This window comes from Lutra lutra, chromosome 7 (genome assembly GCF_902655055.1).
Source record: "Lutra lutra chromosome 7, mLutLut1.2, whole genome shotgun sequence".
NCBI lineage: Eukaryota > Metazoa > Chordata > Mammalia > Carnivora > Mustelidae > Lutra > Lutra lutra.
The window spans coordinates 33,609,640-33,678,896 of record NC_062284.1 but is presented as its reverse complement, the minus strand read 5'-3'; the positions used below and the strand labels follow the sequence as shown (position 1 = coordinate 33,678,896).

Genomic DNA, 69,257 nt, shown 5'->3' with positions numbered 1-69,257 from the left:
ACTGTATCATTTTGCATTCCTGCCGGCAATGAGTGAAGGCTCCCCTTGCCCCACATCCTCACCAGCATCTGGTATTGTCAGTGCTCTGGATTTTGGCTGCTCTGGGTGTGTGGTGGTATCTCGTCATTGTTTGAATTTGCGTTTCCCTGATGACAAAGGATGTGGAACAACTTTCTATACGCTTACTTGCTATCTAGATGTCTGTTCAGATCTTCTGACCATTTTAACGGGTTCATTATCTTGTCGTCGTATACTCGTCGTATATTTTGGATAGCCATCCTTTATCAGACAGGTCTTTGGAAAATATTTTCTTCCAGTCTGTGACTTGTCTTCTCATTCTCTCAAGGTGTTAGTTTTTTCATTATGAGAGCAATGAGTTACTGTATATCCAGCATATTGATAACGGAGATCAAAACAGGAGGCAACGGGGCGCCTGGGTGGCTCAGTGGGTTAAAGCCTCTGCCTCTGGCTCAGGTCATGGTCTCAGGGTCCTGGGATCGAGCCCCACATCGGGCTCTGTGCTCAGCGGGGAGCCTGCTTCCCTCTCTCTCTCTCTCTGCCTGCCTCTCTGCCTACCTGTGATCTCTCTCTCTCTGTCAAATAAATAAATAAAACCTTAAAAAAAAAAAAAACAGGAGACAACGATTCTAAATTCTAGTCCTTTAAGGAGGATAACACTGATGATGTTAGTGACAGCCATTCCCATCTTTGGAACACTTGCTTGGTTCTGGGTCCTCAGCAATGGTCTCAGGTCACTGGACCACAGAACTGGGAGAGGGAGATACCCTTGTCCCCAGTTTACAGATGCTAACGAGGAGGCTCAGAGAAGCGAAGTAGCCCGAAGTAGATGGCACAGTATTCAGATGGAGTGCATGCATTCAGCCCCAGAGTCCTTCTTCCAAAGCAGGCACCTGTAGACTGTGCTGCTTTGTCTTCATTCTCCCCATGTCAGAGCTGTAAGTACGGTCTACATCTCTCCTACCTGAGGCTCTTAATCTTTAGCACCTTTTTTTTTCCCCCAACTTTGGGATCTCTCTGGGAATTAGGCCTCCTTACAGAAGAATGAACTGAGACTCTGAGCAGTTATTGAGTTGCCCAAAGTCATACAGCCAACTAGTGTGTCTACAGCCACTTTCCAATGATCCATCTTCTAGGCCTCCAGAACTCACAGCCCAACCATCTCTGCCTCCTCAACCAGCCCCAGACAAATCTCCCTGGCTGGACTGTTTTCTCTCAGGGCTATGGCTAACCTGCCAATCATTGTGGCCCTCTCCAAGAACAGTGACCCTGTGGCTTTCATCCATCCTTGAGAAGATCCCTGAACTCCCTGGCATGGCCCCCCAGGCCGCCAGCATCTCCCCCCCCGCCCCCCCCCCACATGCCCTTCTCTGCCCAGTCAAACCACTTACATCCACTCTTTCTGGAGCCCCCAGGATTCTGCCTTTCTCCTCCTCCTTCACCCCGACTCCACCTGATCCCAAGGCCAGAAGAGGTAGAGGGCTCCTCTCCCGCAACAGCAGGAGGAAGAGCTGCCTTCCATGGAACACTGACTCTCGGGCAAGAGCAGTGCCAAGTTCAACATTCGTTCGACTTCTGTTCAACTTTTTTGTTCAACTTTTACTTAAATCTTTGTTCAACTTTTACCTAAATCTCATAACAATCCTATGACGGGCCTCACTAGCCTCGTGTTACAGAGCCCCATTTTATGGAGGGAGTAAGCTGAGGCTTAAGAGACGTTAGATACTTGGTTGAGGCCACATGGTGGGGAAATGGCAGAGGCAGGATTTGAAACACTAACTTCACATGCAAGTTCTTGACCCCTTCACTGGCTCCCAAACCCTCCCCACCCCACCCCAAAATTGCTCTCACAGCACCCATTCATTTCTCCATGATCATACCTCATGGTGCTTTTTTTTTTCAATAGACTTTTATTATTTCTTTTCAGCACTTTTAGGTTTGCAGAAAAACTGAGCGAAAGGTACATAGAATTCCTGTCTACCCCCTCATCCGTGCCCCACCCAGTTTCTCTGGTCATTAATATCTTGCCTTAGTGTGATACGTTTGTTACAACTGACGAACCAATACCAAGACTTTATTAACTAAAGCCTGTAACTTACATTAAGGATCACTCATGGTCATGTACATTCTATGGGAGTGGACAAATGTAAAATGACATGTATCCCCCATCGCAGTATCATTCGGAAGAGTGTCACTGCCCTAAAAATCCCCTGTGCTCCAGAAATGCATCCTTCCCTCCCGCTAACTTCTGGCAAGCGCTGATCTTGTTACCATCTCCATAGCTCTGCCTTTTCCAGAATGTCATATAGTTGGAATCACACAGTACATAGCCTTTTCAGATTGGCTTCTTTTACTCGGTAATATGCATTTAAGGTTCCTCTACGTCTTTTCACGGCTTCTTAGCTCATGTCTTTTTATCTCTCTTTCATCGTGTGGCTATATCACACTTTGTTCATCTGCTACCCTCAGAAGGACATCTTAGCTCTGAGTTTTGGCAATTATGAATAATGCTGCGATAAATACCCTGGTGCGGGGTTTTGTGCGGATACAGGCTTTCAACTCTTTTGGAGCCTTGCCAAGGAGAATGATTGCTAGATTCTCACATTGTGCTCTTTGGCCTGAGGTCCTGGACCCTCTTGCGCTCCTGACAGCAGAACTTTGGGAAAGCAAAGAATGTACCTGGTATTTCTCGGTCTCTAAGACTTACATGTAATAGGTCCTCAATAAATATCTGTTGAAACCGAAAACACAAGAAGACAATTGTGTAGCTCAGATTTTCCAGGACGCTTTAAGTCCCATATCATTTTATTCTTTGCACCAAGGTAATTTATTATAAACCCAACCAAATGGAGATTGAAAAGGCCTGCTTACGGCTTTCTGTGCTAAAACATTTCACGAGTCAGTCTTTTTAAAGGTCCTTTGCCAGATGCTGACTCCAGCTTTGGGGCTTCCAGTCTGCAGCTGCTAGAGAGATGGTGAGAGAGACATCCACTGGGCATCAGGTGTGTCCTCTCTGACCTTGGCCTCACCTCTTTCCCACAGGCGCCTTGGTGTTCCCTTATGAAACAGACCCAAGACAGGAGCTCCCTTACCTCTGGGTGGCTGCAAGCTGGGTTGTTCTAGGATTCCCCATCCGATAAACCACCCACCCCGACCCTCTGGGCTGGACTGGAGCTGAGAAGGTAGCTGTGGGCGTGAAGGCCGGGTCTCCATCACCCACTCATAGAAGGGTCCTCAGGCCCCAGCAACAGATAGACAGAAGGTAAGAGCACCTTTCTGTCTTTCACTGGGGATGTCCCTTTGTACCTTTTATCATTCTAAGCCATTTTAACATATTAATCATAACAGCATTCATTCACTCTACACTTAGCAGCTGCCAGGCAGGTGGCTAAGGTTAACAGATTGATCTAAATCTGACATAGCCCGGTGATATAAGGATTGTCACCCACATTTCTAGATTTGATCCACTCCACAAGTAGATACTGACTGCATACCACAGGTGCTCAGAGACACTGTTTTAGGGCCATGGTGGTACGCAAGGGAGGCAGAGTCCTTGGTCTCATGGAGTTGACCTTTCAGAATAGGAGACAATAAGCCATCACACAAGGGAGCCTTACAGTTTGTTAGAAGGTGACCGAGCTACATGGAAAAAGCAGAGCAGGGAGGGGGACAGGAATGGTAGGGCACAGAGCAGGGGCGGACTTAGCTATTAGAGAGGATAGCCAGGGTCCACCGGTTGAGAAGTTGGGGTTCTTAGCAACAACTTGAAGGAGGAGAGAGGGGGAGCCCAGTGGATTTCTGGACACAGCAGGAGGGAATGTATCTGGCAGGGGAGTGGGTGAGTAGAGTGAGCAGGGCAGACAGGAAAAGAACCTGCTCATGGGGGGTCCTGGGGCGGGGGTTTGTGTGTTGGGGGGTGTTCCCTGTAATGACTTGGGCCTTTCTCAGGGAGAAACGAGAAGCAGAGTGACGGGATCCTTCTGACTTCTCTGCGAAGAGTACACTGTGGAAAGCGGGGGAGAAAAGTAGAAAGACAGAGACCCCCTGCTGGGGCTGCTACAGGCATTCAGCAGAGACATGATAAGAGGCTAGGACCTGCTGGTCAAGGCAGAGGGGTGACAAGACGTGGGATTTGGGACCTATTGGCAAGGGGGAGCCATCATGAGTTCCCGAGCAAATTGTAGTTCATGGGAACGATCCAAGGTAAAAGCCCTTCCCCGGCCCGTGCTCAGGGACAGTTCTGAGGGAGAGTCCGGGTCTGCTCCTTCCCCAGGTAGGATGGCGATACTGGGGCCACCCCAGAAGCCGGAAGTACCCCTTACACCTCCCCTTTCCCAGAGTGCAGGGCCCCAATCCAAGTTCCCCTCATATAACCATGGATGGCATGATGATTGGGTTCCTTATTGCCCGTCCCCGAGGCTGACCTCCCAGTCACCTGGCCCAGCATTCCAGTTAAAGAGGAAGTGGGCAGAACTGGAAGTGGAACTCCTACCCTCCCATCCCCATACTCTGTCAGGAGCCTACGCAGGCACAGAGGGTGGGGACAGAGAGCTGTGGAAGGGGGTACTCTCAGGCTTATAGAAAGCCATCTCTGCATTTTTTGCAAAATCTCTACTTTATTGCCATGAATCCAGCACTTAATGAGCTCCTACTGTGTGCCCAGCCACTGAGCTGGGTGTAGTTTGCATGTAGGGTTAGAAGGCCAGCCTCTGGTGGAAACAGCCCTGGCATTCGACTAGGAAGATCAGGATCACTGAGTCCTGTTCTGCACTTCTTAATGACCTGACTACCAGCACCCCAGGAAACACTCCAGGCCTCCAAGCATCAACTTTAAAATAGGGTCAGTGGAACGTATTCAAGAGAGCTATAACGTGAAAAGGCCTTGATAAACACTGCGCAAAGGTCAAAGGCTAGAGGGACAGACCCACACATGCCCAGCTAATCATAGGGCAGGACACTCTGGGGTGAGGGCGTCAGACACAATTAGGATGTCACCAGAGCCCAGGTGTGTGTGTGTTTGGTCGGGGGGGGGGGGGGGGGGTGCTGTCATTCTGACCTAACTGGCGGACAGGAAGGGCTTCGAAGAAGAAAGGACCTTGGAGAACGGGTGGGATTCTATTAGCTCAGAGAAAAAAGGGCATTCCAGGTACTGGGACTCCATGGGCAAAGGCTAAGGGTGTGAAAATATGCTGCCTAGGGCTGCAGGGAGCTATGGAAGGGTATTGAGCAGGGCAGTGGCAGAACCTGATTTGTCTTTGAGGTCACCCTGGCTCCCAGACAGGACTGGAGTGGCCCAGCTGACCAATACACAGAGACTTGAGCCAGCTGCGCTCTCCAGAAGAGGGGAACACGGGGGACTGGTCCCCCCCAAGTCCAGTCCAGATCTGGCGGGAAAGGCAGATGGCGTGGGAAGTAGTTGCGGAGGGGAGGAAGGGCGGGGAGCCTGGGCCAGGCTAAGCCAGCTGGCTGCCCCTGCCCCTGCCCCTCCCCCCATTCCCCCTCCGTCCCAGCCCAGCCCACCCCCTCCCCCTGGGAGCCCAGAGACCTGTTTGTTTTCCTTGCAAAGAGGGGAGCCCTGCCCTTTGTGAGATCTCTGCTGGGGAAGGAGCGAAATGTCTGCTTGTGCTGCTGCCTGGATTTCCAGCTATTGACACAGACTCTGACGAGGAAAGCAAAGGCCAAGAGAGGCCGAGACAAGGTGGCTGATGAAAATGTTCTTCCCGGGGTGCCTCAGCCCTGCCCTGCGGAGGCTGGCTGGAAAACCCGGGCAGGAGCCCGTTCCACCGCCGGAACTGCTGGCCCGAAGAGAGGAGGGGCTTTGGATATGGTTGGGGAGGTTCTGAACCCCTTCCCTGGCCCGCTCGTCCCCGCACCTAAACCCACTGCTGCTCTGGTTTGATCCTCCCTTAATAACTGGGGCCACTTACACGACTGTTAACTTCTCGGAGACCCAGCTTTATTTCTAAAACAGGACAACGGTAGTGCTTCCTTCCTGGGGCTCCTTATAGGTCACATTCCCCAAAGAAGAGAATCTGAGATGAAGGCCGGTTACAAGATAAGATATAGGACACCCAGTTCGATTTGAATTTTGGATAAACATTGAAGGATTTTTTTTTTTTTTTAGGAGAAGTATGTACCAAATATTATATGGGACATAGTTCTCCTAAAAAAAAAAAATTATCTATTGTCTAACCAAAATTCAAATTTATTTTTTAAATTTTTTTTAAAGATTTTATTTATTTATTTGACAGACAGAGATCAGAAGGAGGCAGAGAAGCAGGCAGAGAGACAGAGGAGGAAGCAGGCTCCTTGCTGAGTAGAGAGCCTGATGTGGGGCTCTATCCCAGGGTCCTGAGATCATGACCTGAGCTGAAGGCAGAGGCTTTAACCCACTGAGCCACCCAGGCACCCCCAAAATTCAAATTTAAATGGGTGTTCCGGGACGCCTGGGTGGCTCAGTTGGTTAAGCAGCTGCCTTCGGCTCAGGTCATGATCCCAGCATCCTGGGATTGAGTCCCACATCGGGCTCCTTGCTTGGCAGGGAGCCTGCTTCTCCCTCTGCCTCTGCCTGCCATTCTGTCTGCCTGTGCTCGCTCTCTCTCCCTCTCTCTCTCTGATAAATAAATAAAATCTTAAAAAAAAAAAAAAAGAATGTATCCTTGTTAAAAAAAAAAAAAAAAGGGTGTTCCATGTCTTTACTTGAGACTTTAAAGGGGAGAATGTTCCAGAGTGGTGTGTGTGTATGTGTGGACTGAGGACTTCTCTCAGTGTCAAGGAAGCAGGATGGGGCAGAGGGAGAAGGCAGGGTGTGATGCTGTCACATGGAGGTCTCAGCTGACCTGGGGAGTGGGGGAGCGGGATGCCCACTCTGGAGCTTGCCTGGCTTTCAGAGCAGCTCCAGACTGAGGCCAGGTGGGGCTCCAGGCCTTTATACTCCCATTTCCCACTTGTCACTGGATCCCTGCTTTCCTGGAGGGGGTGTGACTCTTGGCCGGCCAGGTGGATCTGATCCGCTCAGAGGAGGACTCAGCTCAGAGGTGGGGGTACCTGAGCTCTAGGCCTGAGGGGGCATCCGGGCAGCAGCCTATCACCACAATGGTGACCTGGTTGTTACCTAGTTCCAGGAGACGGTTGTGTAAAACAGCTTAGTCTGAACCTGACACTTAGTAGTGACTTCGGGATCCTCTGAATTGAGGGCAGGTCACTTAGCAGGGGCCTTGGAGCCCATTAACCAACCATTCCTGTCCAAATTCCCTGTTGCGTCCATCTCCCTCCTTTTAGGACAATCTTCCCAAATCCAGTCTGTTGATTTAGCATCTGGGCAGGAGTGGGGGGCACACTCACAGTCCCCCTCGTGGATCCAATGGCCAGATCTGCTCCTGCCCTGAATTCTGCAGATGCCAACCCACGGCATTCACCTCCTATCTCCCTTTCCAAGGATTCCAAGGGCTGTCTGATTACCAATGACCTCCGCCATTCCAGCCCCTGGGCTCCAGCCGTCCTTCTTTCCCTTCTTTCCCTGCCTCCCACTAACATGAGACATATTTCAGTTCTGGGAGCAGAGAATCTGGCTCTAGTAAGAAAGGCGGCTAAGCTTGGAAGTCGGTAAAGAGGCTGGGGCTTCTGAACACATGGAGACGCAGTGGCGCACATACCCTCATTCATCGCGAATCACTAAGCAGTCCGGGAAAGCATGCTGCCAACCCTTGTGATCCTACTTAATTTCCACAACCACCCCGCAGAGAGGCATGACTCAGCCCCATTTGACAGATAAGGAAACGGAAGCTTAGCAAAGTGTCTGGCCCAAGGTTCCACAACAACACACACACACAAAAAAAAAAAAAAAAAAAAAAAAAAGAAAGAAAGAAAGAAAAGAAGACCAAAAAACCCCCCAAACAACAACAACAACAAAACCAGGAGACTCCGGATACGAACCCAGCTCTGTCTACCACCAACAGCACTTGAGCTCTGAGCAGTAGAGTGTGTTCTTAAGTGTAGTCTGCACAGTCACCTGCTTGTGGTCAGGCTGGATGGCCACGAGTCACTGGATTTTCAGTCACCATTCTCGTGCAACAGGTCAACAGCAAAGAAAGACAAAACACCCCAAAATCCCAAGCCAGCCTGAGATTGGCACTGCCGGGGAAGTTTGCAGGAAGAAGCAGGAGCATACTAGCCAGCAGCATTCAGGAACAGAAGTCCCTCAAGCTCTGTGACACTGACAACATTCAGTGGAAAGAATGAGCATGGGAGACGCCATGGGGAGACGCCATTGGGAGGGCCAGGGGATGGTGTTGGGGGCTGACTGGTAAGAACCATACCCACAAGTCTCCAGAACTCACTTGCTGGAAGGGCTGCCTCTTTTTTATTTCCACTGTGGTAAAAATCATAGAACATGAACTTTACTGTCAACCATATTGAAGTGTACAGTCAGTAGTGTTAACTACATCCACATTGTTGCACAATGGGCCTCTAGAACTTTCTTATCTTACAAAACTGAAACTCTATACCTATTGAACAACTCTTCATTCCTTCCCCTCCCCACAACCAGCCTCCGGCAGCCACCATTCTTTCTGTTTCTGTGATTTTGACTACTTTACATACCTCCCATAAGTGGAATCCTACGGTATTGTCTTTTTGTGATGGACTTACTTCACTTCATATAACGTCCTCCAGTTTCCTCCCTATTGTAGTGTATGACAGGATTTCCTTTCTTAAACCCAAGTAATATTCCAATGTATGTATAGTCCCCTTTTTCTCTTTTTTTTTTTTTAAAGATTTATTTATTTATTTTAGAGAGAGGGCGCATGTGTGTTGGTGGGGAAGGAGCAGAGGGAGAGGGAGAGAGAAACTCAAGCCGACTCCACGCCTAGCGTGGACCCTGACCTGGGGCTCGATCCCACGATCCGGAGATCATGACCTGGGCTGAAAACCAAGAGCTGGAGGCTTAACCAACTGAGCCACCCAGGTGCCCCAAGACCACATTTTCTTTATCCATTCATCCACAAATAGATACTTGGGTTGCTTCTATCTCTTGGCTGTTGTGAACAATGCTGCAGTGAACATGGGGCAGGGGGCAAATATCTCAAGATCTGCTTTCAACGTTTTTTGGTGTATGCCCAGACATGAAATCGCCGGATGACACAGAAATTCTATTTTTAATTTCTATCTTTAATTTTTTGGGCAACCTCCACACCGTTTTCCAGACTGGCTTCACCATGTTGCGCTCTCACCAACAGCGCACAAGGGTTCAACTTTTTCCACATCACCACCAACACTTATTTCCTTCATTTTTTTTTTTTTTATAACGGCCATCCTAATGGGGTTGAGGTGATATCTTATTGTGGTTTTGATTTCCATTTCTTTAATGATTAATGATATTGAGTATCATTTTATATGCCTGTTAGCCATGTGTGCATCTTCTCTGGAGAAACATCTATTCAAGTCCTTTGCCACTTTTTAATCCAGTTACTTGCTTTTTTTGTTGTTGAGTGGTAGGAGTTCTTTATATAGCTTGGATATTATCCAGTTATCAAATGTGTGATTTTTTTAAAAAGATTTTATTTACTTACTGGAGAGACAGAGAGCGGGGGTGTGGGGGGGCGGAAAGCAGAGGAAGAGGGATAAGCAGACTCTGTGCTGAGCACGGAGCCGGAGCCCAGAGCCTGATGTGGGGTTCAATCCCAGGATCCCTCATGACATGAGCCAAAACCAACAATCAGACACTTAACCCTTAACTGACTGCGCTCCTTCCCCACCCTGTACCCCTCCAGATTTAGGATTTACAAATGTTTTCCACCATTCCACAGGATGCCTTTTCACTCTGTTGATTGTTTCCTTTGAAGCGCAGGAGTTTTTAAGTTCGATATGATCCCATTTGTCTATTTTTATTTTTATTGCCTGTACTCTTGGGCTCCTGTCCAATAAATCATTGCCAGATCCAATGTCATGAAGCTTTTCCCCTCCGTTTTCTTCTAGGGGTCTTGGGGAGAGGGCTGCCGTTCTGGCACAGTTAGGAAGATGGGGAAATGACTAACATCGAGAAAACCTGATGTCACCGAGATTCAGAGCTTAGAAAGCGGCACCACCGCACCTTCCCGCCCCGACCACCGCAATTTACCCTTGACGTTTATGAAGTCAGTGACTAGACACCGGAACCTGGGTGCAGAGAAACCCACCATGCCCGCAGACACGTCAGCAGTGAGAAGTAACGGGGGTAGCGGGGGTGGTCTCTACCATACGTTTGCTTCCCAGTCCTGCTTGGAAGCATCTAATCCTGGAGCCATATTTTTGTTCAGCAGCCAAGGAATCTAAAAGGGTGATGTTGGGCTGTCAGCCTCTGCACTGAAAGCAGAGGCCCAGTAAGGAGGTTGGAACTGTTGAATGGATGATTAACGCCCTTGGGGGGGGGCAAGGTAATAAATTAGATGATACAGCTCCAGGCTCCCACTTAGCAGAGAGTGGAGTGTTAGTCTGTACTGCGACTTTCCAGGCGTGAAGGCATGGTGGGGTTGATGAGGCAGGCTGGTGCTGGGTAGGGTGGCCCCATGGCCCTGGGCACCGATTCTGCACCTGGACAGGGCTGGAGAGGAGTACCACTTCTATCACGCATGAGCTGGGTGACTTGAGCAGATCACTGGGTTTTTCTGGATCTCCTTGTTTTCCCCCCTTCTCTGTAAAAAGAGTAGCCCAGAATAACTTGCAGCTCTCTCCTGGGCTGCTGGGCCATTTCTCACTCAGGTCAGCAAGACCTGACTTTTAAGTCTTCCTCCTCTGCCAACCTGCTCTTGGAGGTGAGTGTAGCCCTGGGTCTCTCGCTCCCCTTTTCCCTCTGCGACATCTCTCAAGAGCCAAGGAGATGCTGGCTCAGAGCTGCAGGGCCTCCTGAGTGCGATGATGGCATGAGGCCTTCTGCTCTCCAGCATTGTCAGGCCTCTCTAGGCCTCCCCTCAGAGCAAGAGAGAATTTTGCAGTCAAAGCTGAGAATGGATGGATGGATGCTACGTCATTTAGTAATTCCAAGACTTCTTTCTTGGCCCAAGAACCTCCCCCTCTGGTTCCCCCAAACAAAATATTTTATATAATCTAACCTACAAAACAGATTTAAAAAATTGGAGCCGGTCTAAGTAAAGTGGTGGAGGGGATCCCTGCGGCCCTGTGGAAAGAGCGAACGCCTATGCCAAAAGGCCTAATTCTCTCCCAAACTCGCCGTTATCGGCTTGGGTGGTGGGGCTGGACAAAACCACTTAACTCTCTTTGGTCCTCAGTTCCTTCATCTATCAAATGGGGATAATTTCCCTGCTCTCTGTGCTGTCCCTTGTCTCTGAGTCCATAGATAGGAAAGTACTTTAAGCTGAAAACACAGAAGTAAGGGCATGTTGGGTTTTGTTTATAACTTGCTTTGTTCTGCATTTTTTTTTTTTGCAGCCGGGGGTTAGTAGTGGCAGAATCAGTTAGACTTCCGGGCTTTCAAGATGAGTCTCTCTTGTAATTCTACTCCAACCTCAAAATCTGAAATGGTCTATCTACTTGATCTCCTCCTTTCTTACAATGGAAGCCCCCTTCTTACCCGTCTCTCCATGTTCCCAGAATTCCAGGGTCTACCCGCAGCCTGGACCTCTAGAGTCTCCGATTTCCCCTTCTCCCAGCCCCTTCTTCCCTGCCACCACCCACACTTCTTTGGTTGCCTCAGTCTCCCTCTGGCAGAATCCCCTTTCCAGAAAGGGCACTCCCAAAGAAGCCAAAACATATGTCATTTCTGGGCCACTGAGAACAGAGAAAAAAGAAGAAAAGGACCTGACCACCCTGATAAAAGGGTTGGAGAGAGAGGGGCCGAGCTCCACAGCCCCTCCCTCCCTTCCTGCACACGGGAGATTTTCCTTCTTGTATCTTAGGTTTGCTCGTCTGCAAATGGGGAGGTAGGGAGCCACCATAGTTCTTCAGATTCAAAGACAGTGTTGTCTGCCATCCTCAACTCCAGCACCGGGGACATTTGAGACCAGAGAATTCTCTGCTATGGGAGCTGCTGTGTACACTCTAGGATGTTTGAGAGAGTCCCTGGACTGTACCCACTAGGCACCAGGAGTCCCCTGACCCTGAGTTGGGACAGCCAAAAGTGTTTCCAGACAGTGTCCAATGTCCGTCCCCTTGGAAGCAAACCTCCTCTCAGCTGAGAACCACTGGTATAAGTTGAACACACTGGAAAAAAGACACCCTTCATAATACCGCCTATATGTGACCAACACACATTTATAAATTCATCCGCCGAAAGACATAAATCTGAGAGGAGATGTGGAAATGAGCATCAAAGCTGTCAGGCAAAACCCTTCTCTCCTTTTCCCACCCCCACCAGCAAAGACCCAGTATGCTCGGTGTGCTCCGGTGAGAGTCCTACCTTCATCATCCTGGCTGACCCCGAGAACTCCCCTCCATGGGCCCAGATAATTCCCACAGCGTGGACCTCACCCTTGTGAAGTCGAACGCATTAGTACCAGCAAAATATTTCTTAATCTCCTAAGCCTCAGCTTTGAATCCTTAAAAAGGAAAGAAAGAAACAGCACAAATCTCTTAATTAGGACGCCCAATCACTTCGATAAATATTTACCCGGTTCCAGCATGAGGCTGGAAACTCCGAGCTGTTAGTCAATAGGGGTCAGCACAGTGCACCCTGGGAGCCGCCGGATATGGTCCAGCCTGGCTTTGGATGGCGGTTTGGAGGATGCCTCTTTCAGCGACAGGTGAGCAAATACATTCCATGCCTACTCTGCACACCTGCCCCCTGACAAAGCCCCAGGTGGGCATGGGGGCTCATCATAAATCTTTGCCTGGCTTCCTTGGCTTTCTGGAGCGAGGTGGTGGCCTCCTGTGCCAGCTGGGGCACCAAGCCAACCAAACCATCCCCTGCATTCTGTCACGTGTCCTGGCTGAGCACCTTTGCCCCTATCTGGAACTCTCCTCTTCTCCTCCACTTAGCTATGCTACGGGCCACGCTCTACCGGTAACTTCCCTGATTGTCTCCTCCATCCTTTTACCTTCTATCTTCTACCTTCTACCTTCTACCCTCTTTCCCTCCATAGACTCTTTATAGCTGTTAGGGCCTGTACCCAGCCTTGAAGTAAGTAGGAGCTATCTGGCCTTGCTACACTCCAAAGGCGAGGGCTCCCCTTAAATTTTGGTACCTCCAAAGGGGTCTTGCGTAAAGTAGGTTTTCTGCCCATTCTCACCAGGTGAGCAATCAGATGCCACTATTCCGTTCCCATTTTATAGATGTGGAAACTGAGACCCTGAGAGTTTTAGGTCTTGCAGATCCTCAGGCCTCCTGACACAGGTGGGAGCCTTCAGTTGCCACTGGAGCCTGAGATGGAAGTAGGGACTAGGGAGGAGGTCTTCGGGAAGCAAGCTCTTAGCTCCCTTCCTTGGAGAGCAAAGACACCTTGTCAGGTGGCAAAACAGAAAGGATCCAAGGAAGGTTCATATTGGCCCTTTCCACTCACTGGAACTTCTGTCCATCCTTCTGGACTGAGTTCAAGGTCCACCCTTCCCGGAAGTCCTCTGAGAATCACAGAACCAGACTGCACGTTTATATGCAGGTACTTTTCTCTGAGCCTTGTCTTCTCAGAAAGCTAAAGACTCCACTGCTGTTGCAATAAGACCTCTCTGCCTGGATTCCCCCCAAGCCACACACATCTCCCCCCACCTGCCCCGCCCAAGGCGTGGCTTGAATTGCTCTCCTTGTCCTTCCCTCACAGACCTACCCCTCAGGGGTCCTTGGGCAGTAGGGGTCTCCAAAGTCACCCCAGGGCCTAGATAAAGAATGGGAATTCCAGAGAGGGAGGGGACCACCCACAGATGTCAGGGGAAGGGAACTAGGTGTTCCCACTTGAGTGCAGTTACTGCCTGATTTGCTCCCCCCAGGATCCCTGACACTAGATCTTCCTGTCTCTGCAGACACCCAGAAAATGCACAAGAACTTGAATCACTCCTGGTTCTGCATCACCATCATGGCCACCATAGCTGACTGTGATTGATTGCTTCACATGCCAGGTTCTGGACTAAGTACATCGCGTGCACGATCTCCATTGAGCCTCAGAACAATCCTCGAGCCTCAGAACAATCTTCCGCAGTAGACAGGATTGTAATCTCCACTTTACAGATGAGGAAATGGAGGCTTAGCAAGATGAAATAAGTCCCCAATATCACAGAACTGGGGACAGCCAGAGAATTAGAAGAGGGGTTGGGAGACCCTGGGAAGTACGCCCCCACCTCTCAGAGCTTGGTCCCCTTCCCTGATATGCTCTCTAGGGGCTCCCTTTGGGACTTCCTGGGGCCCTCCAGTTTCCTGTGGTGTGTCCTGAAGCCTGATCTGCATTCCCGGGGAAAGCCAAGCTCTCCTAGTGGTCAAGACCTTGGAGCCGAATTGCCTGGGTTCAAGTCTAGCAGCCTGCAGAGTGACCTTAGGCAAGTCACTTTACCACATTGTGTCAATTGGTCCCCTGTAAGACAGGAGTGACCCTGATAGCACCCACTCCATTCACTGTGAAAGGATTAAGTGTGTTAATATTTGTCAAGTGCTTAGAACGGTGTCTGGCAGAGTAAGCACTATGTAAGAGTTTGTTAAATAAATAAAAATTCTCTTTCCTCTTGCTCTATGGCCAGGTGCTTGCATTCAGAGGAAGGCCTAGAATGTCTAGTAGGGGGCGGGGGGGGGGGGGGGGGGAGGCGGGCAGGATTCCCTTAGCAGTGGAGCCAAAGGCCAATCATTAGAGGAGCCTTACAGAATCAACCAAAGGGAGAGGGATGAAGATTTCTCTTCCCTCCGGGCAGTCCAAAGGAAAGGTCTTTAAAAAAAAAAAAAAAATCAAAGTCAGTTGAGGCAGAAGAAGGGATGACAGGGAGAGGTTCAAAACTCCACCCGAAGCACTGGGATTGGTTCCTCAAACAGGAGGCCACAGCCTGGTGGCTGACCTGAGCCAGACCCTTTAATTTCTGAGAAAGGGAGAAAACATATATTAAAACTCTCTCTGAAGTGTTTGGCAATTATTTTGAAAGAAACAGAGCAGCAGCTCTTGGAGCTGGCAAACAGCTGCCCATCAACCACCCTGCACCCCAAATGAGGGGCTGGAGAGACTCGGTTTGGGAAATCCAGGCCGGGCTTTCTGTCTCACCCGGGTGACTTTTTTTTTTTTTTTTTTTTTTTTTTTTTTTTTTTTTAATGTGCCAGGAATTCCTCTCCCACGTGGGGTGGACTCCGAGGTACTCAATTAAGCAGCCAATGAAAAGTCAGCTCTCCGGTAGCAAATGACCCTGACACTTCTTGTAACATAAACAGTTGAAACGTTTCCAATTAGAACTGGAGACAGAGACGTTTGAACTCTTTCTCTCCACTCCCCTCCTTCTTTAAAAATAATTGTCAAGCGCTTTGGACATGGTGTTGTATACATGTTTTTTTATTTTCTTTTCTCTTTCTCGAGTATAAAAGAAATGTATATTTCTCCTTGTTCTTTTTAAATTTGTAGGGTGTCGCGCGGGTTAGAGTGGTGGCAAGCCTAAGCGGGTGCTGGCCTGGTTACTTACCTCTTCCTGTTCTGGACTCGGGAGAGTAGGGAGTGATGCTGGGTGTGCTTCGAGTAGGATTCCGGAGGCGGGCGAGAGGGGCCTGTGACCCTACAGCTTGACCCTCGGAAAAGGCTGCTAATGAATGGAAGAGTGAATGAATAGGAAAGAATCAATGCCTTTCCTTCAGCAAATGCTTGCACAGATCCTCCCGCAGGCAAAGGAGAGACTGAGGTTGGTTCTTGAGCTGGCTGCCCCCCCCCCCCCCATTCTAATCTTAACACTTCTGCCCAGCTTGGGGCAAATTGGGAGCTTTCTCTGCCTCTCTTTTATACTCTGTTAAATGGGGCTACCAGCCGGGCAGCTTTCCAGGGGCGTGAGGTGAGGACGGAGAGAGTTCTCGCTTGGGTAACAGCGGCCTGCCTGGTGCATAGTAAGCGCTCTAGGGCCTTAACCATTCTTGACTGCGTGGAGGGCCCTCCAGCTGCGCCCTACAGGAGGCGGCGCTCTGCAAAACCAGGTCGGTCTATGCAACCGCGCACTCCTTCAAGGTACTGCGTCCCGCGCGGGGGCTGGTGTTCACAGGTGAACTGGACGGGAGTCCTCCCTGTGGGAGTGTCCAGGCTCCTGGGTTCCCGGAGATCGCGGAGGTCGGGGCAAGAGCCGTGCCTACGCCGGGGACAGAGCTGCTGGGCTCTTCTGTCCGCAATCCGAGTAGACCTGACCTGGGGGCTGGGACTAGTCGACCGACTGCGGGCGGGCGCCGTCGGAGTCAGTCCGGAATAAGATCGAGAAAGGGAGGCCGGACGAGGCGCATCTTGAAGGCATTGTGTTTAATAAATCCAGGCGAGATGCATACCCGCTACTCCCCCTCCTCTTGGCTCCCAAATCGAGACCTGCTGTGGGATCCCCAGTTTACGGGGTCTTAAAATCCCCTCCACTTTGATTAGCAGCTTCAAAGGGCTCCCTTTAAAGTTTGCCCCGTCCCTGCCCCCACCTTTCCTTTTACAGGCCACCCCTCCCCCATCTCTCCTTTCTAGACTTCTGGACGACAACAACAAAACACAATGCAAGTTTGGGGCGGGATGGGAGGGGAGGGAGAAATCTTCAGGTTTTCTCCTAAACGTGGGCTGTAGAAATTACCTGTTTCGGGCGTCAGAGAACCGTGGAGTTTAGGGGTTTTTTTCCCTTTTTCCTTTTTTTTTTCTTCCTTTTTTTTTTCTTTTTTGGTGTGTGTGTGTGTGTGTGTGTGTTTTACCTTTTATTATTTAAATTGATACGTTTCATTACTAGGGAGAAAAATAAAATATTCCTTTGATACACAAAATCAAATTGATATTTAGCCTCTGCTTACTTTTTTATGCATGGCTCCTTTATACCACATGGTAGTGACAGATTGTTTGAGCTGGAAGGAAAAGCCATTCAAAGCTAATTAAGCAGCCATTCCAAGCACTATTTGCAAGCGGGAGGCTCAGAAGCCTCGGCATTTGTCAGCGCTCCCCCACCCCTCGTGGTTTTGACTGACAGCTCTGGACGCGGACTGACAGCTCCCTGCAGTTCCGCCAATCAGGAACAAGGAGCCCCCTCGGAGGTCTCTGATTGGTCTTCAGGGTCCTGCTCGGGGGCGGGGTCGACGGCTCCCACGTGGGGGGCTGGAGCGAGAAAGGGGCGGGGCGGTTAGGAAGCGGGTGCGCCCACCCGTGACGTAAGGGGGAGGGCAGAGAAGGGGGAGGGGAAAAGGAAGCTCCAAAGAGGAGCCATTTTGTGTCTAATGAATGCTGCGGCCAGATGCTCGCATCTGTCGAGCTGGGCTTCTCCCTACCCACCCCCTTCGGTGCGCGCCGCAACGATTTATGTTTTTATTTAGGAAAATAAATAAATGAAGAGAGGAGCGCGGTTCAGGGCCGGCGGCCGGAGCGGGCGCTGGAGGTTCAACTCCGAGGCGGGCGCTCACGTGTAACTCCCTGCGCACCGGCCTCCGAGAGCCCGCTCGCTCTCAGCTCCTCATTAAGATGCAAGAGCGAACTCCAGATCCTAATGAGGGGAAAATATAGATCCGGGGGCGCGCGGCCCGCTCGCTCGCGCCCGCCACCGGCCCCGGGGTACGTGCGGTCTCATGGAGATGCCGGGGAGGGACCCGGACCCCCCCCACCGGGGCCGGTCCACCTGGCGGTGCCCGAGGGGGTCCGGGGCAGGGCCGCTTCCCCCCACCCCCTTGGCTGGTCTTCCCTGACGTAACCCCGAACCGCAGATCGAGGCTACCGGTTTGCGGACAAACTGGTGCCCGCAGTCTGAGTGGCCTGTGCGACCCCGCGGGGAATCCCGGGGGCGCGGCGATAGGGGTGCGAGAGGAGCGCACGGGGGCGGGAGAACGTCTGCTCCTCCCGGGGCGTCGAGGCTGGCGGCCGAGACACCCACGGGCCGGCACGCGCGCCCCTCCGGAGGCTTCCGCTGAAGCGGTGACTCTGCCGCGAGCAGACCGGCTAAAGCGGGTGGGAACGGGGAGCTCCCGGGCCCGTGCAGGGCAGGGCCGCCTCCCCATCGCCTCCGCCGCTCCCCGGGCCCGGGTGCGCGGTGAGGAGCCGCGAGAAGGAGCCCGGAGTAGGGAAAGCGCTATTGGGCGGGTTGTCCGCCGGCAGCCGGCCCTTCCATCTGCGCTGCCCGCCGAGCAAGAGTTCCTCGGACTTCTCGCAGGCAGCCGCAGCACATCAAAGACGCCGTTTATTTGGCTTTCCGAAAAGGAGGAATGAACAAAGAAGAAAAGCTGGGGGCCCGTGGGGGGGGCGGGAGGGGGTGGGCAGGAGAAGGGGTAAAGAAAGGGGCACCCTCAGTTCCCAGCAAATTTTTTTAAGGTGGGAGGCAACTTTGGGACCCACCATTTTATCAGTCTTAAATCTTGCGAAGTGAAAACATTAAAGTGACAAAGTGATTCTGTTTGTTTTATAGTATCTAATTGGGCTGCTTTGCAGACCTAATGAGATTCGAGGGAGGAATCGTTCACCGCCACTGCAGAATAAACTGATACGTTACTACCAGCCACAGGTTTTGAGGACCGTACAGCTTGTCTTTTTTTCTTTTGTTATTCCTCTGTTTCCTTTCTTTCCCCCTCCCGCCAAATAATTATTTGCTAGTAGATCGTCGGGGGAGGGGAGGAAAAAGAGAAACCGGGCGGGGGGGGAGAGTCTAGCAGCCCGGGACTATAATATATATCTATTTATTATATGTCTTTCGGTTAATTCCTGATCTGAGGAGCGCTGTTTTTCACTCCCATGCGAAAGTCACCAGCGGGTAGGGCCTGATTGCTACTTTTCATGCATAGTTTTAGACACAAGAGGGCATTGTGACGTCGAGCCCGGCGGCGCCCAGTCGCAGGCCGAGTCCGGTAGCCCCACGTGGGGACCCCACACTCCCATTGGCCAGCGCCGGGCGAAGCTGCCACATTATTTTGTTACTTTTCAGTCCCTATTTGGAACTGCTCTCGCGGCAGTTCAGACCTCGTGCTCGTCCCCCTAGCCTGTCTGTGTGTGGTATCCGCAGGTCCGGGGCACTTTTTTGGGTGTGTGTGTGTGTGTGTGTGTGTGTTTGGGAGTGTGTGTTTGGGGGGTTTGTCGGGGCGCGGAGAGGAGAGACGGGCCGAGGGGAAGGAAGGAAGCCGCAGAGCTCCCGGGTCTCCGGCTGCGCTCTCCTGCCTGTGCGCTCCGAGGCGGCCGCGGTGGCGGCGCCGAGCGCTCCTCGCCGAGGACGTGGCGCTGGAGCTGGGAACAGCGAGGACCCCTTTGCGGAGGCTTCCTGTGCCCGCTGGAGTTAGGATGCCAGGGCGGCTGATTTGCACCTACTGAGCCTGGAGTTTCCTCCTCGGCCCTGGGAAGGGCTTGCAGCGGCGGCGGCGGCGGCGGCGGCAGTAGCAGACGGAACAGCAGGCTCTCCTCTCCGAGGGGGGGCGTCGAAGCGCCCGCGCCGGGCTCCCGCCCTCACCCTCCGGGGCTCCTGCGGCCCCCAGCCACCACATCGGTGCTTGCCTCCTTCCTCTTCTCCCCGAGCGCCGCCTCTGGGATCGGACCCGCGCGCCCCGGATGCTGGGGCAGCCTCGGCGCGCCCCCCTCGCGGCGCAAGGCGCTGAGTGATCCAGAGGGGGCCCGCAGTCGCCCCAGGAGGGGACCCCGGCCTCGGGACCCCGCGCCGGAGCCACCGGGGAGACGACGATGTCCGCACGGCACTCGGCTCTGAAGCGCTCCACGCAGCTGGGGGAAGGCGGCCGGCCGCAGCCCGCCGAGCCCTAAGCGCACAAAGCCCGCGCCCGCCACCCGGCCTCGGCGCCCGCAGACGACTTTGCCGCCTGCTCCGCAGCTCTTTGTCTCCACTTGGGGCGAGCGCCCGACTCTGGGATTTCGCTGCGAGAGCGGGCTGGGGGGGCCGGGGGCGAGCTCTAGGTTTCCCGGCCGCCCCCCGCTGGGGCTTGGCTCCCCCCTCCCCCGCACCTCCCCGGCCCGAGCTCTCGGCGCTTCCACGCTCTCGGAATCACGACCCCTCCCTGCCATGTATCCGCAAGGCAGACATCCGGTGAGTAATTGCAACTCGGTTTATTTAAGCATCTATCATGGCAGGGTAAACGAGGCAGTTTATCTGGCACCTCCATTTTGCTTGTTGCTACCTTTATGGGGGTGTGTGTGTGTGTGTGTGTGTGCGCGCGCGCGCTCGCGCGCGCGCGCGCTCACACAAAGGGGATAGGAATGGGGGGGCGCCGTTGAGAGAGGAGGTTAATTCCGCCCGAGTGGCGTGGGGGGCTGCCCGTGTTCCAGCGGCACTGTTTGTTTTCACGCTGCCCCCCGCCCCCTCTCCCAACTCACCCAGCTGTCTCCCAGTCCCTGTCTTACTTGGGAATGGGAGCCCGTTCGTGCAGGGGATCCGAGCCCCGGCCGCCAATGGGGAGGGATTTGGGGCGTCCACCGCCGCCCCCCCTCCCGCCTCGACGGGCAGCTGAGAAACTTGCTAGGAACGTTCTGGCTGTGAGGGTGGCCTCCCGGGTTGGGCGGGGGGAACCGGCGGAAGCCGCCGAGGGGCAGGGGCAGCCCGGAGCCCCGTCTGACTCCCCCGCCCCCTCCCCTGTCTTGTCCTCGCGGGCTCCAGGCTCCCCATCAACCCGGGCAGCCGGGATTTAAATTCACGGTGGCTGAGTCTTGTGACAGGATCAAAGACGAATTCCAGTTCCTGCAAGCTCAATATCACAGGTAAGGCGGGTGGGGGCCTCCCTGGGGCCGGCGGGGAGGGTCGTCCCCGCCACGACTCCTGCCACCCCCCGCGGGGACGGTGGGAGCTCCCGACCCGGGGCGGCGGGGCAGCCCGGGCCTCCGCCTTTTGTTTCCCCTTTCCGAGAGCGCGGCGCCTTAACCCTTTGCTGCCCGCAGCCTCCCGGCTTTCCCGGCCGCCCGCGGGGCCCGCGCGAGGTGAGGATCGGTGTCGCGGGGGGCTCATTCCGGGTTCCAGGGGTCGCGAGCCGGTCCCCCCGCCCCCGTCCCCCGCGGCCTAGAAGAAGTCCACGCGCTCGGCCGCGGGAAGTTTCAAGTTGTTTCACTCCCCTCCCGGCGGCGGGGAGCAGAGCCCCCTCCGCCCAGAGGCTGCAGGATGATCGGGGTACCCCCGGGGGCGTCAGGAAGTAGGAAAGTGGCTCGCGGAGGCCCTGGCTCTGGAGCCTCGGAGGAGGCTGCGCGGGCTCCAGGCCTGAGCCGGCTCTTCCTGCCCTCGCAGCCTCAAAGTGGAGTACGACAAGCTGGCGAACGAGAAGACGGAGATGCAGCGCCATTACGTGATGGTGAGAGGCGGCCGCGGGCCTGGGCCGGGCAGGGGGCGGGCCGGGGGCGGGGGTCCGGGGACCCCCTGCAGCGGGGTCCCCAGCACGCGGCGGCCAGCCAGCCGCAGGGTAGCTCTGGGAGCCGGTGTCAGCCGCTGTGTACCTCGATCCTCCACTCCTGCCGCCCCCTTCCACACCCCCCCCCACCCCCCACCCCGCTTAGCCCGGGCCACTTGCAGGAGGGTGGGTGAGAGGAGGGGCAGAAAGAGAAACCCCACTCCAGGCGGGGCGCTTGGACACTACCTCTATGCTCCTTTCATTTGTGTTTTCAAGGTTTCCCAGAGGGCTGCTTGCCCTGTCTTGGCTAGTGAGATAGCACTGGATCAGCCCACGTCGGGGTTGGAGGAATCTCTCTTAGAGACCTCCTGGGAATGTTTGGAAACTTTGCTGCTTTGCAGCCCTGGGATCTGGCCAGAGTGGGACAGAAGCCCTCTCCACCTCCCCCTTGCCTCCCCCTGGGTTTTGTGAGCCTGGAGGAGCCTTTGAAAGAGCCCTTTGCCTCCATTCCCCTCCCTCCTCAGGGATACCCCAACTGGAGAATCTGGTCAGCCTTGGGGCAGGAGATTGATTCTCACCCGTTTCCCAGTGTCTGTTTCAGTGAGTTTCAATCTTCCGTTTGTGAGAGGACATGGAAGGCACTTAAGCGGCCTCCCTGCACTGCTTTCCACATAAGAGGCCTTCGACACATTGCTAAATAACTCTCAGAGGACAAGAGGGTCCCAGTGTACACACGATTCCCTGTTGAACCCGAACCTTGTATAAACAGGATATATGGCACATGGGATGCTTGTGGGAGGGGTTGGGCTCTGCTCTTTGCACTACTGCATATATAATGTCCTGTAGAGGAGAGAACAGCACTTGCCCACTGTCAGCTCTTAAACCCCTCTCTGTAGCTGGCTTTGGGTTTGGGCTGAACCCCTTTAGCTGACATATCATAAAAGTATGACTTGGCCAGAAACCTGCCCCAAAAGCTGAGTTTGGAAAGTGAGCAGATCAGCGTGTTGCCTGTTAACGGCGATTCTTTTCACTTTTAGTACTACGAGATGTCCTACGGCCTGAACATTGAAATGCACAAGCAGGTAAGTGCTTTTCTTTCTAAAAAATCTGATGATGGTTAAAAACATAATCCGTGGGTTTCTGATAGCCCCTCCTGTTTGAAAATGAGTCTAGTCCTTGTGTTCCTCCTACTTCCCCTTGAAGAGTGAACAGATCCAGGCGTCGCTGATTTCTTGGACATGTTGAGGTTTTTAGCAATCAAGCTTGTGAAATTAGTCCCGGTCTTGGATCTTGGTGGACGATAAAGGAGCAAAGGGAAAGTTGTACCTTCAGGATCTGCTTTACAAACTCCTGAAACCCAGAGTGGGGATGGCCGGCTGCTTTGAAATGTTTTAATGTAAAATTCTCGAGGGAAGACGCAGGAGAGGGGTATGTCTGTGTGTGTTTGTGTGTGAAAATTTGATGTTCTACCTTGATAAGATTAAACTTCAAGAGTCTCAAAAGCCAGGCTGAGCTGTCAGAATTTGAGGGCACAAGCCACTAACTGCTGAGAAATATGAATCCAGGATGAACTACGGCTAAAATGCCTTGCAGTTCCAAGGCTGCTTTCTCCTCTCCATCTTAATTGGAAGGCCGCTGGGTTCCCATTTTACAGAGAAGGAAGCTGAAGCAGGGAGGTGAAGTAACTTGCCCTGGGGCAGCCTTGCCGGGGCTGTCGAGATGGCTGGTCGTTGAGCTCAGCTTTGAAATCCTAAAGTCAAACCAGTTTCGCTAGTGTGCTGCTGTTTGATGGATATGTAAACTACCTCGAATTGTCACTCTTCTAATAACAGTATACCTCAAACCTAGCAAATACAAACAGCCTTTATCTCCGTGCATATCAGTAACTAGTCCCCAGGCGCTAGGCTGGGCTGTGGGAGAGGCCTGTTTGTGTATTTGTGTTCCAAGGAGAGGCTGCCTGTAATTTGGCTTGGCCAGAGATTAGAAGTGACTTGGCACAAATAAATGGCCCAGGCCGGTTGTTCTTTTTAACAATTGGTGTTCTTGAAATCTCAGAAGGCTGTTGACTCATTCTAGCCTTTGGTGACCGTGACTTGAATGGATTTTCTGCTTCAAATGAACAGTCATTTACAAGGTCTAAATTTTGTTCTTTCTGGGGAGGGGCGCACAGAGACCCAGGCAGGTGAGAAGGGCAGGTGACCCAGGAATGCTTGTAGCTTGCCACCTGCTCTGGCGGCTTCCTGTAGAGCTTTTTGAATCTGTGGTTTCCTTTCGGTACTGGAGGAGCCCCAGTGTTGGGTAGAGGGCAGCCAGAAAGGGGCCCGAGTTTCTGGAGCAAGGTGGGAAGCCACTCTGTGGCTTCCTGAGGGATTATGAGCTCCTTAGGAAGGCACAGGAAGGCTACCAGGGTCTTACTTCTTGAGCCACAGAAATGATAAGCAGACACGGCTTGGTAAGTAGGATTTCTCTTCAGAAGAATGAGCTGGAGACAGGTTCTATCCAAATTTTAGGTGGGACCAGCGGGATCTGACTCGTCCAGTCCAAATGCTTGCAGCAGCCCTGGGTTCTCAGGAGTTCAAGGATCTTGGGGTATCAGGCAAGGTGCCACCTCCTTCCTTTCTCCACCCCCCTTATTTTTCCCCCCTCAGTGCTTAGTATCTTGGGTGTGTTTAAAGAGGGTAATTGCACCCAGGTTTAAAATTTATAGCAGCAGTTATTCTAAGAGCTTCGTAATTAAGGTGTAATGCGTTGTTGCATGTCGAGGTCTGCATGGGTGGTGTTCCCCAAGTCTGTGAGTGGATGGTTCTTTGGCACAAAGAATCCACCTTGGCCGGTGGAGCAAAGGTGTTCCCGGAGTCCTGGGGAGACTCTGAACTCCGGAAGAGTTAACTGTCAGAACGCCTTCGGTGGTGGGGTTTGCCCCAAGAGCAGCTGTGTGCGTCTGGGACCTCTGGCCATTCCCCAGACTGGGCTCTTAGGGGGAGAATGCCTGAGGTTTGGCAACATAGTCTCACAGTTCTCCCAGCTGCTTGAGGCAGACAGATGGGATTCCTTGCGCCCTTTGTAGAGGCCAGGAAACTGAGGCTTCAGGGAGGTCAGTGGGGCAGAGCTGGGACTCCAGGCCACACCTCTGGATTGCCCCACTGAGCACTTTGACCCCACTCCCCGCTCCCCTTTGCCTTCCAGCCCGTTCCCCTTGGCTTCCGAGCATGGACGAGTGTGCTCTGAGCTCCAGGGCCTTCTCAGGGTTTAGGGCACAGTCTCGCGGTGGGTGTAATCGCCCTGTGGCTGTGGAGGAGCAAAGAGGCAAGGAGGTGAAGAAACCGGGGCTGAGGAAGGCAGCCCTGACCTAATGAGGCCGGCCACTCCCTAGGCTTGTGAGGGTTCTGCAGAAGAAAGCCCAGCCACTAATTGTAGTGTGGGTCTTGGGTGCATTTGGCGGATGGTGGTTAGGCCTGAGCAAACAAGTTTATCAGCTGACCTGTTCAGCGGTTGACTGGAGTTTTATCTGCACACACAATCGAGTGACTGGGGTGCTTGAATTATTCATGCAGTGTCCTACCCTCTAGACTTGACTGTTCATGTGATTACATCTGCCTGGAACAAACACGCCGGATTCTTCATCTTTAAGCTCAGCGGTGGGGGCGGGGACTGGGTGTACCTTTACGTAATAGGTGAGGTCTAGAGCCAGCATCTTGGGAAGTGGGGGGGGTCCTCAGCCTGCTCACTCGCAGTGCCACACCCCCTCTTTCCACCAACCGCCACCCCCCCACACACACGCTTTATTTTTTTTAAAGCTCTCCTTTGCTGTCTCTATGGGAAATGCCTACTGGGGCGCCTGGGTGGCTCAGTTGGTTAAGCGACTGCCTTTGGCTCAGGTCATGATGCCGGAGTCCCAGGACTGAGTCCTGCATCAGGCTCCTAGCTCCACGGGGAGTCTGCTTCTCCCTCTGACCTTCTCCCCTCTCAAATAAATAGATAAAATCTTAAAAAAAAGAAATGCCTATTAGTTGGGAACTCAGGTTCCGCCAGCTGGGCCGCAATTATTGACGGAGGGCAGCTGACAAGGTGTGTCCAGCCCATTTTTATTTTACTGAGAGGTAAAACTCACTGGGGCTGGCTCCTTTTCCTGGCTGTTTCTCTGTCTCCTTCTCGCTGTTTCTCCAAGCTGTCAGATCCCAGAGAAGTAATAAATGGGTTTTCCTCCTACTCCTCTGCCTACCTCCCTGAGTATGGCAGAGCAAAGATTACAGAACCATGGGCCAGGCCTCAGGCTTCGAGGGGGTCACCCACCTCCTCCAAGCTCCTGCTTCCAGGCAGGATGTCAAGGGTGATAGAGCGAGGCCAGGGAGGCGATGGTGGCTGTCGAGCTCATCGGCTCCCATCCTGTTCCTGCTGAGGCTTTCAGTGCCGGCCACCATTCCCAAACCCGGCTTAGAAAGCAGCGCCCCAGAGCACCTGTTGGGCACTGGGTTTGAGGCCGGAGAAGCTGGGTCAGGCTGTCTTTAACTCCCCCACTCAGCACTGAGGTTTCAAAAGAGGACTTGAGGCATTTGGAACTCTGGGGCAGCTCCATGCCGACACCTAACAGTCCCCTTTTTTCTGTAAGCCCAGAGGAGGAACCCTTCCTCCGAGTTTCTTTTGGCATCCCAGAACTGGGAGAGCCCTTTGGCTTCTCATCCGAACCTTCCATGTTATAGTTGAGGAAACTGAGGCACGGGAGGGGAGCTGAGCTTGACCCAGTCACCCAGTCCCGAGTTAGTGCTGGAGCTGCTTCTGCAGCCTTCTGTCCTGTTCCCCGGGTCTCTGTTTAGCAGGACCCGAGAAGTGAAGCAATTTGTTTACTAAGCCATTGCCCTCTGTGGCTGAGTATTCCTGCTTTTCTCTGCCTTATAATCTCAAGAGGCTAAGGCTCAAAGCTGGGTATACGAAAGTTCAAAGTACCCCATTTTGGGTTGTATAACTTTATCAGCTGAACACTTTTTCCCACAGTCCTCTTCCGAATTGCCCACTGTTTGCACAACCAATGACTTGATGTGCATAATAATAAACCCAGCGCATAACTAGCAGCCCCAGAGGGAAGGTTCGCTGGCAAGGTAAAGTGGTACAACCTGTGAACTTTTTACCAGAGGATACAGAAAACCACGAACACCAGGCTGAAGAAGGAGATGGCAAATCTCCGTCCCCTCCCCTCTCCATTCCCCCAGTAATTAGGGCCTTGGCTGGAAGGTCTCCAGGTACAAGTTGAAGTTCTGTGACCCTCACTTTAGCAGGTGCGGGTGGCCAGAGAGAACCAGCAGGTGGCGAGGTTACAGAGTCCTTGCCCAGGAGTGCCAGTCTCTGTGGCATCAGGATTGAGCTAAGAAGAGATCTGGACTAGTGTTTTCTTTTGGCATCCAGGCACCCCTCCTAGGCCCTGGTTTCCACCTAACCTTTCCTGGCTGGTCACTGTCGCCCAGGACAGTCTTCTCGAGTCCCACAGGTCCTCTCACTGCCCCGGGGGCCTGCCTTGGTCGGCTTTGGGGTCTGCTGAGCTCCAGGCCCCAGACTGCCTTCTACCCCAGTCTTCTCTGGACACCTGGTCTTCACTGCCGAATGAGCTGTCTGAGCAGGGTTGGTGTGGTTCTCTGGCTCTTTCCCTTCTCATTCTTTTGATCACTGGGATGACCCAGGAGATGGGCACATGGATGGCTCCCCCTCTTACTCAAGGACACTGAGCCTGGGTTAGAAACCTGGCTTCTTAATAAGACTACTTCAGTGAACTCTCCTGGGCCAGTGGGCCCCGGAGGGCACAGAGCTCTTCTTTCTATCTTTGAATTCTTCCTCCTCCACTTAGTATAGGAAGGGTCTGATCTGTGTGGAAGGCTCTTCATTGCCATTTTATCCTAGGAGTGTGCCGGTCAAGGAATGAGTTCCCTTTTCCCTCCTGCACAGGGAAGTGTTTTTAATCCTAATCTGTTTGTACAATATACTGGGACACGTGGGGCGAAAAGGTAGTCAAGGCCAAATCTCAGTGGGGTTTCCCCCTCTGCTGTGGCACACTCGGGCTGTCCTTTCTTACACTTCATCATCTTGTTTCTGTAGCCATGGAGGAAGCCCCTGGGCTGGGGTCTGTTACGCGCACTTAGCACGAAATAGGTGCTCAGGAAACACGTTGGTTTTCCTTTACTCCGAATTTCTCGGCTTGTCAGAGGGTGGGATTCCAGATTACCTGAGCCCCGGTGGGAGGAAGTGAGGGTTTTAATTGTGGGTTGGCCCCCCAGCTCTGCAGGCTTCCTCCTATAGCTCAGCATCCAGTTTCTTCATCAGGAAAATGAGGGGGTTGGATGCCTGCCAGAGCGGTTATTAGGGGCTGGGATGTGCCGGGTGTGGGCTGGGGCCCGTTACATAGCCGAATAAGACTCCATCCCCTTGCCTGGGGAGTTGGCATCTCAGGAAGTCATGGAGCGCAGTGAGGGAAGTGCTACTAATATGGCCCAGTGTCCCCGAGGAGTACCCAGGACAGGAGCATCCAGAACTGAACGGAGCACCCAGGACAGAACGGCTTATTCATTCCCAGAAAGGGGAGTCAAGTCAGGTCCGGGAAGACTACACCAAAGGGCTGTTACCTGAGCCTTAAAGGGGGGGCAGGGGTTAGGAGGAGGCTTCTCGGCTTCTCTCTCTCTCTGTCTTTCTCGGTGACAGCGGCTCTTGGAAAGGCCAGCGGAAGCACTGTCCACAAGTTGGAATGGCGGTGGGGGGGTGGGCGTGGGGCTCCACTTGGGGAGTGAGGCGAGGTGGTGACATTTTGCAGCAAAGTGATCTCCCAGGCCTCTCTGCTCTCACACTCCCGCCTCAGCGGCTCCCTCTGTCCCCATATGGCTCTGCAGGGCTGGCCCACGTCCATCTGCCTGGGGCCCACTCAGGGAGGGGGGGAGGCGGTGGGGGGCAGACGCCTGGGGCTGGCAGAGGCCTCCGGGCCCTGCTTCTCCACCCCCGCGTGCCACTTTGACCTTTCTTCCCCAAAGTGGCATTGCCTCCTTCCCCCGTGTGGGTAATTCTGTAATGACTGGTTCTGACCCGCCCCTCCCCCATATTTAATTCTCATCAGCCAGCTCTCTCCACTTTGCTATTAATGATAGCAGCCAGCGAAATAGCTTTCAACATGCCATTGACAGTCTGGTTTAAGAGAGCACTTGAAGTAGTGCTAGACAGCTGAAAGCACCCATAATTGTGTACCAGAGTGAGAACTGCGTGCTCGAGGGCCTTGTTTTTATATGCTTAAAGGGACAATATCTTGTTTTCAACAAATGCTCTTGCAGACTCCCGGCCAAGATGCTGGCTCCTCTTCACGCGCCTCCTGTCTGTCCCCTGGCTTTTTCTTTCCTCTCTCTCGCCTTTCACACGACATGTTCCCCCTCAGGTTGGGGGCTGAGGAGAAACTTGGGGAAGGGGTTTTTTCCCGGAAGGGCTGTTCTCCCCTATGTATGGATATGGAGTTCTTTTGTTGGCTAAGGATGTCACAGCCTGAGGAAGTCGGGGTAGGCTTCCAGGGGGCCCTTTGTGTCCCCAGGATGGGGGGGGAACCTCTGTGGGGGCAGGCTCCACTCATTGGAGAAGCACATCAGGGACCGTGGAGGCCTTGGCCCCTTTCAAATCAGATTCAGGGAGGCTGTTCATTGTGCAGAGGCCCCTCTAGAAAGCTCGAAGGTCCGCAGGGCAGGGACTCTTAAGTGGAAGTTCATGCAGGGCTTGGGGGCTTAACCAGGGGTCCCATCTTCTCAGCCCTGGGGATTTTGCCTGAGAACAAAACCTCCCTCCCCTCCACTCCAGCCGACTTCATAAGTGTTAAGATGCCACTCAGCCCTTTGGGCAGAAATCCCCCTCACCCCAAAGCTCCCCTTCACCAGTGGCCTCCTTGACGGGTGAAGAGAGAGCCAGGTTTCCAGGGGTGGGGCCTAGAGTCTGACTGTGGCAAAGGCCAGGACTGTGTGTGGACGGGCTTGGCTTGTATGTCCAAAGGGGCGTCCTCCTTCCACCCACCGTGTGAGTGACACCACCAGGGGCCTGGGGTCCTGCGGTAGCTTGCCACCACCACCACCAGTCGAGGGCCTTTGTGGAGGACAGAGAGTTTGAAAGTTGTGATCTTCCAAATACTGTAATACTATCGACTCTTGGTCTTTCTGTTGCACTTGGTCATTTGCAAAGCAGAGTAGACCTTTTCATCTTAGAGCCCCCGAATAAGAGGCATTCGGGAGCAGGACAAACACACGCTGGGAGGAGAGCATCAGAGTGTGGGGTGTGAGGATGACCTGGGTATATCCAGGGCACTAGAGGGCTGTGTTCTTAAACTGGATGGGGCAGCAGGGGCTGGGGGGTGGTGGTGTGCGGAATGCCGTCTTTGTGAGTTCCCTGGGGGGTAGGACCATTTTGTATTCACTGGGGCTCCTGAGCCCTGCGTGATTCTGGGCCCATACTGGGTGCGCAACGTAGGTTTTGTGGGGGACTCAGTGGAGGGCAACGTTCTAGTTAGGGATTCTCCCCTGACTCTGTAGAGCATTCTGGGAAGGATATAGGTTTTCTCTGGCTTCTAAGAGAGATCTGTTGGCCGCAAAGTTGTGGTTGGAGAAAAGAAGCATGAAAGTGTCCTGTTGAGCTTTTGTGTTAACGCGTCTTTAATACAGTTTAAGGGTTTTGTCTTGTTTCTGTATTTCGTCTTGGTCTGTGGGCAGTTCAGTTGTACAAAGGGAAGATAGGAGGTGGTGAGGAAAGAGATAGTGGGGAAGAAGATGATAAAGCAGAGATGGGGGAGGAAGGAATGAGGAAGAGAAAACATGCTGAATTGGGATTCCGAGAAGGAACCGAGTGGCAGGAAGGCGAGAGTCAGTGGTGCCTGGCATGCCTTGGACATCTCTTTGGCTGGGGAGTTCCACGTGCCACGGCCTTATCCTACTGCCCTTTAAATCCTTGCTGAGCACTGTTCACACTCTTCAACTGTTTGTTGTTGTTGTTGTTGTCATTCTTTTAAAAAACGGAACGACATCTAGTCTAGCCCAGTGGCAGAAGTTCCTTTTTTGTTTGCCCCCAAAAGTGACATCTTCCCTCGCAAGGAGACTCAAACGAGCAAGAGTCCTTCCCACAGTCCTGCAGCACTGGGGGTGCCAGGAGCACCTTGGGGACAGGGGACAGGTGGGGAAGGGGTCTCCTCCTGGTTGGTTGTGAAGGCTTTGGTTCTGGACTCCTACACCACCCAGCCAGTCTCCGACCGGAAGGTTGGAGGAGGAGGAGGGAGGAGGCCTTCTACCCAGTACCCAAATACTTGCCTAAGGAGAGCCCTCAACAGGTCCCTCCGGACCCTGAGTGTCAAACTGATTGTTGGATCAAGGGCATGCTTGGTGAACCTGTGGCGATTTCTGCTGGGAAGAGCCGGGCAGTCGGGGAGACCAGTGGGTGAAGGATGGGAGTCCTTGGTCTAGGGTGGGGGGCAGGAAGTCTCCAACTTCCTGTGCAAGAAGAGGTAGGGCAGACTTGGCGAGCCCCAGAGCACAGGTGGTCCCAAGAGGTCTGGAGCGAGGGGCTTGGTGGCCGATGGGAACAGAGTGAGCACGAGACCCAGCAGGTGGAGGCCGTGAGTGGGCCAGGACTGATGGGCCCAAAGGAGCTTTAGCTTCTCCTTAAACCCTTCCCCGTTGCTTTTCCTGGAAACAGTGCCTTCCTCTGAGCCCCCTCACTCCTGGAGAGAGCAGCAGTCCAGTACTTACCTGGCTTTGCCTCAGGGCAGAAGTCCTAACGGAGCGGTTGAGGTTGGTGGTTGGTGTTGCCCAGTACCCTGTGTCCCACCCTCCTCAACCCTGAGGCCCTCGGAGAGCAGGTCTGCCCCTGCTGGAGTCCTCTCACTCTTGTGCGTAGTACACAGCCTGTAGGGACTACTTAAAGGGAGTGGGTACAGTGCTTTCTAGACACCATTCTCTCTCACACTGTTTGAGTTTCTCTGTTCTCTCACCTGTGTCAGACCACATTTCCGCAGGGACCTCCTCTACCTGACCTTCCCTCACTTTCCCCCTGCCCAGGCTCCCCAGTGGGGACTGGGGCCTATCCCTGTTAAGACTTTCTCCTGACATCTTTGTGCCAGTTCTAGATTCCGAGTTTCTCCGTCAGAAGCCACTGGTTTTCAGAGGGGTGTCCTGGCAGTCCTGTGCTGAGCACCAACTGCCAGGAGGTGGTCAGTCCTGGTGGCAAAGCAACAGGCTTAGGAGTCAGACAGCCTTGGGTTTGAGTCCCCCATCAAGATCCCCTGGCCGTGTGACCTGGGGCTGACCGTGGGACCTCTGTATAACTTCAGTTTGTACTGGGGGGAGAATGGGAACCCCTGCCTGCCAGAACAGGGCCATCGGAGACATGGCTACCATGCCTGAGGAACTGAGTTTGACATTGAGTTGTAACTAACGTCCACTAGCCCCACATGGCTCATGGCCTCCTCTGTCTGACCCCGCAGTCACAGGCAGCACTAGGAGGAGTGTGTATAGGGTGATGGATATACAGTGACCGTTTCGCACGGTCCCCAGCGTGTAGGAAGGCCTCAGCAGTGTCCTCTCCCAGCAGGATGTAGTGCCACAAGTTGCGAAGGCCTCCAAGAGTGAGGCCGAGATCCTTGGGGCTGTGGGTGTTGTAGGACTTCCTAGAGCCCTCCCGAGTGCGGCTGGCTGGCCCCACACGCCAGCCGTGAGCACAGATGTCTGCAGAGGGTCAGGCACTGGCTCGTGGTCCCCGGTAGACCGGGAGCAGGTTCAGAACCAGAAACTCAGTCTGTTTCACTCCTGACCGGACCGCTTGTCCCCCAGGCCATATCAAGGCATGGTCTCCCCACATGGCTGCCTTCAGGACATGCACCTGAATATGCTTCAGGACTTAGATTCTGGGCCTGGGAAGACCCCGGACAAGGCCTTGAAGAATTGGGTAGGTTGTAGGGCCGCCGTGCACAGATCAGGCTGTCTCAGTCTGGGCATTATTGACATGTGAAGCTGGATAATTCTTTGGGGTGAGGCTGTCCTGTGTTCCCCAAGGTTAGCAGCACCTCTGGCCTCTGCCCACTAGTTCTCAGGAGCAGTGCTCTTATTGTGACACCCTTAACTGTTCTCTAGACATCACCAAGGGTCCCTTGGGGGGCAAAATTGCTCCCCAGGTGTGAACCCTTGGTGTCAGGGGAAGAATTCTGGCTGGAGAGCTGAGAGAGTTGGTTGCCACTGTCTGGCTTTGTGACCTAGGGCAGCTCCTTGCCTTCTCTGGGCCCAGCTTTCCTTGTCTGTAAACTGAGATGTTGAATGTGGTGGTGGTGGTTTGGGAGGCGGTCCCATCTGACCCATGAACAAATTTCTAAGTAACCGTTTTGATCTTTTCGGCCTATGATCCTGCCATCCTTGTCTGGGGGGAGAGACCTTTTCAGTCTAAGAGGGATGGTCTTGCTTATTGGCTGTGAACTCGGTGGTGGGTGGCTAGAATGGGGCTCTGTATCTGCCCACAGTCCGCCGGTCCCCTCCCCCGACACCTCATTTTCCTTTCCTGCCACCCGGATTTCCCAGCGAGCCTCTGTCCTTACAGAGTCCTAGCCAATGTTCCATTTGTAGTGCTGACCTTACAGGGAGACCCCCAAAATTTAACGAGCTGCCTCTGCAAGGGTAATGTGACTTTTACAGCCTGTTGAGGGGCAAAGGGAGATTTGCATAATGTTCCAAGGGGGATTAGGTGGCTGGGGGTTGCCATGGCAACCCCACAGGGATGAATTGAGAATTTTTCCTCCTGGCAGGAGTTGGCCAATGGAGTCTGGGAAGGTGGGGGAGGGAGGCAGAGGGTTATCTGAGGGGAGGGAGGGGACCGAGGGCTCTAGGGATGGGGGTGGCGGTTGGTGGCGCCTGGAATGAATGGGCGGTATTGGGGGAAGGTCTAATTGGCAAAGGCTTTCCCTGTTCTGTCTACACAAGCAAGCTCTTTGAGGGTCATCCCCTGGAGTGAGGGTGGGAAGCAAGCAGAGTTTAATGTGTTTGGGAACCAAGAAATTAAAGTGAACAAATATTTAAAGATTATTGGATCTTGTTAACAGGAAACCCGGTGGATGGAAATTGAGAGTCTGGGAAATGAAAGTCGTGGAGTCCGAGAGCCAGGGAGGGACTCAGCTGTCACCTAGGCCCAGGTCCCTCCCGTGGAGTGGTGTCTAACCCTTGTCCCAGTTAGGTGGCCATTGAATGCTCCTAAGGACAGGATGCTCACTCTCACACACACCTAATTCATTTTTGAGAGCTCTGATGACTATACTGCACCCCGATCTGCCTCTTTCATGCAGTAGGAACTGAGGCCGGAGTATAGGACAGACCTGGGACTTCGCCTTGCCAACTCTTCTGGGGTCAGTGTCCTAGATGCCTCTTCTCCTGCCCCTCTCCCCACAAGCTCTTTCCCCTTCCTTGCTTGACTTCACCATTCCCAGTTCCCTTACTCCCTAGACTCTTGGAAAAAAGTACCAGAGATTTCTGGTAGGCAGAGGAAGGGAAGGTGGGATTCCGTCCAGGGTGGCACGTGGAGGGTCATGTCCCAAGCTGGGCACCCTGGAGTCTCTTGCCTTTCATCTGTCTTATCTGGGTGGGGGCAAGTGTGTCGAATGTTCCTTGCCATCCTTACCTGTGTGAGTGGCATGGGGGCTATTGCTGAGTGCCAGGTCCAGGCTGACCACAGCCAGTGTCCTGTCCTGTTCCCTCCCTCAGGAGGCAGATCCTCAGGGTCACATGGGGCTGGGCCTTTTCTTATATCCAGCCCTCCTGGCATAAAGAATTCAGTAGGCTTCCTCAGAAGGCATAAATATTTAATGGCATTGTAGTTATATATAATTTGATCAATATGTCAGTGCTAAAAGGGCCTTTATGGAGGCTCACCTATCATTGAGTGATCCGTGATGGAAACCCTCCCGGCCCTTCCAGAAGCAGGGGCCATTATCTCCCTGGGCTGCTGAGTGGCTCATTTATTTGCCCCCTCCTTTAAGACCCTGGATGCTCCTTTCCCGTAGAGCCTGTGGCGGGGCTGGAGCGGGGCTGGGGAACCCTGTCCCAGTGTTTCCTGGGGGTGTCACCCCTCTTTGTCCCTGGACTTCCTTCCCGCTGGTGATAAAACAGCCACTTGCTTTCTTTCAGAGTTGTCTAAGCTCCGACTGAGGAGAAAGTGCCTGGCAAGGAATTTCATGGTCTAGTCCAATAATTGAGGGCCTATCAATTTAGAATTGCCTGGGACATGTGATGGGATATTTTAAGTTAAAAGTACTCAGGCACATTGTTCCAGAATCTTTCAACATTTGATTGCTTCGTGGTTACGGCACCCGGCTGCCGCGGCCGCTGCCTCCCGCCCCTTGTGCCCCTCTGAGTTTAATTCGAGATGAAGCAGACTCATCTGGAATACCCCAGAGCTCGAGTCAGAGAACCTGGTAATACCTGATTAAAATTCAAGAACCGTGGAGTCCCACCCCCCACCCCAAACATGCATGTTTCTGGAGGAGAAGGTCCCGGGCAAGCAGGATGAGCCCTTCCTACCGTGGCTGCTCGGGACTGACAGATGGCATGTCACTGCTGTTGAACCCTCTGTGCTATGAAGCCTGGTCCTGGGGACTGAACCCCAGGCAGTGGCAGCCCAACCACATCGTGAAGTGGCTCTCTCTCCTTCCTCATCACCCTTTAAATTCTTGCCATGCTCTCGATTCCTGAGCTGTATGGAGGAAGGACATGTCACAGCGCCCTTCAGGAACCATTAGCAGGCTGAGACGCAGTGACAACTCCCGGATCTTCCAAGTTACCTCTCTGCCGCCCTGTGTTGCAGACAACGCAGTTGGACCCCGGAGGAGGGTAGCAATTTGCCCAAAGCCACACAGCTAGATGGAGGCAGGGCTGGGGGGTGGGGGGTGGGAGCCACCTTGGTTCTTCATGGCTGTGGGTCATAACATGCTCTTTAAAGTGCCAGGGTTCTTCCTCGCCTTGTTTTTATGAAGCTGAGGTTCCCGAAAGCCGGCGGGGACAGACAACGGGGCACTTTGAAATAAATAGCAGGGAGACCGTTGGGTGGAGGTGGCTGCGGACTGGGTTGAGCAGTCCGCTACATTTTCAAGAAAAAGAAAGATGGGGGGTGCGGCCAAAGCCTGGCCAGCTGCGGAAGCCCAGGAGCAGGAGACTGGGGGGTGAGAACCAAGACCAGATTGAGGCTGGCGTCTTTCGGCGTCCTGGGTCTGGGGCCTATGGCTGGACTGTGATGGGAGGAGAGGCAGGGCCTGGGGGTGCTGAAGGACCCTCAGTTTCCAGCAAGATGGTTGCAGGTCCTGCTTTCCTGAGATGATCATGGCACGCACGGGAGCTAGGCAGGCGCGCTGAGCAGATTGCTCCTTGGGAAAGTCACTTGCCCCCCACCCCATCTTGTTTTCCATCATTTATTAGCCTAACCATTTCACCGGAGACGCTGGGCAGATGTTACTCCCCGTGCCCAGTTGGGAGCACAGATTCTGAATCTCGCAGGGTCTCTGGGCACGTGTCTTTGAGCTGCTTCTGTCTGTGTCTGCTAGATTAGCTCCTTCCAAGGAACGGTGTTTTCCCACCAGCCAAGCTGCCTTCTTTGAACCACACTTGAAAAGAAACATTCAAAGTCTGTGCCCACCTCCCCAAACACCTCTCCCCGTCACCGGCACCTACCTTCTCCCAGGTCCGCATCTGAGGACCTCACTCAAAGGCGGTGGCTTGGGGCGACCCATGTGGACCACGCGCAGCTGCCTTATTGATAACACAGTGCCTTGGGTTGCCAGGAGGAGTTTTCCAACGTGTGGTCTGGTTCCAGTTTGTGATTTCTGACCTGTCCTAATTGTGGAAGTCACATGTCTTAATTTCTTTTCCCCCCTTTCTTGGAACTGAATGTTTAGGGCTTATTTGTGTTGGACCAAATGCTGTTTTAACAGCTGTTCTAATCGGAAATGCTGTCAATGATTAACCCTGACGGTAGTTTTTCTTTCAAAAATACTTCTCCAAGCTCTCTCAAAATGTCCAAATCAGGCTTCTTGGTAGGAAGTCGTTTAATGTGGTTGCTCCATTGCTGGGCGGGCCTCAGTTTCCCCATCTGAAACGTGGAGCTGCTCATTGGAAGGGCCTTCCCTGGAGGGTGTTATGAGCTCACATGTGGGAAATGCTTGGGGGCAGCTGGGGTGGTGCATGGTAATGGTCATGATGGTTGTTGTTGTGAAGAGTGGCTCTTTCCGTCCAGCTTACATTTCTAGGAGCTTCCCCTCTGGGATCACCACCCTCCAAAAAATCAGTGTTAAGGAAAAGTCCTTGAGGAGGATAGTCCCGTCCATTCTTCGCGCACCGGTGTGCCGAGCCCATTCCCAGGGGTGGGGCAATCACAGAGAGATGGGTAAGGTTTACTCCCTGCTTCTGCCGTTTGGGGAGGCCAGCAGGGGAGTGTCACTCCAAGGCAGGGGATCACCCTTCAGTGACAGCTGGGAGGGATGGAATGGGTATGGAAAGCCCACCCCAGGCCCGGACCCAGGGACAGGGAAGCCCTGGTTCACTATAAACACTGGCCAAGTGTGCTTCCCCTACCCCAACCCACCCACTCTCTGCCCACCTCCCAACCCTGTTTCATTCTGTCTTACGAAGCTAGGCCTTCCTGGAGTTTGGGCCCAGGAAAGGGCCCGAATGCCCGTATCCCAGGGCTCCAGAAGGTTCCATGTCTGTGTGGAGCGGTTCTGATGTTTGTGGTCTTGGGAGGTGGGCAAAGGAGGCAGGACCTGCTTCTAGTGGGGGTGGAAGGGTGACACTGGGAACTTGCTCAGAGCTACCTGGTGGCCTGGGAGGCCAAGGCTGGAGCTGGGCACAGCTATGGGAAATCTCTGCAGGTCCCTTTTCCTTATAACTGAAAGATGCTGGACTCCCAACCAAACCCTGCAGGAAGATTCCACCTGGGCAAAAGCTGTGGCCACATGTTTGTTAAAGGGTATGGGGAAGGGGAAGGCCAGCTCCTTTTCATATTTTGCCTGGAACTTCCAAGACCCTGACACTTGACCTGTATGCTAGCGGAAGTAAGCAACAGATGGGAAACCCATTGATAACCACCTGCCCCAGAGGTTGTGTGAGAGCTGGAGCTGCTGTGTAGGCCAGAGTAACTGGGAAGGTTCAGATCCTGCCTATTTCCCGCCTTCCTGTCTCGGGGTTGGGAGGGCAGCAGCCAGAGACCCATGGGGATGGCCCTGCCTCACCCTGTTGGTGAAGGGCACCTGCCTGCCCCGCCTCCCACTTGTATGTCAGCATTCCGTCCGCCGCCACCCTGGCCGCAGATGTCGCCCACCAGGGGCCAGGTCCAGATCTGCAGCCAGGGGGGCCTTGGAAAATCAATGCAGAGAGGCTAGTGATACTCTTTTTGGCTAAGTATTTATCAAGTACCTACTGTGTGCCGGGCGCTGCTATGCTGGTTGTTGGTGGTAAGAGGCCTTTGGACCAGTGAGCCTGGTTGGTCTAATTTATGTCTGTTTCCCGTTTTTAATATGTCCTTCTGTTCTGATGGGGCACATGGACATCTGATGGTTGAAGGACCGTGTTACCCTATGCAATTTTGGACTGAGATGTAGGGGATTGTTCTAGGACTCCTGCCAGATACAACCTTGATCCTGTTTCCTTCCCTTTCCCCACTGTCAATCAAGGGAGGGATGAACAGAAATGAGGAAGGATCCTGTTTGGAAGAGAAGATACTGTTGGAGAGAAGAACTCTTCCCACTTACTTAGATTAATAATTTATACAGTAATTACTTAGTCATCTTCTTAGATTCCTTACATATAAATGATGGGTATCTAGTGGGTCAAGCTCAGAGATGGTGCAAAGAACAGCTCCGTACAGCAAAGAAGTATCTGGCCTCAATGTCAACAGCACTGAGGCTGAGAAGCTCTGGTGTCCAGTGTCCTTACTGGAGCGTACCCAAACGGCAAATGGGGTGGTAAGGCCGAGAGGTCGTAGCTAGGGGAGCGCTCTCTATCCACCCTGAATTTGGAAGTGGGACCCATTACTGGCATTCAGTGGGTCATTTGGTCCTTTGCAACAAAGATTTGTTCTACCCCGGATGCCCACAGGGGGCAACTCTGGCCCTGTCCTGAGGATCGGAGTGTTCCAGGAGAGAGGACCAGTCCCTGGACCCCACCCAGGACACCCCCATGGGGTAGACAAACTGTCCCTGTGTTGGAGCCTGCCTCCTGTGGTTGGCAGCCCCAGGATGTAGGGCCACGCTAGCCCATTCCCTGTCTTGGCACTTCCCCAACCAGATGGGTCCTCCTTAGTGGCCGGGGGTTAGAGGGAGGTGGGGGGTGCTAACCCCAGGAATTCTCCCAAGGTCCGCACTCTGTAAGCCTTCAGACAGCGTTGTTTTTATTTTAAGTGCACCAGATTTCTCATTGAGAGCCATTTGACACGCAGATGATCAGAGATTTTTAAAGGCTGTTGTCATGGTTTTGTTTCTGGAAGATTGCTGTGTGCTGATGAGAGCTTTGAAGCCCGCACTGGGACCTCGGTCCTGGGGGCCTCGGGATTCAGCAGGAGCTGAGGAAGGCTGTCTGTCCTGAGCCCTGTCTATCAGGCTAGTCCTTCCCGTCTGGACACAGTTAACCATTGGGCTCTATTTTTTTTTCCCAAACTGCTCTGGATCCGAGATCAGGGGTTCACATAGGACAGGAGTGGGAGAAGCAGTTGGTACTTACTAAATATGATCTTGGCTGGCATGTTGGGGGTGGAGCAGAGAAGGGCTCAGCTCATGATCTACTTCTAGGAAGGATTGGGGTTCCAACAACTTACCCGTGAGCAGCTGCTACAAGAAGGCATGTTGTAACCCTAAGATGGGGAGGCACTCACGGTGGGATTTCAGGCTGCGTGGGGGAGGGATCTGTCTGGTGGGGGAGAGGCCAAGAGAGAAGTGGAGAGGGCTGAAGGAGACCCTCGAAGGCACCTGTGGCCCTGGGGACTTCTGGTCACCTGCTTCGTCTGAGCTGGAGAACCTGTCTATCTGTTGCCATTGGGCACAACCAAGTCCTCACCACAGTGCACTTAACTAAGATAATAGGTTTTACTGGGGTGTACGGCAGAGGGCAGCGGGGGGTGGGGGTGGTTCTTGTTTTATTTATTTATTTATTTTTATTTGTTTTTAATTAGGGCTTCCATCCAGAGCCGGCAGATTCTCTGGTCTAAGCCAAACATGGAGACCCCTCTCTGATAGGAAATTGGAGCTCCCCAAAGCCAAGGCAGCCCGGCTGGGGGAGGGCCACGGATTCAGCAAGGCCTCCTGGCAGGGGGCCTGATGAGGGGGTCTGTGGCTTTAGGGGAGTGTGCGTTGACCCCTGAACATTTCGGTGACTCGATGTATCTGCTTGTACTTCACACCATCTCTCTTCTTTTGCAGACAGAGATTGCGAAGAGATTGAACACGATTTTAGCACAGATCATGCCTTTTCTGTCACAAGAGGTAAGACCTTCTTTCCCTGTATCTTTCTCGTCTTTCGAGTACAATGCCTCCCGGTGTCGCCTGGGTACCCCTGGAGCCCCAGCCCCTATTCATTCATAGGGACTGAAGTTAGCAACCTGGGGTTTTAGAGAAAATACTCCAGCACATCAGAGGGAGTGTTTGCTCGTTCTTCTGGTAGAATTGGTTCTCTACCACTTCCAAGACCAAGGAGGAGGATCCCAGCCTGTGATGGGACTAGCAATGGGCAGTGGTTGCCCTCTTTGCCTCCCGTCCCCCATCCAAGTGGGCGTTCCTAAATGCCTCTGCATCTATCTGTCCCATCTCCAACACCTGAAAACATCTAGGAACAAGACGCCTGGCCACATAGTGCAAAGGGGCACACCCTATAAAGGGAATGAGTACTGAGGGGGCCCCAGCCCCTAGGACAGAGGGTCCTCCCTGGAGGCATGGCCAGTCAATCCTACTACCTTCTAAGCATGCCTTCCAAGAGACCGCCACCTGAGGCCTGGATGGGGCTAGTGGGTGAGACAAGGGAAGCGTCTCCAAGGAGGCCCCTTGGGCCAGGTCAGACAGGTGAGCTGTCTGTCCAGCATAGCTCACTCCAGCTGGGGCAGGCCCCGGCCATCCCCTCAGCATCCTTCCAGACTCCTAGGTTTCTTGAGTCAGAGCAGCAACCCATAAATGATGGAGTCCAAAACACGACACAGTGATGGCCTAGAGCTCACAGCCCAGTAGGGGAGACAGGTGCACACGAAGCGGATGTTATCCCAAGGCCAAAGGGAATGAATGCACCAAAAAAATATGTATTTTTTAGAGTGGTTTTAGGTTCACAGGAGCCCACGGTTAGAAGGTACAGAGCTGTCCCCGTTCCCAACATCCTGCCCCAGAGCGGTGTATTTATTACACTTGCTGAGCCCGCATGGACCCATCATGACCGTCCCCAGTCCCTGCTTGATTTAAGGGTTCATCATGCCACTTTTTCTCTCTCTCTCTCCAGCCACATCTTCGTTTTCCTCTTTACTTGGCGAGGGATTGCATATCTGTAAATTCACATACCTCACTTCTGAACTCCTTGAACGTAGAGTGCCAGTCTCCTGACTTGGCAGGCACTCTAGCTGCGTCTCCTAAAAAATGGGAACACCCTTCTATGTGACGAACGCTGTTCCCGCATTTAGAACATTAATGAGGGCTAGCCTCTCCCACCCGGCTCCCATTCGAAGGCACGGAAGGACATTTTTTTTGTACGTGTGGTGAGGGGAGGCGGGTGACTGACAGCCGTGTTTGGGCTCATTTCTGTTGAAACTTAAAACAATGTACAGGAAGTGGGGCTTGAACACGCGCTCTTTAAAAAGCATTTAAGGGGCGCCTGGGTGGCTCAGTGGGTTAAGCCGCTGCCTTCAGCTCAGGTCATGATCTCGGGGTCCTGGGATCGAGTCCCACATCGGGCTCTCTGTTCAGCGGGGAGCCTGCTTCCCTCTCTCTCTCTCTCTCTCTGCCTGCCTCTCTGTCTACTTGTGATCTCTCTCTGTCAAATAAACAAATAAAATCTTTAAAAAAAAAAAAAAAGCGTTTAAAACAGAAGGTAGAAAGGCCCCACCTGTTTCACTGGCCTCCTCTGCCTCATGTGGGGGCCGCATCCCTGCCTGGCCCCAGCGGTCCTCCCTGTGCTCCCTTCGGTCGGGAAGACAGTACAGCTCAGCCCTTCCCTGTTCCCTCCAGCACCAGCAGCAGGTGGCCCAGGCAGTGGAGCGTGCCAAGCAGGTCACCATGACGGAGCTAAACGCCATCATCGGGGTACGTGGACTCCCCAATCTGCCTCTCACCGTGTGTATAGCCCTTTTATTCCTCTCATTTACCATAACCAGAGATCGACCCTGACCTTAGCTGGCCTCAAAGGATGGCAGGCCCAGGGCTCCAGCTTCCCGTGGCTTAGACCCATCTGGGGCTCTCACCCCATGAGCTCCCCAAGTGGACGGCTTGTCTGACATGCCTCAGATCCACCTCTAAACTCTCCAGCCCCAACCTCCCCCAGCTTTTGGTGCCCCCCCGCAATGGTTGAGGCCGGCAGGCTCTGAGATAACCGTCAGACCCAGCTGCTCCTCAGGCCTCCCCGGGGGGCCCTGTCTGCCCTGTGTCCCCCTCCCTGGCAAAGGCCTGCCCTCCTTTGGCCAGCTGAGATCAGAATTATCTCTGTTGTACTGTGGATCTGAAATGTGCTATGGAATTTGGGTTGCGGCCCTCCCGTGCCATGCACTGAGCTGCCTGACTGAGTGTGATTGGTGCGCCCTTGTGAATTCCAGCCGGGATATTCTGGGAGTCCTGTCTCTCTGGGAGTGGGAAGAATACCCAGGACCGCTTTGTGAGGTCCAGTTCTGGTCGGACCCCTCCATGGAAGAAGGAAGCCGGATCTCTCCTCTTCTGGATCCCTTTCTGCCTCGCATCTTGAATGCATTTCGTGGATTCACAGAGCATCTCTCTCCTGCTTTGGTGTGAGGCTAGAGATATTTAAGAGAAGCAGCTGAGGACAAACAGTTTTTGCATGTCCCTCTGGGCAAAACTCTTAGCCTCAGGTGTCCCTAAAATGAAGGAGGGTCAGGGGGCTTCTGAGCGATAGAAATTCCAGAACACGCACCCTGGAGCTCTTTTCCATAGGTCTGGGGGTGGGGCTGGGAATGTGGGTTTCTAAAGTTTTCCAGACTTTTGTGAAGCAGTGGCCCAAATGACTGACGTCTGGGACCCTGCTTGGTCCTCATTTCTCTTTTGTTCTCGTGTGAGGTCATGATTTCAAGGCGGAACCGATAGTCCCAGAATGTTCTGCTTGGTGGGATAAAGGATAACTCTCAGGTTTTCGGTCTGGGGCAGAAACCCGAGACACATTCTCTGGTTACGGTTCATTCCTGTGTGACCTCGGCAGGTCCTGTGTCTTCCCAGGCCTCAGTTTCTGCATCTGTTAAAGGAGGGAGTGGACCATCTTCTGGGGCCACATGTGCAGGGAGGCTGGGGGCAGAGGGACAGAGGGATGCTGGTGGCTTCTGCTGCTCCGTCGTCCTGCTGTGGGGACCTATGACGGTGACCAGTTTCTGTCCTGGTCTCAGCCCCGTGGCGGCTGCTGAACGCTGCCGCGAGAGGGCATGGAAGCATTCGCCTGGTCTGAAGCCTGGCAATGCTTGGGGGGAGCAGAGCAGAGTCTGGAAAGAGGACTATGAGTAAGTGGTTTGTGTCTTTAGCCATTGGGCTGGGGGGCGGCACCCTGATGGGGAAACTGTGCTTTCGTAAAGTTTATTGTCCCTGAGATCAGCCGGCCTGAGCTTTTTCAGCCTTGACACTGTCAAGTTTGGGGCCGGATGCTTTGTTGTGGGGCCTTGTTCTGTGCACTGTAGGATGTCTAGCAGCAATGCTGGCTTCTACCCACTGGATGCCACTGGAACCCAAAAATGTCTCCAGATGTCAGCCAAATGTCCCTGAGGGGTGGGGCCTCCGTGGTTCACGGATCTTGCCAGTGCCCTCATTTCACAGAGAGGGGCAGTGATTTGAGGATGGGCACAAAGTCAGCCAGAAGCCTGAGGGCTGACTCCCAGCTCCGGGCTCCTCCCCGCCCCACTCACTGGTCAGCCCGCCTGGGGCCCCTGGGGGCCCCGGTCTCAGGGACCAGTTCACGGCTGGCGTGGTGGCAGTGTGGCGGCTCTCCAGCAGCAGTGGAAAGAGGCCTCAGGGCGGGAAGTGCGCCGTGGGTTCTGTCCTCCGAAATTCCTCCTCTTCCAGGCCCTCGTCCCTGTCCCCTTTCCAGGCCAAGCCTTCCCGTCCGCGCAGTGGCCCCGGTAGGTGCCCCCTCTCCCACTCCTGCCTCCCTCTTTGGAATTAAAATCCTCTTATGAAAATAACTTTTTTCTAAATTCTAAGAAAAGAGTGCGATTGGGGAGGAAGTGCAGCTTGGATTAGCTCCACTTCTTTTAAAGTAGTATTTAGGAAGCTACAAGTTAGGTCAAGGCAGCTCGAGGCAGATATTGGAATTCAATTAAAGCCAACGAGTGGGGCCTGTGACCCCCATTTCCAAGGTAATTGCTTCTCCAGCTCTGAGTGAATGCAGCCGTCGGCCTGTCATTAAGCAGGAGGCCGTCTCCTCGCCGCGCCTGACAGAGCCTCACAAGGCAGGAATTCTGGACAGCTGAGGCCTGCGCGCCGGGGAGCCGGGCCTGACTGCACTCTGGGAAGCAGGGGCGGCTCTGCTCCCTGGGAGGAGTGGGGCGAGCGGGCTGGCTGCCGACAGCTGACTGGGGAAGGTGGGGTGGAGGTGGGGGGCGGGGGGGTGCACCGCAGGGCCGGGGTTCTGGCCCCAGCAGTAAAGCGCGATGCAGGGACGGGCCCTGGAGGCTCTCAGTAGCAACTGGTGGCTTCTCCCCTCACCCCATGGTGGTGTTGGAGAAGTAGCCTGGTCTCCTGGTCCGGGAACTAGGATGGTTTTGGGCAAGTCCGTCCAGAGTTCCTCCAGGCCTCAAGTTTCTCCGGTTGTGACCAGACGGAGGAGGGCTGGGTAAGTTTTCTAGAGAGTGCCTGCTTCAGTCGGGTGTTTCTGGCTGTCTTGGGCATGGGGTTGAAGGACTCTGAGGTCATGTCTTGGTTCCATAGTGCAGTGTATCTGGTGTGGGCACCTGTCCTGGCTTATTTATCACACGAAGTAGAGTATTTCTAGGGTATCCTGGGGCAGAAGACTCAGAACCACCATCAGGCTGGTGTGAAGGGAGCGGGGGACAAAGGGGCAGATGGGGGGAGCCCAGGCTTGCTGGCCCAGCATACCCCCCTCTCTGGGGAACTCAGGTATTCCCCATGGGCCCAAAGATCTGTTACTGTTGACACCGTACTGTACTAGGGCCCTGTTTCTTGGATCCACATTATTATGACAGGGGTCCTCAAAGAGTCAAGGTCCCTGTGCATGGGGGCGGCGCGCGGGGAGGCTTGTCCCTGGAACAGCATCTAGCCGAAGGCATCCCTAGGCCGATTATAGACCCTGTGAGCTGACCTAGCAACCATTTCCAGAATCCTCCTTTTCCATCGCTCTGTGCTGACCCAAGGTTGTTGAACCTGACGGGCGGCGTGGCCTTTACCCCACCCGCCCACTGACAGTTTGGTCTGTATTCCCTTGGAGATTCGTTAGTGGAAGACATGTTCTAAAGTGTTGATTTGATGGGGCGGGGCTGGGGGTGAGGGGGAGGAAGAGGGAGATCGTAGCTTGTCACAGACACTCGGTATTCTGAAGCCCTTCCTGAGGGTTTTGCATTCACTCCGGGATGTAGATGGTCAGGATTCACTTGACAGAGTTTTCCAGGAGGAAGGAGGAGAAGGGCATGCTTCGGAATGCATCAGTTTCTTTTCAGGCCGGCAGCATGGAGGGGAGAGGGCGTGCTGGCTCTCAGTCCGGGCTGTGCTTGCCTCCCCGAGCCAGTCCCCATCTCTGAAATAGGATAGCAGGCCTTGTTGGGAGCTCTCAAAGCTCTCTCTGCACGGAAGCGCGGTCCAGTGCAGAGCTGTTGGGGGGGGGCAGCCATGCAAGGTAGCAGGGACAGGGAAGGCCCAGGGATGCTCCCCCCATCCTGGGGGATCTGTAAGTGTCCATTTTATGCGGACAGAATTCTGGGTTTCCTCTGGTGGGTATCCTTAGTGGGTCTGGGCTTTGGAAATGCTTAGACAACTTTACTAAGTTTAACCCAAATCATGAACCTGAGAAGTGAAGCATTAAATCAGCCAGCAAAGACATTAAAGCATGATGTGCATAATCCAATTACCCGTACTCGGGGGAGGAAGCTCTTCCCCATCAGCCTCTCCTGTAAGGGGCCCTATCCTCTGAGCCCAGGGCATTGGCACTTGACACACGCGCGAAGACAGGCACACACTTAGGGCCTGTGGGCCGCCTGCTTCGACGTGCTTGTGTTCTGGCATGAAATATTTATAGGAGGGACGAGTCCTCCAGAGCGGGCTTGGTTCCAGGCACTTAGCCAGTCTTGGGGGATTGGCGGTGGATGGGGGCATGCTGGTGACTTCCTCTCCCATCCCGGTATTGGAAGTAGTAGCAACTGGAAACAGGCTACAGTGAAGTGGTGAGCTCTATCCCTTCTTGGATGGCGGACTCGATTCCATGTCTCCCCACTTGTCACCACCCTCCCCACATGGCACCGTATTGCAGCACAAAGTCCTCTGAGGTCAGGGCGGGTCACAGGGGATTGAAGTGCAGCCTGAGGCCAGCCGGCCGCGCCCTGTCTGCCTGCGGAGGGACTGGGGCGGTGACACAGAACAGCAAGGCAGGTGCATCGTTGCCAGCCAGCAACCCCGGCCCCGCTGGGGAGAAACTTTTGTTTCACACTCTTTTTTGCAACCAAGACTGTGATGAGCAGACCCCACCCACGCCCAGTAAGCGCTAGCATCTGCCCTTGCCCCAAGAGGTAAGCCTTGGAGGCCAGGGCTTCCCTCCTTGTTTCCTGAAGCCTGCTGGGCCACTCCCGACTCTGCCTTCAAACTGGGGAAAGGACACCTCAGGGGACTTTCTGGCTGCACAGGGGGTGCTTTTGTACTTGAAGATGAGAAGTATAGGGAAATTTCCTTTCCTCTGTTGCAAAGAGAACACTGATGTCCAACACGCTATGGCAGGATATCATCCTCCCAGGCTTGGACACGCAGCAGCTTTGAAAAGCCTCTGTTCTCCAAACAGCCACCACAGCCTTTGTTCCAGATTTCTGATGCTTGCTCATGGGTTCACGTTTCCAGGAAGCAGGACACGCTCCACGGAAGCTCCTTGTCCCCATGAACTGTTCTAGCTGTATTTCAGTGGGCCTCGGAGAGGATGCGTGGATCTGGGAGGTGGATGGCCCTTTTCAGACAGAGTCACTGTGCGGACTTACTTCCCAGCCTCTCCATGTCTGCCTTTTGCAACATTATCACTTACTTACCCAGCAAGTGCACACTGAGCAAACAAACCAGGCACCATTAGAGGTGCTGGGATGGATAGAGCAAGGTCCTGTCTTCCTGAAACTCACAGGTCAGCAAGCATCCCATAAAGATGAAGGAAATGGTTATAGTTGTGATCCATTCATAGCTTTTGCTAACATGAACTGAGCACCTGCTCTGCCTTGATGTGTAGTATCACGTGTGTGGTCCTTGCACAGGGAGAAAATGGAGGCCCAGAGAGATCCACTGACTCCTCTAAGGTCTCATGGCTGATAAAGGGTAGAGCTGCACGTCTGCCTTAGCCTGTCTGGCCCTGGTGTCAGAAGGGAGACCTCTGTGCTGACCAGGCTGGTGGGGAGGGCTCCTGGAGGAGGAGGCATTTGAACTGGGCAGAGGGAGCCGAAAAGGTTGGGTAAAGAGGACAGAGCTTGGGGTATTTGGACTTACTCAGTCGCGCCTCTCCCTGGGCAGGAATCTGCAGTCAGCTCTTTCTCTAGCAACGGAATTGTTCATGGAGGGAGCCAGCCTCGGACCCATGCAGCTGCTCCCCAGAAGCCCTTCTCCTCTCCTCCCCTCGCCTCTCCTCCCCTCTCCCTGCAGCAATCTCGCTGGCTGTGCCCTGTGAAAAAGTAGATTAAATCCCTCACTCCTTGCTTTCTGGGATTTTACTAAATAGTTAACACTGGCAAAATTAAGTGGCCTGCCAGCAACCGGTCTAAAAGCACAGGGCTGCTGGCGGAGACCCATTTTAAGACCGCATGTGTAGGTGCAGTTGGATGGTTGGCCCACACCGAGGAGTGACGGGTAGCCGTTGGAAAGACGTGTTGATTGGTACAGAACAGTCTTCAACTAAAACCCAGTTGTGTAGTAGTGAGGTTGGCAAGAGCCTATTGATTTAGGAATACATTTACAATATGTAGATTTTCATAAAGGAAAATTCTAGAGAGAAACAGTGGAATCTTCTAGAGAGTGGGATTGAAGAGTAATTTTTTAAGGACAACTTTTTAATCCATACTTATTTTACGTGTCTTCTGACTACATATATTTTTTTCTTGTAATAAGACCTAACAATTATAATTTCTTTGAAAAGAAAGAATAGGGGAGTTCTGCTATAAGCTCCTGTGTCCCAGGAAGAGCCTGAGTGCAGGCTGGGTTGGGTGGAGTTTCTGCATGGGGCCCTCTGCCGGGGTTTTGTTCCGTATCAGGGACCAATGCCCACCAGTAATTGCCCTAAATCATCCAACAGTAGATGTTTCAGCTCTGAGTAATGGCCACTGGTCCCAGCCTTTGACCCAGAGCTGATAAAAAAAAGCACCCCCCCTTTGGGGGGGGCAGGAGTGTGGTGGTGGCCGGGGTCCCCCCATTGACTTCCAGATGAGCCAGATTTGCAGTTTGCTATGTCATGGTTGTGGGAGAGCAGGGCCCTTCACCCCGATTGCAAACACTTCCTGCCTCTGAGAGCATCTCCTCCCACCAGACTGCAGACTTTCCCCCTGTGTTCTGGTGTCTGCCAGCCTGGCCCAAAAGCCAAGTTTACGTCAGCAGGCGAGCTTGTCACCCCCACCAAGCTCTTTGGACTTGAGGAGTCATGGTGGGGTGGGGGGCTCTCTTTAGGGACACTCTTTGGATAAGATCGATGGTTGACAGATTTGAGTCCAGGTCTCACCTACTAGTGGTTGGACCTGGCTAATCACTGGCCACCCATTCCAGCCCCCTAAGTGTCAGTTTGCCATCTGTAAAATGGGCACAAACCCTCCTTTGCCACCCAGGCCGGAAGGGTCAGAGAGAATATTTGGAAAGTGCCACGCGTAAATGTCGGTCCCTTTCTCTTGTGTTCCTGGAGAAGATGCCAGCATAGGTGGCTGTCAGCATACCCAAGGCCCTGGCCACTCCTCAGAGGTATTTGGCGGGGGTATAGCCTGCCCCACAATTCCTGTGGTTCTTGGCACAAAGTTAGGAATGGTAAGATAAAGGCTATTTGTAGTGGCTGCTGGGGAGAGGACCTGGCTGTCCCGAGGGTGTAGGGTATGGTGGGGAAAGATAACACTCTGGGGGCTAATCTGGGTAGGGGTTCCTTGTTAGCTGTTGTTGTGAGATCACTTAATGAGTCATCTGCCTGAGGACACACAGCTAAGAAGCACGACAGCCAGGATTGGAATCCTGGTCCATCTAGTTCCAAACCCCACTCCTGTTACTCTGGTCTCAGCTCTGTTCTCCGCTCTGAGGTCCAGCGACGTCAGCTCTCATTCCACTGGCCCCAAGGTCCTCTTGATCTCGGGAATTTTCTTCTGTGGCCTGGCCCTGGCTCAGCCAGCCAGCCTGGAGTTCCTGAGGATTAGGGAGGCTTCCCAGGATATGGGCTCAGGGTGGGAACCACCAGTTGCGAATGTCTGAAGGCATGCAAGCATGAGCAAGTGTGACTGCTGGCTTAAAAATGGGCCCCCCTCAACCGAGAGGGAGCCCCAATGATTCTTTGGTCCTGAGATGCATGCTTTATTTATCTGGGGCTTGGAAATGGACACTGAGGAATTGTGTCCCGAAACTGGGGTCGGGGGGGATGGGTGGAGAGTTTGGAGACAAAAGTCTGGTGCCTAAACTACCGTCAGTTAACGGGCTTCCTTCAGCCAGACAGCATGTGGAATGAGCTGGGGGGGGTAAGGGTTTTGGAGGGCATCCCCCCCTGCCCCCCAGCAGCCTCCCCCGCCGTCCCTGCTCAGCTGTGCTCACCACCCACTTCATTGCAGCAACAGCAGCTCCAGGCCCAGCATCTCTCCCACGCCACGCATGGCCCCCCGGTCCAGTTGCCTCCCCACCCGTCAGGCCTGCAGCCTCCAGGGATCCCCCCGGTGACGGGGAGCAGCTCGGGGCTGCTGGCGCTTGGTGCCCTGGGCAGCCAGGCCCACCTGACGGTAAAGGATGAGAAGAACCACCATGAGCTGGACCACAGAGGTGCGGCCCAGAGCTGGGGCAGAGGGCAGGGCTGGGCTGGGGGCGGGGGTCCTGTAGGTAGGTCCCACTGCGAGGGGACACAGCAGGGGTTGTCACCCTGGGGCCAGCAAAAGATGGGGAGCCGTCTGTCAGATTTCTGGTACACGGAAGCCAGAGCCCCACTCTCCATGACTACCCCTCCATCCCTGCTGTGAACCTGGAGTTCTCTCGCCTGGAATGCCTCTCGTGCAGCCTCCATCATCCCAGCTACACGCTGCCTATCTTTAAAGGGCCCATTCCTTTAAGATGCCTTCCAGTCTGCGCTGGCAGCTTTTTTCCAGGAGAGTTGAAGAGCTGGGGTCCCAAGAAGGAACCCTTGGTTGCTGTCCTCTTGTAGCCTGCCCCTAGAGAGTGTTTTGTCCTCACCCAAGAGCATAGTCCTTCAAGAACAGGGGCCACATTCCAGGCTTTTAACTTAGCGTATGTGTCTCACCAACGCAGGTGCCTTGGAAAAGGTACACAGTTGGCACTCAAGTAAAGACTTACAAGTCGACTGTCTTTAAGCAGAGATCGTGATTGCTGGGGAAGGAACAGTCATGGCTCCCTGGCAGGCCCTTTTTCAAAAGTTGCCATGTCGTGTGGTCTGCCCTTAGACATTTTTCCCCCATTTTATTGAGATAGAATTGACCTGCAGAAATTGTGCGAGCGGAAGGTGTGCACCAGAATCTTATTGGCCCTTGGCTATTGCCCAGGACATCTGGCCCAGGCCAGAGCACCAGGGCAGCAGCAGAGTGTGGGAAACAGAGACTGAGTTGTGTGTCCCTGCAGAGGGCTGGCGCACTAGGCAGAGGAGAGGGTGTCCTTACAGCAGAGAGGAGAGTCAGGGAGCTTATGCTTGGCCACGCAGAATAATAGAAGCTTCTCTGCAAAGACACACAGTGTGGTGTTAGTTTAAAAAAAAAAAAAAAAAAACAACAAAAACCAATCCCACAGTTCCTTTATTTGTTTGTTTCTTTGAAACAATAACATGCTCAGTACCCAGATCCTTTGCAAACGGGTAGCTTTTAAAAAGCAAGTGGCAGGGATCTGGGTCCCCTTGTTGGCATGTCAGGGAGAGCAGGGCCACGGCCCCTGCCCCACCCGGGACTGGTGGCCAGGGAGAGAGCATGGGGAATGGAGGCGGTTAACTTGCAAAGTGGGAAATGTCACCTAATGACCCTGCCTTGGCTGACCCACAGTGACTCAGAGAGCTAGGTCTGCTGCCCATTTTAAAACCCATCAATGAAAAAAAAAAAAAAAAAAAAAAAACATCAGTGAGCAAAGCATAAAAGCCAGCTGCATAAGACTGACCTTTTTTTTTTTTTTTTTTTTGTCTTTTTCCCTTGGGGGGCCTGACCCTCCTCCTGTCCGGGCCTTCCATCCCCAAAGAAAGAGAATCCAGTGCGGTAAGTGTCATCCCTCTGGAGCCTGTGGAGTGTGGGGTGCTGGTGGGGGGAGAAGGAAGGGGGACCATCTGGGATCCTGGGGTTGTGGGGGGATCTTGCCAGCCTTTCCACCCATCATTTGGCCAACAAGTAGCTTTAAGTGAGCTCTAACCCTCTTTTTTATGAGTGGTGATTAACCAGAGAGGTCAGCTGACCAGTTCGTGGAGTCCCCAGGCCCCCACAAGCAGCCTGGGGGTCTGGTGTTCCTGGTGGGGTCGCTTCCCTCCTCCCAAGTTGGCTGCCCCTGTCTGATCCTGTATCCTCCTCCCTTCCTCCCAACGCCTGAGGTTTGTCCGTGTTCTGGGCTTAAACTCGGTTTAAGAAGGTGCTAGCGAGCGAGAATCAGGGCCAGGCATTCTGCACGTCTGCCAGCTCTGAGATTTGTCGTAAATCTTCCTGATCACACTGAGGCTCAGAGGTTCTGTTTCAAGTGAATAAGCCTTCTGAATAAGCGCAGTGGAGTCTGGATAAAAAAAAATCCTCCAGCGATTAGCAAAGCTATTTTATTCCTCATCGCTGTCCTTGTATCTGGGGCCATCTAATCTGCAAGGATGGCTTTGGTTATTACCTCGTGTTAAGTAGGACTTGGAAGGTCAGGCAGTTAACTAACCATCTAGATGGCAGCTTCCTCGGGCAGCTCCCTCCCGACCCCCTTCCCTCCTCCCGGCCCTCCACCAGGCTGACTTTTTAAACCTCCCAATTAGCAACGGCGCTCTCACCCCCTCTTGACTTGCCAACGTGCTCAGAAATCCGGGTGCACGTTGGGGCCCAGCAACGGCTAGGGTATATCCAAAAGGGAAGCTGAAAGTCCATTTTGATTGCTTGAGCGTTGATCCTCAGAAAGTGGCATTTTTGGAGAGTTGGGCTGGCCTAGATAGGAGTCGGGGGCTGGACTGGACCCCTCCAGGCCTGGGTCTGGTCCTGGCTTCATGGGACACCGGGTGGCTCTCTCGGCTTCCCTGAGCTGCGGTTTCTTGGTCTGTGCCATGGGCATATTCCTGTGCAGCCAAGCCTCTCCGCTTAGGAGACCCCCTCACAGCAGCGCCCAGCCTCCGGGAGGTGACCTGGTTAACACGACCTGCTGCTGAGTGACATGAGGGTTTGACGCCCGACGCCCTCTGTCTTCACGTCCTCCTCCCCATTGCTGTTTGCATTTGGCTTTGTGCCCCTGTCTGTGAAAGCTTTCTGCTCCAAGAATCCCCTGGGGAACCCCCCAAGAGCTGAGCTCCTCACTCCGCAGTGCTGGTCCACACCCGTGCTTGGCAGACTCCAAGAGAGGGGGCCCCCCTCGGGCTCCCGGACTATCGGGAGCAGGGTTGGGGGGGTGAGGAGTCAAGCCGCCATCCATCCTGGGGCGGTGGCAGCCTCGGTCCTGCAGCCTGCCGAGAGCAGCCCTTTGCAAAGCAGGTTGTCAACAGATGAGGCCCCCGCAGGAAGGACAGGGCTGCGGCCGAGGGGGAGGGGGACGGCTGGGCGGGCTGGAAGCTGTCCCGGAGGGGTTAGTCTGGAGTCCAATTAGAGGTAGCTTCATTCATATTTCCTTGCCTCGCCGAAGCAATAAAAAATACTTAGTTTTTTGGCCGCCTGCCAGCCAGAGGCGGGCTGGATCGATGCCGCTAAATGCTTGACATGACTCTCTCCAGTAGCGGCAAGGGTTTTCAGCCTGACTGCAGGAGAAGAAAGGGCTCACTGTTCCCCGAGCCACGGACCAGGTCGCAGGGAGAAAGCCGAGCAGCCGCGCGCCCCCTCTGCCCCGCTCCCCGCCTGCCCGCCCGCCCGGGAGCCTTGCTGCCCAGCTCGGGGTGGCCGCTGCCGTGGGAGGAAATGAAATGCCGCTGGTTTCTGGGCCAGGCTCGCAGCAGCTAATTGAATTGCGGTGTGTGCGCCTCGCCGCCACTCCCGCCCGGCGCTGGGGAAGGCTGAGCTGCACTTCCATTAGGACCTCCATTTTTTCTTCAAGGCTTGATAACTCTGCCATTTTAATTTGCTTCAGGCAGAAACTTGGCAGGGAAGGGCTGCGCAGGAACCGGCTTAGGAAAGGAAATGAAGTTCTGCGGTTCCCACACCGTCCCTCCCCTCCAAACACTAGCACTGGCCTCCAGGAGAGTGGGGGAGATGGGAGGTAGAGGCTCATTCCCTACCCGCCCCCCGCATAGCCCCTGGCCTTTCGCTGTCCTCTGCCTGCGTCTCTCTGGGTTCCCTGCATGGCCATGTCCAGCACGTCCACACTGCCGGGGGACGTGGCCAGACCGGCCTTGCCCGGCCCTGCAGTCCAGCTGTGCGCCCCAGGAGAGCAGGGGCTGTGTTTGGCTCCTTCCTCCATCCCTGGCACCCAAACTCTGGCCTGATCTAGGGTGGGTGCTTAGGAGAGGCGGGGGATGAGTGGTGAGTGATGAAGGAAGGTGTAGTTTGGTTTCTTAGAAAGGAGTAGATCTCAGCGGCCCCCTGGAGGGGCATCGGTTCTGATACCGCCCTGGCCCAGGTCTGGAGGGCACAGGCCGGCTGGCAGGTACTGTGGCCGGTAGCTCCTCCCTCCCTGCTCCCCAGCCCAGTGCTGCCGGCCACCATGTGGGCCGTTCCTGGCCCCCGTCAGGGCCCCAAGCCAGCTGGACTCCATCCTCTGTGGGATGCTCTCCGCCTGCCTGTGCTGGTCCAGCTTGGTCTGCCGGCCCTGACCCGCTCTTCCCAGGCCTTGGATTCCAAACTGTTGCTGGGCTTGCCTGCTTTGGAGTTTGAAGGGGGAACTCATTGAGCCCTTCCAGGCCCCGCTCAGGTTTCCTTCATGTTGCCCCCCATGGGGGGCTTTGGGCGCGTCTCCCAACCTCTCAGGACACGATTCCATCTGCCCTTTCACCTTTCCCTGCCTTGCAGAGGGAAAGGCTTCATGAAGTTGGAATTCTTGTTTCTAACACTTTCTCTGAAGTGGCTCAAGGCCTGGCATGGGGTGGGGGGGTAGAATGTTTACACAAAATGCCAAGTTGCCCCCCCATATGTAGAGAAGGCTTATTGGCAACCCGACATCCTCCCTCCCTGTCCGTCTCCCCATTCCAGTTGAGCTAGGCAGTGTTGGATGCGGTTCCCTGTGTGTCCGCTGAGACCCATCTTTCAAGACTCAGTGCAGATTTCTCTTGTCCCTTCTTTGAGCAAATACACAGGGCCGGCCCAAGGTGGGGAGTGAAGGAGGGGTGATCCAGCTCTCAGAATGGAAGACCCCCCCAAAAAAGAATGGAAGATCCCACAGGCTGGGAAGCAGAGAGCTCAGCACAAGCCTGTTTATGTAACAGCTGCGTCATGGCTACAAAATAGAATGGTGCCCCCAGGGCTCCCCCCACCATAGAGACCCTGTCTGGGGAGCTGGGAAGGCTTCCCTGGCGAAGATCCTGTGGGGGGAGGACGACAGGACACACACAACACCTCCGCTGACCTCGAGACCCCTGCGCCTAGCTGTGTCTCGGGGTGCACAAAACGTTCACACTGACTCTCCTCCTGGTTTCCAGAATAACTCCGTGTCGCCCTCAGAAAGCCTCCGGGCCAGTGAAAAGCACCGGGGCTCCGCGGACTACAGCATGGAAGCCAAGAAGCGGAAAGCCGAGGAGAAGGATAGTCTGAGCCGATACGTACGTCTAGTGGGCACCACGAGGCCGGGGCTGGGGGCTGGGGCGTGGGAGCACCTACAGGCCTGACTTGTGGGTGAGTCAGAGGCATGGGGAGGGGGTTGCTGGGTTGCCTGGTCGGGGGGTCAGGATCATACACACACTCTGTGAGCACATGTGCCATGGCCAGGACAGGGAGTAACTGAGGGGAGCTGTGGGTGCCCCCCCAACACAGGCCAGGGCACCCCATGCTGCCATGATGGCCCTCCCACAATCCTGGTCTGCCCCAGGGGGCTGTCCCCGGTGCCCCCGTGCTTTGAGCCTACCCTGCGATCACAGGGTCTGCTGTGGGCCCGGCTGTTAGGATAAGAACTGAAACCAGGGGGATGGCCATGCTTTGCTGCTTGTGGCTCTGGGCGTGTCACCCGAGGGCCTCGGCTGTGTTTCTGGGAGACGAGGCAGGTCACCCCTCCCACACAGAGTGGTGGAAGTGATGACATGAGGCTGGCACGCTTCCTCGTCTGTGATGGTGGCTGCGAAGCCGCTGGAAGGAGCCAAGTATAATGGGGCAGATGTGGGTGAGGCCAGTGAGCGTGGAGTGCAGTGACCCAGACGAGGGCCAGGGGCTGGGCAAGCAGACCGCTGACGTCGGTGGGCCAGAGGGGAGAATGTGTGGATGGTGGGGTTAGGCCCCGGGTTCAGACTCCAGTGCTAGAAGCAGGGGGTGCTTCAGGCTCGGCGTGGGTGGGAGTAGCCCCCCAATGGGCTTCTTTCTTGGTTGCAGGACAGTGACGGGGACAAGAGTGACGATCTGGTGGTGGATGTTTCCAACGAGGTGAGCACAGACAGGCCTGGGTTGCAGAGTGCTCTGCTTGGGGTGGTTCTAGGCGGCCCGTCCCCTGGCTGGGAGCTGTGTGTCTCTGGTGCTGCTCCAGTGTGGCTGGCAGCCTGAGCAGGGCAGCGAGGCCTCTGGTGTTGGGGCCTTGGGCTGCTCAGGAGGAGGAGGACAGGGCTTGGCTTGCATGGTGGCCTGGGTTCCTAGGACAGGAGCCCAGGGGAGGGAGCGCAAGCATGCCTCAGAGGTCCCAGGCAAGGGCCGGCTCCTGTTGCCCATGGTCCTCCAGGTCAGCTCTGTTCTTCCCTCCCATACCCCCACCCCAGCATCTTAAGGGTAGGGGTCATGAGCCCCTTGGGACCTGCTTCAGCAGGGAAGGAGGACCTGGAGAGAGCTGCACGAGGCCAAGAGGCCCCACGGCGCAGATTTGAGTCCTGAACTTGTGTCTGGTCCTGGGCTGGTCACCGTCCCCCACCCCCCACCAGGCCCCAGTCTCCCCATCTGTGGGATAAAGGGGTGAGACCAGACTCCCCACTTCGGGGGCTCCGGTCTCTCAGCCCAGCCCCCTCCCTGGCAGCTGTTGCGCTCCTGCCCCGTCCCTGGCACAGGGACGACTCCTGGCTGGTTGTGGCTGTCCGTGCATCTCTGCATCCCTTGTGCTTTTAGGACCCCGCGACGCCCCGGGTCAGCCCGGCACACTCCCCTCCTGAAAATGGGCTGGACAAGGCCCGTGGCCTGAAAAAGGACGCCCCCACTAGCCCCGCCTCCGTAGCCTCCTCCAGCAGCACACCTTCCTCCAAGACCAAAGACCTTGGTCATGTATGTGGGGTCTGTCGCTGGTGCCACAGAAGCGGAGGGCTGGGGCAGGTTGGGGTGGAGGGAGAAGGTTCTGGAAAAGGGACAAGCTGGAGTGGTCATAATTGGAGAGTAGAGGGGTGGAGTGTGAAGAACATGGATTGGGATTTGGCCCCAGTTCAAACACTGGCTTTCCCACTTATTGGCTGGGCCCTGTGCTACCAGTGAAATGTTGCCGAGCCTTGGTTACTGCATCTGTAAAATGGGAACAATTGCCACAGTCCAAGCTAAATAAGGTTGGGCAAGAATTGAGGGGCTGTTGGGCAGAAGATTCAGAACTGGGGCTGGCACTGTGTAGTGTGGCCAGTTCCAGATGCACACCTCTTGAGAGAAAGGAATCTTGGTGTCTTCCCTGTTCAGAACGACAAGTCCTCCACCCCTGGGCTCAAGTCCAACACGCCTACTCCAAGGAACGATGCCCCGACTCCAGGCACCAGCACGACCCCAGGGCTCCGGTCGATGCCGGGCAAACCTCCAGGCATGGACCCGATAGGTATAATGGGTAGGCACGCTGGGGCTGGGGCGACCACGCTGGTGGGTTGGGGTCTGCCCGGGCCAGGGCTGGAGCTGCACGGCTAGGCCAGAGCTCTGAGCACTATGTGGGAGTTGGGGCTCTCCCGGGACCTGCCTCCAGGGGGACTCCACGGCCAGGTTTGAAGAGGACATGGACACCTGGTGGGTCAACACTGATGTCAAGGGCTCACTGAGGCCACTGTTGGACTCGGCGTGTGCAAGGCGCTTCAGATAGGTCAGGACACCTGTAGTCTATCCCCAACTGTGTCATTAGTTCTGTGACACTCTCAGCAACTCCCTTCTCTGGGTCTCCATGTCCTGCTCTGTAAGAAGAAGTGGGCACGTCTCTCAGCTTGAACCTTTCGGACTGCGGGGACCAGGATCGCAGTTAAATGGGGTCAGTCCAAGAGGACGGCCTGGAGCAGGCAGCTTTTTGAGTGCAGGAAGGATTGCTGCGGGGCTGGGAGGCATCCTGGTGGCCCGAGCTTTGTCCTGGAAGGAGGGGTGGGCCTGCTTCCCCTGGTGCCCCCCACCCCCCAGCTGACACCCGCCTCCTTGCAGCCTCGGCCTTGCGCACGCCCATCTCCATTACCAGCTCCTACGCGGCCCCCTTTGCCATGATGAGCCACCACGAGATGAACGGCTCGCTCACCAGCCCAAGCGCCTACGCCAGCCTCCACAACATCCCACCGCAGATGAGCGCGGCTGCTGCTGCTGCCGCCGCTGCCTATGGCCGATCACCAATGGTGAGCTTTGGAGCTGTACGTAGACCTTTTGGCTCCTTTTGTGGGGGTGGGGAGCGGTGGGGGGGACTGGGAAAGGAGTAGGGAGTTGGTGGGGGTTGTCAGGCAGCTGCCTCTGGGCAGAGTGTTTATTAGAAAAAGAAAGGAACAAAGCTTTGGGGTCAGCAGACCTACCCCCATTTGGCTTGTTAGTCCTCAAAAGACCTTATGCAACTCAGGCCCGCCCCTCCCCCTGCCCAGGCCATCTTTTTCCATCTGGAAAGTGGGACTGCTGTCTTTTTCTGGGCTCCATGGGGGTGGGAATCCCAAAAGGAGTCCCGTGACTTCCACATAGCCTGGGTTTGGTAAGTGAGGCTTCCCATACCAAGAATGAGTTTGGATTTGGGTCGGCAGGGAGGGGTTTTTTCTCAGGAGACAGTTTCTCTCCTGGGTGGCCTCCTCTCCCTGTGACGGGCCCACCGGACACCAGGGGAGAGAAGGAAGTGGGGCCGGGTCAGCTCTGCCTGGTAGGACAGGGAGCGCTGGGGGTGTGGGGCTCAAGGGTACTGGCTCACAGTTGGTGGGTCTGGACTGTCACCCTGTCCCTCCCACTGTCCTGGGTAAGACACCTGGCCTGCTGGACCTGTTTTTCCTCTGAGACCATAGGCTGTGCTCTGTCTTCTGGGTTTTGAAGAGGGAGCACTGTGCTCAGGACGTAGGAAATGGTGAAGGAAGAGGCTGAGGGTAGGGACTGCAAGGCGGCCTCCCTCACTAAGGGCTGGCCTTGTCTTGCCTTACAGGTTGGTTTTGACCCTCACCCCCCCATGCGGGCCACCGGCCTTCCCTCAAGCCTTGCCTCCATTCCTGGCGGGAAACCGTAAGTTCTGGCTGGCTCACTGCATGCTCCTTGGGGAAGGCACACAAACCCCTACCCCTCTCCCTGACCTTGGCCTTGAGAAGGTGTCTGTCCCCTAGAGGTACCCTAGAGACCAGGTTGGAGCTGCAGGAAACAGCTGCCTGGCCACACTTCTGATCGGCCCTGGGGCTCCTGCTGAGTGGGGAACTGAGAGGGGGCTGGGGAGCACCTCCATTGATGGGGCCTCCCTAGCCCAATGATGTGAGCACCCCAGCCTCAGGAGCTCCTCTGGGTTTGAGCTGCGGGAAGCACCCCTAGCTAGCACCCACAAGTGGCCTAAAACAGCAGGCAGCCCATGCTGGCTCACCTCTGGCTCCGACGTACTCCATGATGCATCCTGGGGGGCACACCTCTTTCCCTCCCTGTTAACTCCTGGGCTTGCAAAGGAAGAGGTGACCTTCAAGCCGAACCCTTTCCACAGGGATTTAGAGATGGTAGGAAAGGGCATTCCGCGGCCCATGTGGGGCCAATCACGCGGTCGAGAGCCAAGGGTCTGGGGGCAGGAACAGAAGTCAAGGCTGGGTTGTTAAGCAGCCCCCTACCCTGTAGAGCCAGGCCAAGGAGGTTGGGGTGCCTGGGTTTCCTAAGATTTGGGGGGGGGTACAGAGGTGGACCAGTCAGGGTGGTGCCATCTGACCTGGGTTGGACTCGTGGGAACTGAGAGGATTGCGGATGACGGAAGGGATGGGTTCTCCCTTTTAGGGCATACTCTTTCCACGTGAGTGCTGACGGGCAGATGCAGCCCGTGCCCTTCCCCCACGACGCCTTGGCCGGTCCCGGCATTCCCCGCCATGCCCGGCAGATCAACACACTGAGCCACGGGGAGGTGGTGTGTGCTGTGACCATCAGCAACCCCACGCGGCACGTCTACACGGGTGGCAAGGGCTGCGTGAAGATCTGGGACATCAGCCAGCCGGGCAGCAAGAGCCCGATCTCCCAGCTGGACTGCCTGGTGAGAGGCCCCAGGACCTCAGACATTTCCTTTGGCTGGTGAAGGGGCACCCTGGCTGGGCAGCGAGCTGGCTGGTGGACCCCTGAACCCTGGGTTTACCATCCTTAAGTGGAGATGATACTGAGCTTGCCAGGGTTGGTGAAGACATGCACAAAAGATTGAAGGGTTGTGGGTGAGGGAGGGGACGGCCTCCGGAGGACACTCAGTGTCGCTGGGTGGGATTCTTCTGGTCCCTGGGAGGAGGGGTGGCCAGAGCTCAATGTTGCCCCTTCTCCCTCCAGAACAGGGACAACTACATCCGCTCGTGCAAGCTGCTCCCCGACGGGCGCACGCTCATTGTGGGTGGCGAGGCCAGCACACTCACCATCTGGGACCTGGCCTCGCCCACGCCCCGCATCAAGGCCGAGCTGACGTCCTCAGCCCCTGCCTGCTACGCCCTGGCCATCAGCCCTGACGCCAAAGTCTGCTTCTCCTGCTGCAGCGACGGCAACATCGCCGTGTGGGACCTGCACAACCAGACCCTGGTCAGGTGCGGCTGCACCAGGGGGCAGGGGAGCTTCGTTCTCTGGAAGGTCGCGCTGGTCATAACAGGGTCCTGCCCGGGATGCTTTGGCTGTGGGGTGGTCACATCAGAGTGACCCGGCTGAGGGGCGGCCATGTGTCAGGTGATTGGTGTGGGTGGGGACAGAGGGCGCCTCTGCAGAGGGCTCTGAGGAGGGGGAGCGTAGAATCCAGAGCACTGGAGACGAGCAGAGGGAGGGAACTGAGGAAGGAGGGCAGCGGCACCCGGTCACTTGGTGGTGGTTGTGGGGCCTCAGGCGTGGTGGCCCCATGCGAATCCCGCCTCCATTATGACCCCGTCCTGGGGGAGGAGACCCAGCTCTACTGCAAGCTCACCGGATGGCCATGGGTGCACGGTCCACCCCCTTCTCGGCCTAAGTTCCTCTTCTGCTTAGACACAGCTGGCCTTGGCGGTCAGTGGGTCTGGAGGGCTCACTCCCTCTCTCTGCTTGGCCTCTGTAGGCAGTTCCAAGGTCACACAGACGGGGCCAGCTGCATAGACATCTCCCATGATGGCACCAAGCTGTGGACCGGAGGCCTGGACAATACCGTGCGCTCCTGGGACCTGCGCGAGGGCCGGCAGCTGCAGCAGCATGACTTCACCTCCCAGGTGTGCGCGCTCCTCCCCTCCCCCAGGACAGCGTGTGCCCTTCCCTTCAGGGGTCCCAGTGGCTGGGTCAGGGGACAAGGGAGCCCTCACAGGTGGTCATTGCAAATGGACCTGTGACCAACTTGAGCCACCTCGGAGGGCTTCCTGGAGGAGGCAGCAATAGAATAGAATGGAGAAAGAAGGCCCTGGACTTGGATGTACTTGACCCAGCTGCTGTGATTGGATTCTTAGCTCCTTTGTTGTTGAGCACTTTGGCCCCAGTTTTTTCTTCCTTCGTGGGATGGGCATGGTAGTAGCTATGTTGTAGGTGTGGTGTGAGCATCTGAAGTGGTCCCTCTAAAAGCCTTCGCCGTAGTCCGGCTTGTAGAGGATGTTCTGTGGACGTCGGGTAGCCTTATTTTCCGTTACGGTTTGTGTTACTCGTTTAAATGTTCTAACCATACGTATTTAGTATTTTAGCGTCTGTATTCACTTTTTTCCTTAAGGAAAGGCTAAAGCCACAGGGACAGAGTGAAACGCTTGTACCACCTCTGAGTTGGAATGCTGGCTCTCTACCACTTACTTTTTAGAGTCTGCGACCTCTCTGAGCCCCTATGTCCTGGCCCCTAAAAGGCATTCCAGGGCTGAGGGAGAGGAGAGGGGCTTTGCCTTGCAGGTGGAGATGTGATGGGAAGGGGAGCAGTGGGCCCGGGGTCCCTGAGCGGGGCCTTCGAGGAGCCCCTGGGGCCCCAGGTGGAGGGTGGGGGGATAGAGGAGCTGAGTCCGGTCTGCTGCCTCCTGCAGATCTTCTCACTGGGCTACTGCCCCACTGGGGAGTGGCTGGCTGTGGGCATGGAGAGCAGCAACGTGGAGGTCCTGCACCACACCAAGCCGGACAAGTACCAGCTGCACTTGCACGAGAGCTGCGTGCTGTCACTGAAGTTTGCCTACTGCGGTGAGCCTCAGGGGGCCGGGAACCCCGGGCAGCCTGGCCTGCCCTCTGCGCAAAGGCGGGCCCAAAGCTGAGAGCAAGGCAGAGCCTCTGCGCCAGCCACGTCCTGGAATCCAGCCTCCCGATCCCGACTGTTGTCATTCATGTTCAGCGTCTGCGCCCCTCCCCGCCATCCTTGTCCCTTGGATGCAGATACGGCCACAGGGTATCAAGCACTCATGGCAGCAGGCTAAGACTGTGGGCTGTGGTGGCAGACAGCCCCAGGTTGGATCTGCTTCTCACTGGTCTGGCTGCGCAACCTCAGCTCTCCCCATCGTCTCCGCCTGCCGGGGGTTCTTTCTCCGAAGCGGCCCGGGGCCCCCGTGCGACTTTGGGGAGCAGCAGCGCATTAGCACAGGCAGAGCCTTGCAGAGCCCGAGCACCGGCCCATCTCTGCCTGCGGCTGGCTGGGTCTCCAGACCTCAGGGCTCTGCCATTTCTAGCACTTTCTGCCACCTTCCAGTTGTAAAACTGAGAAGGGTCACTCAGCTGGTGGCTTTAAAAAGAATCTTTTGGGGAAAGGCAATGACTCTGATGAAGTGCAAATCCTACTGTTCTCCATCCTGGCTGTGCCCACCGCCCCCCGCCCCCGCCCGGGGCTGCAGAGAGTTCGTTCTGGGAGGGTCTGTGGGTCCGTTACAGGTCTCCCTTACGAAATGCCCCCCACCAGCCGAGAGTCCAGCTGTGGCCCACACCACCTCTCCATGGCAGCCAGCCGTGTCTGGGGTGGGTCTTGCTTTCCAAGGCAGCGAGCCATGAGCTGACGTTCCCTTTGCCACCCGCCTGCAGGCAAGTGGTTCGTGAGCACTGGGAAAGACAATCTCCTCAATGCCTGGAGGACGCCGTACGGAGCCAGCATATTCCAGGTACCGCCTGGGGGCCCCCGGCTCCTGCCCCAGGTCTGGGCCTCCCCCTGGGGATGGGGATGGCCCCTTCCAGCCTTTATGTGCTGGGGGTCCGGGATGGGTCCCCTGGAGCCAAGTCCTGGGACGCATCAGCGGGCCACACACTGCTTCTCATGGCCTCTGACCCATGGGGCGAGGGCTTTTAAGCGGGGATTCTACAGGATTTCTAGAGCAGGGAGTTAAGTCATGTTCTTGGTTCTGGCCGGTGCACTGAGCACTCACGGGTGGTGCACTGGACAGCTCTTTCCAGAGTAGTGTTGCCTGATACTCAAGTAAGGTTGTGTTTCGACACCTCAGGGTAAGGAGTGAGGTGAGGCAGGAGAGGATGGTCTGGAAAGAGATGGGAGAGCGGGGAGAGGCTTTTGGTGATTTTTCAAGATCTGGGTTCCGACATACAGCTCTCACTCACGCACAGTCTTGACCACACACACGCACGTGTATGCGTGCACACACAGTGTGCTCCCAGCCTACAAGACGCTTTCGGGACCTGTGCTGGGACTGTATGGCATCCAGAGTGTCCCATGTGTAACCCTCAGAGTCTCCCTAGTCACATGGGACGCTTCGGGTCGGGCGTAGGTCCCCTTCCTAGCTCGGCCCGGTGGCTGCCCACACCCTGATCTGAAGTGCTCAGTCCTGTCTGTAAACTCCGGGGAGAAGCTCGTGCTCCCATGCTCTTTCGGGCCATACAACTCCAGGATCCCCCTGGACCCTGCTCGTGAGCCTTTCCCGGTGGGAAAGCCGGAGGACAGGGCATCTGTTCCCGAAAGTGCCTCTTCAGGTGGTGCTGGGTGTGCTCGGGGTTGGAGCTCTGGGGCTGGCAGGTGGGGCGTGACACACACAGCACAGAAGTCATGCTGAGTACCAGGAAAGTGAGTTTCTGCCCTTTTTTCTCCCCCCACCCTCCTGCCTGTCCTCGCCTTCCTCCTGCAGTCCAAGGAATCCTCATCTGTCTTGAGTTGTGACATTTCGGCGGATGACAAATATATTGTAACAGGCTCTGGTGACAAGAAGGCCACGGTTTATGAGGTCATCTACTAAACAAGGACTCTAACTGGGCTGTCAGACTCTGGGAGAGACAGACTCGGCGGTGACAGGGCGACCCCGCGAGGGGCCCCGAGGCTGGCAGAGGCTGGTGGCGGGCAGCCGAGTGGTCCAGGGCTGCGCTCCGGCAGGCCGAGAGGGTGCGCCCGCCACAGTCCGGACCCCTGGGCATGGACCCCCGTGTCTCACGGACTTCGATGGATGTTTCTCCTCCTCCCCGTCCACAACCCTGGCAGATGCTACAAGTAGATCTCTTTGGAGGGTTGGGGCTCCAACCCCCCAACAGACGCCCTCGTGAATCTCCATCTTTCCTTCCCCTCTGTTTTGCTCTGTGCCCCTGCCCCGGGGCGGGGATGCCGGAGTGGACCACGTGCTTGTGCTGGGGGAGGGGGGGAATCTCATTTTCCCAATTGTGCAGCGCACAACGTTTGTGAAAAATGTAAATAACAGACTCCTCTATCTCGGACTGGTCAGTGGGGGAGGAGGCTCCTTCCCACCGAAAACGCTAGCCGTGTACTTCGCCTGCTGTATTTGTAATCCACTCGTGGTGGTGGCTTTTTTTTTTTTTTTTTTTTTAAAGGGACATCCCCATCTGGGAAGGGGAGGCCGGGAGGGGGAGCCAAATGGAGAGGGCGTGGAGGGGGCAGAGGAAGGGAGCCGCAGCCAGTGACCAGACTGACTCGGAAGTGGGGTCCCTGGGATGAGCGTACCTCCCCGTGGACTCGGGAACAGCCTGAGGCCTGTCAGGACCCTGGCAAGGCTTGCTTGGTGGCCAGCTGGGCTGACGAAGGTCGGACTTCTTGTGGCCGCCTGCGCTTGCCTCCCTCTGTCTCAGGGGTCTGACTCTTGCTCTCTCTTTCCTTCTTGCCTCCCTCACTCTCTCTCTCTCTTTGGTGCACACTCTGTTATGATGAGGAGAGGTGGAGGCGTAAAGGAACTCCATCTCTGGCCCTTCTTGATCTTCGGATACAACCTTCAAAGGACAGAAAGAGGAAAGCATAGCAACTCAGCTCAGGGAGCTACCAGAGAAAAATAGCAAAACTGATGTGGGTGCTTTTTTTTTTTTTTTTTTTTTTTTGAATAAGAAGAGTTAGAATCGATGTCCTTTATAAAATGCCTTCTCCCCCTTTCCTGTTTCAGACCCCCTCCTCTCTCCCTAGAGGGGAAAAGCGTAATCAACCTATAAGAGTTGGGAATCCGAAGGGATACTCTCCCCCCCACCCCCTCCCCAACCCGGGCCCACCCCAGGGGGCACAGCAGGGCTGAAGGACCCGGGGTTGGGTGGGGACCCCGGTCCTGGCACTGTGGCGATTTCTTGTAGCTTTCAGTCTTTCCTTGGAGCCCAAACGGTTTACAGGTAGAAAAATCGTCTCCCGTAGGTGCCACTCTTTGGTACCAAAATGTTCTGAGGTATTAGGATTTGGGTTGTTTTTTTGTTTTTGTTTTTGTTTTCCTCCCTTCTTCTTGGTCTTTTTTTTTTTTTTTTTTTTTTTTTTTTTTTAAGGAAAAGCTAAAGGCCGATGTGAGTCCTGGTGATGGGCTCTCCATGGATGTAGCATATGGAAGATAATTTTGATACTGCATTTTTATGGATTATTTTATAATGTGTGATTCTGTCTGGTGAGAAGGAAGGAAGGGGCCCCAGTGGAAACTGCCGGTCTTCAGTGATCTTGCTCCAGGCGAGCAGCTCCCGTGACGTGACCCAGAGACTGTGGAGACTGGCTGGGTGCCCTGTACCTTTTGGAGGGTGGGGAGGGGCCGTCTGGAGAATTTCTCTCTCTCTCTCTGGGTCCCAGGTATGCCTCTGCCATGTCTTGTTAAAGGCTCCAGCCACAAGGGAGGGTGAGGGTAGAAGAAAGTTGATTCCTGAAGAAAAAAAAGAAAATGAAAAGTCATTGTAATGAGCTGTTTTTATATTTTTAAAAGTTGCTATTTAAAAGTTGGCTTGATTGTTGTGTCTTAATTGCCTCTACCTGTCCCTCCTACCTGTTTGTCAGACCTCCCCCCAAAAGAGAGGGGGGCCATTGTCATCTGCACGCCCTGGATTCTGGGTGATTTCCCTTGTCATCCCTAAACAGAAGCTCTTCTGATCTCAAAGCACTTCCCCGCACTGCCCCCAAACCCTAAAAGTCTGATCTCGCAGGACAGTGAGGGGTGGGCGCTGTCCCTGACGTCCCCAGGCCGCCTTCCAGCAGGCCAGGGAATGGTATGTGGGAGCCGGGATTTCCTCTGGGTGCCTGCTCAGGATAAAGTTCCCGGAAGGGAGGACCGCAGATTTATACCAGAGTCTAATTAAACAGTCGTCCGTGCTAAATGTTTTGGCAAAAAATGAAACACAAAGAACTTCAAGTGTAAAGTGTCTTTGAATGTCTGGGCTCTGAAAGCCTTCACCATCTCAAGTTTCAAGTTAGATGTCACACGGGGGACCTCAGTCTCTAGTTCACAAAGCTGTGCGTGAAGGCTTTCAGAGGGAGTATTTTGCAGAAGGGGGAGCAGGGTAGGAAATGCAGGCCAGTGCCCGGAGGGAAGCAGGGCTAGGTTGCTTCTGAGGCTCTGGGATTTCCTGCACCCAGTAGAGAAACCTTTCCTAAAGCTGGGGACTAACATGGTTTCCAACGTGGTTTCCAACTCCTTATTGGCCAAAGTCCTTTTAAATCATAGTTGCGCACTGTCGTTTTACACAAAAAGGGAGTAATGTAACGTTTTTAAAAAGGGGTTATAGTTAGGATAAAGCACAGTCTTGATCAGCCTAGAAAGGACAGCTGGACTGCATGCGCAGGGAGCTTGTCCAGCTGGAGAGGCTTCTAGAGAAGCTTCCAGCAGGTAGAGCAGGTCAGAGGAGGAATGCTGAGGCCACGTGTGGCCAACAGCTCTGTATTGATCTCATGGACTTGAGTAGACCGGCACACTGTGTTGATGCACCGAAGCAGAGGGCCAGATGGTGGGCTCTGGCCAGAAGATTCTAAGATTCTGTGTATGCCCAGGACCGGCCTGGGGATTGTCCACCAGTGCTAAGATAGGATTGGGCTTGCAGGCCTCAAGGAGAGGACAAGCAGCGCACCTGTCTGAGAAGGGGAAGCAACCTGTGGAAGGCTGTTGTAACCAGATGTCTCGGGCATAGAGCGTAGACCCGACCACGGACGCTCATAGTCGATGGTGGCGAGCTCATACAGCCCCGGGTTTGACTGTGTACATGCTGCTGGTAACACCACCCAGGCCCCAGCTGCAATCGCCTTGCCTCCCACCTGTTGTTACGGCCACTGTCCCTTACACAGGCTCACCAAGCCTCCATGAAGATGGTCCCATCTCCTGCCTCTTCCTCGGCACCTCATCCAGCGCTCTGCTCCGCTTCCCACCCAGCTTGTTAGAAACCTGGAACCCCGGGTCCTGCTGCAGCTGACTCTGCATTTTAACGGCTCCTCTGTGATCCCTCGGCCCCTGTACGTTTGTGAGGGGCTCTTCTAGTCCAAGGTGAGGGGCCTACTCGAAGTGAACAATACGCCTCCCTTCCTCAGTACCCCCAGGTCACTCCTGCCTCCTCCCTAATGGGGGCAGAAGACCTTGACACTATTTTCAAAGTCACCCCTAACCTTTTCCTGCCGAAAGCCAGGCCCAGTCAATCCTAGCATTGGCCACCTGTCATCGCACCTGTCTGTCTGCCCAGCTAGACGAGCTTCCCCGGAAGGCAGCATCCAGGACTTCAGGATGGTCCTGGTGAAGAAATGATGAACTTTCCCCAGCTGGGGGTTATCCTATCTCTCTGGGAAGCCAGGCGTGTGGATGCTTGGAAATGAAGCAGAGAAGTGGCCTGCCTTCTGGAATCTTTCAGCTCTGCCATTGCTCAAGGCTAGCAGATCTCTTTTTAAAAATGGGGAGGGCACGGCTGTGAGAAGGCTGCTTTCCTGCTTTTAGTCCACATTGGGTCATGTGCAAGTGTCCGGGTCATCCCAAGCCACAGCCGACCAGGCCGCACGCCTGCTGGCCTCTCTCTGAGTCACTGCCCATCCCCTCTCCCCACCCCTCAGCTGTTCAACCCCAGCCCAGGCAGAGACTCCTAATTTTTAGCATCTGTGAGAAGGTACAGAGACAAGCATCTCTGGATACAGTAGCTGGACAGATCCTTAGCAAGACTGCCAAATGGTATATCCTGGCCATCGAATATTTCTTGATGATAGAGTGTACTTCCCCCCCCCCCAGAACACAGTGCTTGAAATGAACATTATTTTTAATGTAAAGTACGGCTAACAAGCATGATTTATCTTTAAAAAATTTGTGCGGTTCTGCACCATTTTATTTTTCTTCACAATGGCAATAGAAAACACACTCAATGCCAGTACCGGGGCAGCATTTTTAAACCTTTAAAATTGGACCTTTTGTATTTGAAGAGGTAGCTCGACTGAGCCCTTGGTTTTAAGAATGGGACAGTTAGGCCCAGAAAGGGCAAGAGACATTGAGTCAACCAAATCACATCTCCCTTTCCTCAGTTCCCTTTCAGGAAGGCCAGGATTGGTGTTTGGAGGATTAGAATCCAGAGGATGAGGGCTCCTGCCCCTTCAGCAAACAGTACAGGTGAAAAAATTCCTCATGGAAATAGGCAAGAAAAGTCATGGAAACCAGCCTCCTCCTTTGAGAACCTAGAACTCACCCACTCATCCATCCATCCCCCTACCCACTCACCCATCCACCCATCTGTCGAACTATCCTTGTATCCACCCATCCATCCAACCGACATTTATGTAATGAGCATTAATATGATAGGCATGGTTCTAGGTGCTGGAATGCAAAGATCAATAAGACATAATGCTTATGCTTACAGAGCTTTCTCCGCGAGGTGGGAAAGAGCTGATCCCAGGCAGAGGAGATCCATGATCTCGAAGTGAAGAGCGTAGGAGGGAAAGTGAAAGAAAGCCCCCTTCCCAACTCCAACCCTGCCCAGCTCAGGCCTTCTGTGTGTCCACCAGGACACCAGTAGTCAGCACCCAGAAGACTCCAATGTGCTTGCCCTGACCCCGACTCCGCTCTCTCCCAGGCAGATCAGACAGGGCAGGGTTGATGGCTCAGAAGTAGGCTTTTGGGACCTCCTGGACTGTGGAGACCAGATGAAAGTCAGATGAGGCTCGGGCCTTTGTCTCGCCTTGATACTGTAGCTGTCCAGTGCAAGCGTTTGCTGACAGTAGGTTACATGGTTTGAAAAAAGGAGGTCTGGATTTTATAATTCTGGCAAATGAAACAGCAGGCTAGTAAGATTTCCCTTTAACCATGTGGACACTGAGACATGATGGATAAAATTAAGCTAGAACAATTTTAGTAGCTTACCTAGAAAGAAAAAGAAGAAAGGGAGGGAAGGAAGGAGGGAGGGAGGGAGGGAGGAAGGAAGGAAGGAAGGAAGGGGAATCCTTTAATATAAATTTAAAAACTTTAAAGGCAGAATAGGGAGCTCCCAAACTCAGAATAATACCCCAAACTACATAGAGCAAAAATTGACAAAATTACAAAGAGGAACAGGAGTCTTTAACATCCCACTAACAGGAACT

At 54.5% G+C, this 69,257-nt stretch overlaps 1 protein-coding gene across 10 annotated transcripts; it reads left to right on the top strand.

Moving 5' to 3' along the window:
- The first annotated feature begins 19,996 nt into the window (after positions 1–19,996).
- Positions 19,997–65,662, top strand: TLE3 (TLE family member 3, transcriptional corepressor). 10 transcript variants are annotated; one of them, XM_047736794.1, is made up of 20 exons: positions 19,997–20,127; positions 20,695–20,795; positions 21,313–21,376; positions 22,450–22,494; positions 39,840–39,902; positions 41,622–41,696; positions 49,583–49,787; positions 51,195–51,211; positions 54,748–54,867; positions 55,628–55,678; positions 56,345–56,497; positions 56,894–57,026; positions 57,608–57,792; positions 58,569–58,645; positions 59,387–59,636; positions 59,918–60,165; positions 60,660–60,807; positions 61,591–61,741; positions 62,567–62,643; positions 63,613–65,662. In XM_047736794.1, the coding sequence occupies exons 1-20, from the start codon at positions 20,104–20,106 to the stop codon at positions 63,718–63,720; spliced, it is 2,295 nt and encodes a 764-aa protein (XP_047592750.1). In that variant the 5' UTR covers positions 19,997–20,103; the 3' UTR covers positions 63,721–65,662. The 10 variants fall into 10 exon arrangements, with proteins under 10 accessions (XP_047592750.1, XP_047592748.1, XP_047592749.1 ...); XM_047736792.1 differs by having other exon boundaries at positions 57,608–57,807; XM_047736793.1 differs by having other exon boundaries at positions 56,894–57,035.
- Positions 65,663–69,257: the final 3,595 nt, after the last annotated feature.

Coding starts and splice junctions, on each gene's coding strand:
- TLE3 (XM_047736787.1), top strand. CDS start 20,104: ATGTATCCGCAAGGCAGACATCCG. Junction 60,808..61,590: donor AGCATGACTTCACCTCCCAG/GTGTGCGCGCTC, acceptor TGCCTCCTGCAG/ATCTTCTCACTGGGCTACTG. Junction 62,644..63,612: donor ACGGAGCCAGCATATTCCAG/GTACCGCCTGGG, acceptor TTCCTCCTGCAG/TCCAAGGAATCCTCATCTGT.